Raw genomic sequence first — 72,089 nt, 5'->3', positions numbered from 1 at the left:
TGTAAACGTCGTTGACTGTAAAAGTTTTTTATTTATAAAATAAATACTATTTTGTTACTGCAATGCTACTTAATTTTTTTTCTAGAGCATGGACTGATACACTAACAAAAAAAGTGGATCAAATCTACTAAATAGAATATGGTAACACTTGCCAAGTTTTAGGCTCTATAGCAAACAGCGAAAAGATCGGTAATTTTTACCGAAGCGCTTTGGTGATGATTTTGGGAAAATAAACAATAAAATATGGTTTTATAATATGCAATAAAATTTAATAAACGTGGAAAAATTTGGTAATTTTATCATGTTGACTTAGAGAATGGCATAAAAGTAATTTATTTAGTTAAATTTACTTTTCAGTTTCGTATTTCTTACTGAATGTGTGGTAATAAGAACTATATTTCTACAAACCAGAATTTTCGGTAAATCGTTACTAACGGAAAAATTAGCAAATGAATGGTTAAAATACTGTAAATTTTGGCTAACCATAATTGTGATTTTTTTTCTTTATTTATTTTTTTTACCATAAATATCCTTACCATACAGTACGGTAATTTTACCAGATTTTGTTTTCCTCCGTGCAGTAAATAATTTTGTATTAAGGAATGCCATGTTTTACTTTACGTTGCTAATCTTAGTAAACAACAAACATTGCTTTTCAATACATTTAATTGGCAATTAATATTACGATATTAATTTTAGTAGAATCTTTAATTTTTGATGTTTCATTTGATTAACCGATAAAAACATTGGGTATGCTGAACTGAAATAATTTATTCATGGACGTAGTTAAACAATCCGGTTGCTAACTTTCATAATGTTATGTTGTATGATTTCAAGCAATACAAAATGAGCTTTATTTGAATCAAGACCTAGCAACCTAAAGTAAAAACTACTTATTATAGTTACTTAAGTGTAAAAAGAGTCTTAACAAAAAAGTTTTGTTTTTCTGATGTTTTCAATATCTTTAACTAAAATATATGGAATGTATGAGAATATATGAACTTGTAATGTCTTTTAATGCATGAAAAGTGTTTTTTTATATTCTGACAGTTTAAAAAGTTTAGTGCAAAATATACATGTATTCATTAATTAATTCAAACTCAAAGCACCTGCAATTCTACATTTTTGTTTTCTTCCCTCTCTTTCATCTTTATATTTTTAAAAGAACATCAAGACCGATGTTATCTAAACATATTGGGATTGCATTTCATTGCACCATAATACACATATATAATTAACCGGAGCTTCTAAATTCTACTGCAGTAATGACATTGAGGTCCAACATACGTTAATATTTCAGCAGTGTACAAAAAAGCCTTTTTTTCAAAAATAACTGTGTTCTAATCGAAATTGTAATTCAAATTATTCCTTAATAAAAAAACGTTTTCTCTAAGTGTGGTTGATATTTTAAAGCGTATTTAAATTTATAATCCTAATATATAATTTTAAATCTTGTAAACACAAAACTCATTTTTAGTTTGAATTAAATTCTTAGACACAACAAATTTACAACTCATTATGACACTCACTTAACATTATTGTTTAAAATATTTCTCAAATTACCAAAACATTATTATCATACTATAAAAAATATTCGCAAGTATGTGATACCATTAAATTAAATATTGATAAGGAAAAATACCTATTTATTTACCTTATGTTATCACAAATGATGTTAACATATTTTATTAAAGTTTAACACAGCAACTCAAAACGCTTTAAAATATAATTAATATTATATCATAAACTGAGAAAAAAATATGGTTAAAGCTACGAGAATAGGGCAAAATGTACCGTGTTTTTTTCTATATGGGAACATCAAATAGCTCGGTAATTTTTATCGAAGCGCTTTGGTAATGATTTTCGTAAAAGTAACCATAAAATATATTTTTATAACATGTGATAAAATTTGGTAAAAGTTGCAAAATTCGGTAATTTTATCATGGTACTTTAAAGCAGGGCATACAAATCATTTATTCCGTCAAATTCACTTTTCAGCTTCGTATGCTTTACTATGTTATGTGTGGTAATAAGAACTATAATTTAAAAAACCAGATTTTCTAGTATACTGTGTTACCAACACGAACAGAAAAAACTCAGCATGAATGGTTTAAATATCGTATATTTTAATTTTTATTGCTAGAATTATGGGTTTTTTTAAACCAGAAATGTTATTATCATACTTTATGGTAAGTTTATCAGAATTTTTTTCTGTGTAAACTTAGTTTCTACTATTTATTCTAAGTGTTATACTTAGTATTTTGACAAAATATTTAACTATCAAATAATAAAAAGTAATCCATACATCAGTTTAAATGACTAATAAATCATAATTTTGCAAACAAAGGCAACTAGTCATTATCCAGGTATAAACGCAAGCTATTAAACGTGGATGAAAAATTAGCCCAATAATTCAAAACACTTTTTAAAAACGTTGTTGTATTGCAGATAAAACTTTCTACTCTTCATTATTGAAGCTCGAAATATCTACTGATAACAGAAGTGAATAACGAACAGGTATAACTTTCGCCTTTATATCACACTTCGAAAATGAGCTCTTAATTGTAGAGAAAGCTCATTCTCGTAAATTTGTAATGCAGATGTCATTATGCTCTGAGCTGATAGTTTGCAAGGTTTATCAGCAAGTTTCGATGGAATTAACTCTGTGCATGCATTTGGTAAAATATGTAATTTACAAAATTGATATAGGAAGTGCTATAACTCTCAGTAAGTTATGGGACGTTACTCTGAAAACAGAAATCATTTGAAAAAGGCAGTTTAAATGTTAAGAGAACAAAGAGAATGTTTAATGTTTGTGTGGCTCAGTCACTTTTGCATTCCTTGAAAACAATATTTAAATTGTTACCTTTTATAATATATACAATAAGTAAGTCATTACATTTCAGATTTAGTTCAGATGTATTTGAAATAATTTCATACTTGCATTAAAGTGCAAAGAAACAGTCAAATTTATTTTAGAAACTGATGATGATTAATTTTAAATGTTCAGCTAAATTTTATATTGTTAAGAAGCACAAAAGTACGCAATTTTTCACTTTAATTTCTGAAGAAAATAATTTTAGACTATTTAAACTCCTAACGTTTGAGTTTTTATCAAAATCAAAAAATTCTTATACAATAATTAAAATAATATGGTAATTTAAATTTTTTTTCCGTATTTTGTTGAATTGTAAAGATTGTTTGAGAGTACGTTTTGTTTTTTTAAAGTAAGGTACACATAAAGTGAAAAAAAAGAGATATTTAAAAAAAATTAGACACGTATAAATAATTTCAAATTCATTTCTTTCTCTCTATCTATACATATATATATATATATATATATATATATATATATTGATTTATTGACTCTGTTTCAGGTGAGCTCTACGGACATTTTAATAACTTTGCATACGAATGGAAGTACGACAAAATTTATTTTACAGGAATTGGTAAAAAAAAAACAATTTCTATCAACAGTAATTTTGATCACTGAACAGTCCCAAATGCAACGTATATTTATAGGTTGACCTCCTTGTTTTCTCAAGACTTTACACTTTTTAAATCCTTAAAAAAACATTTCGCACATCAATACAGAAAATTTCAAAATTGATTAGATAATTATTAAAAATATTTCGCCTGTTTTCTTTCACCAAAGAATTCAGGAAATCATTTATCAATGTGATAGTCCTCATGCACATATTAAAAACAGAGTACAGGTGTCTTAAAAGGAAAGATTTGTTCAACCTAGGAATCTGTTGTTGTTTTTTAAACAAAGGTACACATTTACGCATTGAATTTATCAAATAATATCAATGTATTTTTTTGAATAGCAGTAATTTGCAAATTTTGCAAGGTATTTTAAAAGGATTTAGCTTTCTTACTNACTTAATGTAGTGCGGCAAGCTTTAGAACAAAGAGGAGGAAATATCGAAAACTATAAAAAACTCTCAAATGATGTTGAAAAGTTAATTTTAAATACTGAAACTCAAGCAACCATTGATCGGTTATTTGCAAAAATTTTGTAAATTTAATCTTATGTAGGGTTTTACTTTATTAAAATAATTAAATTAGTTAAAATAAAACATTAATGTTGTCATTATTTCAGCTTTTAAAGTGTGTGCATTTAGAATACAAATTTTTTTTTTTTTTTCAAATGTTGAATCGCCTCTTAATAAAATCAGCCGCTTAATAAAATCAAAAGAGCATAAAACGAAAGTGATTTTAATAAACGGCGGGCACTGTACGCATTTATTTTGCGTACTGAAAATGAGTTGCATTCACAATTTAAATGTATTTTATTTATAATTTCTTCAATTCCTTAAATATTGTCTATTTTCAACAAAATGTAGCCCTAAATTTATCATATAACTTAAACTAATAAAAAAGGAACTCAAACTTGCTTTCTTAATTAGTTGTACAATGCTCAATTATCTGGAAACATAGTATAATTAGATATCTATTCCGTGTAATTCAGTCAATTATTATAAATCATTAAAATCAATTTTATTTCGTATGTCATTTAATTTCAATGCTCTAGACAATAGGTTATATTATATTATTATATTGCAAGCTCATTAAAAGTGCCAAATTGTTTGAATAATTTTTCAATTGAATATGTTTTGTATTATAAGCAGCATTTTCAAAATAAGTGAAAAAAATTATTTACCTTAGAAATGAGTTTTTAGAATATTTGGAAGCCTCTATATTTTGGTGCTGTTACTTTTACTGTTATTTAAAACATTTAAACAAACATTAGATAACCGTTATTGAATATTAAAAGAAATTAAAAAAGAGCTTCAAAATAAATAGAGTTATTCAAAATTGCATTGTATTTAAACTTGTAATAGATGGATGGGAATGATAAGATTTATAATTTATTATTACCATTTTTTCTAAACTTTTTCTATTCTAGTGTTGTAGTCTCATATAATAGCAATGAAAATATGGTTCCTATTGTAATCAGGATGTTTCTCCTATATGTATTTAAAAAACAATGCTGCCTAAACTTGTATAGCTGAAATAAAGAAAAAAGCGATAATTGCATTGTCATCAATCAATGAATATTAAACAATGGAAAATCTGGAACTAGCTTATTTACAAAGAAAGACTAAAATACAATAGAGCATTTACAAACATGTTAACGTTTCAATTTTGTGAAATGGAACTTTACAATTGTAAAAGGAAATTAATATTTAGTCATAGTGGTTGGAACAAGTCATTGATTATTTTACATACTATTTACTTTTATTGTTTCTTTGTAAACTGTTTTAAACACTGAATACCAAAACTTATTTTTTATCACGATTTTTCTCTGACACTTGCAAAGATTATTTTAGCTGATTCAAATTAAATAATTAGACATCTAATAATTGATATTTTCCGTACAATGCCGATTAATAATAATAACGTAATAACAATAATAATGTAATAACAATAATAATGTAACTATTAAACGCATTAAACGCATAATAAATTGAATTAGCTTTCATATTTGTCACCAAAGTTTTATTTTGCTCTTCCAGGGCTCTTTTTTGCTATCTGTGAATAGCTTAGCAACACGGATAATATTCAATTTTTATTTGTAAATTATTATTCATATTTAGTTAAGTCCAAAGGAAAAAGTCTTAATGGACCATTTTTAAGTAAAATAATAAATATATGTAATTTTTTTGCATGCGTATTTCCTTAAATAAACGAGTTTCATATTTATATGCAAAAATAACTTAAATTTTTTTTCAATTTAGTTTTAAAGTTATATCAAGATTCAACATAGAGAAATTAACATTAAGAAGCTGAAACATTCAACCATTTTTCTAACTAAACAATTGGTTTCATAATTTGTTGATTGAGATTAACTCTTTATTTAACATTTTCACCCTATTTAATGATTTTATTTAACATTTTGATTGTTAAGAATCTCAAATTGTTAAGAAAAGAAAATATTTTTGTTTAGAGAAAGCCTGATTTTATTTAGTCTGATTTGCATACTAATAGGCAGTTAGCCTTAACTTAATAGTATGTTTGTAGACAATTTAAGTCATTGTTTGAAAAGGTATTTTGTATATGAAAATGAAAGTTATTCAGCGTGATGTTTTTTTTCTTCATCATTATTATTTTTTGGCTCAATGCTTAAATCCCGTTAAGTGTACATTATTTTCCTGGAATGAATATAATCTAGTAATTTATTTTCTGAATTAAGTTTTTCATTGCTGCAATTATTCCAGTTTTAGCAAAATCTCCATATTTGTAAACTTTTGTGATAAAAAGAAAAAAAAAATTTTGATACCGGTTCTTTTTTTTTTTCCAGCTACCCCTTTTTTCTGAATAGTGGTCGGACGAATTGTCATTATGGTTGGTGGCCTTATCGATTATTATTTTCTATATTTATGTATTCTTCGATTGTAGCTCTGGAATTCTCCTAACAGCTTTAGCTAAATCTGAATTTTTTTGTCAGTAATGTTCACTTCAAATATAAAAGAATTTACATTTATTTGAATTAAAGATAATCTAATATCTAAAATAAAAATTAATATTAAATTTCGTTAAAGCTGCTATTAACCTTGCCATTATCGAGTCAAGTAATATAAACTGTTATATGGCATTAAATATTTAAGTATATATANTATATATATATATATTAACATAAATTATGGCAGAGTCATTTTTTAAAATTTTGCTTCGTTTTGTCAAAACAGAAAGCTACTCATGTGCTTATTTACCTAGAATTCCAAAATTACTACAGATTAAAATTTGCAGAAAAAAATGTGTAGAAATTGAAATGTATGGTTTGCTGCATTTTGTTTAGGAAAGTAGGAGAATTTCTTCATCAAGTTTCAAAATTTGGTTAAAGATCCCTTTAGAGATTGGGATGATGAATAGAGAAACTATAAAACAATGTTTATTTTACTCCATGTCTGTCTGCATTCCAACTGAATATATTAGCACTGGCGTCTGTTAAATTTGTCCTCATGATAGGCAACGTTGTTTCTGTAATAATTATTTCAAAAATATTATGTTATATTTTTTTCCCAAGCATACAAATTTTTTTACAAATTTTAAAAATAGTAGGGAATAAATATTCAGCAGAGCGTAGTAAACAGTGCATTTATATCTATTTCCGTTTCTCTTTAAATAATTTTTTAATCATCTTTCAATTTCTTAAACATCTGATATCTGTGATTCACAAGCAAATGTTAGACTGCATAAATAAAAAATTTTAGAATTTGCATGAATGCAATGGCATACGTATATGTGAAATATACATCCTATCTTTATGTGTTTACGCCCTTGGTCTGGGCTGTATATTTAACATACATAGTGTTTACGTAAATTGTGATTGTTCAAAAATACTTATTCTACGTTTTTTTCGGCTTTTCATTACCATTTGGAATATGTGTAACTCAGTACTTACTAGATGTACGAGAAAAACTAATGCAATTACTAATGAAATTTTTTTGAGACTTATATAGAATATGTAAATTAGCATAAAAAATAATATTTAATAGTTGAATGTTAAATTTATGTAAAGTGTTATGTTAAAAATTCCCTTTTTGGAAAGCACCTAAAACTTATACGCACTGGTAGCTATAAAAATGCTTAACATGTTTCTAATATTTAAAAAAGTAATAAAAAAAGAGTAAATTAAAAACTTAATAAAATCAGCTTTTAAAGGAGATATTGAAAACGCTTTCTGTTACGAAAGGGGCATTGATCCAAAGAAAAAAGAATTTCAAAAATTAGACGCGGAAGAAAATTGAAATCAATACAATAATTTTAAAAATCCACCAATTCGATAGATATGTTAAAATAACGTAGCTAATTGTTTTTGTGTTCTAATTAAAATTTTAATTTGAGTAAATCTTTAAAAAACGCTTGACAATCTGAAAATATCTAAAGTAATACGAAAACGCCATTTTATTTGTAACAAAAAAATTAAACGACTATGATATAATTCCCTTTTTATTTTGTAAAAGTCACCAAATTAATTTTGAATAATCTACATATAATTGAATTAAGATCTTCAAAATTAAAAAAAAGGCATTTGAAACATAGACAAATACATTTTTTTGCACAAAAATAATTTGCAAACAATGTATAAAGCTTTATATTCTTATTTCTGGACATTGCAACTTAGATTTAGAAAATCTTAATTAAATACATGTAATGAAGTGTCATTTAATCTCAAATATTTCCAATGAAATGAGAAAAAAAACAAACAACGAAATTCCTTGTAAAATCTATTTTATTCTGTTGTAATTTACCAAACTTTTAATTATTTTAAATTAAATACGTGCCTAGCGAATTGCTTTTGAAAAGAAATTATTTCGTTTGGACGGATTTGTCTGGTGATAAAGAAACTGTGATTTAATCAATAATTTTAAAAAAATTATAATAAACAAAAATAATTTAATAGGACTGCATTACTTCGGACCCAATGAAAAAGAAAATAACAAATGTAACGGGGTGTAGTTATTTAATTTATCATGCGCATTTCAATCTATTTATTTCGGGATGTTTTATTTTATTTTATAACCGTTGTTGACCCAATTTGAGTTTTCGACTACAAATGTTCAACTCCGTTACCTTATGACTTTGAACCCAATCCAGAAGACACTCTCTTGGAGAAACAGGAACTCGTAGATCAAGTATTGGGAGAAATTTGTCTTCGTGGAGGACTTTTTGATAGAACTGATCCTCGTTTGCTTTACAAGGAAAGGAAAACCACGAAAACCTTCCATGGTTAGTCTGAAGACAAGGTCCCATGATCCATCTACCACTGAGAATATTTTTACTACAGCACTGTAGTCGGTGCGAGCCGGGTGCGAGCTTTGTATCGACCAGCCAATGGGAGGCTATTGGGAGGCTTCGTATCGACCAGCCATTGGGAGGCTAGCACTCTATTCCCTGAGTCACCACTGCTGTATTTTCGGTTATTGTAGAAATGAAGATTATTCTGAATTATTGGTTTGATCCTTTATAGTTTTTTAGGCTTAAAAAACGAAAATGAGCTGAATAACGAATAAATGAGAATGAAACCTTTTCCCTATAAAAATAAAACGCTCTTTTTTAGTCTAAATTTAAATTATACATAACATATCTAAACAATTTTTAATGTAAGTTATTTTTAATGTAAGGAATGTTAAAAAAAGCGGAAAACTAGATATTACGTTTATATATTCATAATACGCTACGAAAAACAGTTTGGTTGAGGCTACAAGAATATGGTAAAATGTACCATATTTTTGGCTCCATGGGAACACTGGAAAAATCGATAATTTTTACTGAAGTGCTTTGGTAATGATTTTGGGTAANATTTTTTTTTTTTTTTTTTTTTTTTTTTTTTTTTTTTTTTTTTTTTAAATATGAAAAATTTAGTAAATGTGGTAAAATTAGGCAATTTTCTCTTGATACCTTAGAGCATGGCATAAAAGCTATTTATTCGGTTAAATTTCATGTCACTTTTGTATTTTTTACTAAGTGTGTGGTAATAAAAACTATTATTTGACAAACCAGAATTTCTAGTAAACCTTTACCATATGAACGAAGAAATTAGCAAATAAATGGATTAAATACCTTATATATTAGTTTTATTAACTAGAATTATGATTTTTTTACCTGACATGTCATTATCATGCAGTACAGTAATTCGTTATTATTTTCCCTGATGAATACAAATCATCCGCAATGAAGCGAAAAATATGTTATGATATAAAGACAAATAATTAACCAAAGAAAATCCGCTCTTTCTTCATTAGGTTTTATGAAAGTCTATGGTGGGAAAAATTTAGAATTAAAAAAAGTTTTATTATTATTTTTTATTTTTTTATTGGAATTTTTGAGGGAGTCAAAGAGTAGAAAAATTAAAATTTTCAGCGAAACATTGTTTAAAAGTTAAAAGTATAAAAGTTCAGTTATGTTTTGAGAAAAATCATCAACATGAAAATTTGGTTTCTAAAATTCAGCGTTTTCATGAACAATGAGAATCATTGATTTGAAAGCTGATGGTGTAAAAAATTCCGTGCTTAAAGGAATTATTATTTTTTTCCTCTGAAATTAGAAATTAGACTATTTTTAGAATTTAGGAATTAAATTTTTTAAAAATCTTCCGTAAATTATATCTCATTAATTATTTATCCAGTTCCGTTTTGTTTTTTTAGTATTATAGAAATTCGTTTCTTTTTAGTATCATAGCTTTTTTTTTATCAGGTATGACTTTTCTCCAAAATATAGAAATAATTTTTTAAGTTAAAATTATTTTTCATATTGTTTTCTACATACCTCAAAAATTGTAGAACAGTACGACAAATATTGATTTAGCAACAACAATTTTTATGAGCAGTTCTATACTTTTTTTCTAATTTTAATAAAACATTAAACTTAGTTTTCTTTAAATAAAAGTTTTGAAATTTTAGCTGCCTAGAAAACATTTAGGCTTTTTTTCCCAAAGCTTCAAACACTTTGATTAGTTTAGACATACGTTAATAATACTAATATAGTTAAAAGAAAGTGCAGATTTCAAAATCTAGTTATAAGTGCTTTCTTAAATTGTGAAACTCGGATTTTTTTAAAGTATTTTTGTTGCCATCTCTCAATGCCTTAGATCACCTCGTCTCAATGGAATATCTCAATCTAGTATCTGTAATAATCTTTCAGAATTTCAAGCATTTTTCACCTTAGAGTATGCTACATATTATTCAGCAGAATATTATAGTTATATATTAAAAGCTTCATATAAAATATTCAAAACTAGGAGAGCAGTAGCATTGCGAAATTTAGGTAAATTTTTTTTATCCATTATTAAGTTTTATATATGTTGCCTTCATCCCTTAAAATATATTTCAGAGAATAAAATTGTACCAGAGCCCATAATTATAAAAATTACCTAAGAGATACCGCTTCCCCTTCATTCCAAATTCTTTTCAGTAATTTTTAATTTAAATATTAAAAATAATATATAATAATTTTAAAATATTACCTGGAATAAATTATCTTTGGATATCCTAGTTTGAATCCAAGTTCTTTTCTTATTTGAATCATTTGATATTACCGGGAGTTTTGTAAAGAATGATTTGATATTTTTAGATTCTTCACCAAACAATGAAAACGACAAAGTTTAGCTACTGAAGAAAGGGCGCATAAATTGATACTGATTTTTGCATGCAAAAAAAATGCTCTCGAAATCAGACAAATTAAGGAACCCGGGTACATGGAAAATCAAAACCTGTTTGAATGCAGTCTGAAACTTAAAGGTACCTTTAATAATCATTTTTCAACCCCGGTCTGCTTACATCCTAACAGGATTTGGAATAATACGCACCCTCCTTCCTCAATGATAATTCGCCTGATTTTGATAGCTTTTTTTTTGTTCATAATAAATAGTTATTTGCTATCCCCAAAGTTTAATTTCTTTTGCTTTGAATTTTGATAAAGATTTAAAAAAATCGGTCAATTTTTATGTCGGCCCTGATATTAATACTGGAAGAAAGAAGTTTAAGAACCAACATTAAACGAGTGCTGTATATCTTGTATTCTTTAAAAAACATTTTAGTCAAATTATATATCTTATCACCCCTTTCTAAGCATTCTATCATTGATTTAAATTCAATTACTTTAGGTATTGATTAGAGAAAATCGAACACAGCATGAGAACAACACTACGGTAGCTCTCATTTAATTTTCATGATACCAATTTTGACTTATACCCATTTCAACTTTTTTCTCAGTTATATTTTCATTAGTAGCTTTTTTGTTCACCTGCAAGCACGAAAACAGAAAAACGTATTTTTAAAGAGACATTGTAGTAAAAGCAAAGTTGCAGTAAAAGCAATCTAATAAAATTCGTAAAAATCATTAATGTGTAACCGATTTCAAAATTTCTTCCCGTATTTATCTAATTTTTTTTTATTTAGTATTACATTCGCTAATATTATTTAGTAGTATATTTAGTATTTTTTTTATTTAGTACTATTTATTTTGCTTAGTATTTTTTCATTAATATTATTAAGCTTTTTCTGAATTTCCTCTAAGCATTTAATAATATAATGTAAGTTTTTGTGATAGGGGCTGGTAAAATGTTCAAGGAAAAAAAACAGAATTATTTATTAAACTACTAACCTAATTTATTTCTTCTTTTCAATATTGTTTATCTTATTCTTTATCTAGCGATGAATCACGACTCTTACTGCATTGTGTCTAGGGACTTTTTGTATTTTTGATAAACTTTCTTCACTATATTTTAGATAAACTGCATAATGCGTAAATTGTTAATGTGAAATCAGGTGGTATAATTACTTGTTATTCGCACCATGCTTTTTAAAGATCGAGCCATGCTTGGATATAAGTTAAGCTAGCATAAGTTGATGAGAAAAAGCTATTATTAATATACATTTTTCAGGAATATTATTCTTTTCTAATAAATAATATACACAAATTTGAAACTAAAATTCATGCATAGAAATAACCATTCAAATTTAATGTGACTTTGAAATTAGAATATTACTGTTAAATACTGAAATACATGAAGCAACTATATAAGAAATTGTACATTTTTTAAGCTAACGCTAAACATTTCTTTTTTCCAAACATAATTTTCGTTTTCATTCACTTTGTTTATTTTTCTACTTCCGTTCGTTAGAGTACTTCAGTTCGTTACGTCTCTCCATTGTATTTAGGTAGCAATAAAGAACTTCCTTATTTTTGCAGTTACTGAAAAAATGTGCATTTGTTCTCTGATTTATGAGCAAGAATAAAATTGATATAAAGCAATGATTGGATTCATAGATTTTTATTTATTTGGTTTACATGAATTGAGTAGAACTGAAATTCATGTACAGCAATAACCATTTAAATTCAATGATGTTTTTAACTTTGAATATTACTATTAAATAATGAAATACATGAAACAACTATATAAGAAATTGTGCACTTTTTATAAGCTAACGATATTTTTTTTTCTTATTTGCAAAAATAATTTCTGTTTTCATTCCCTTTGTTTATTTTTTTACATCCGTTTGTTTGAATACTATAATTCGTTACGTCTCTCCATTGTATTCAGATAGCAATAAAAAAATTTCCTCATTTTTGCAGTTATTGAAGAAATTCGGATTTTTCATTTGATTTATGAACAGGAATAAAATTGTCATAAGGCAATGATTGGATTTATAAATTTTATTTATTTTGTTTTCATGAATTGAGTCGAAACTCTCAAGAATAATTTAAACAAAAATAGTAATATCAAAATAAATAGATAAAACAGTCTAACTTAAAGAAAATCTGTATTCTTACAAAATTCATTACATAGATTTAAAATTTAGTGACTACAAAAAAGTAAATCAAGTTTTATTTATCAAGTATAATAGATTAAGTATCACAATATGGATATATTTTTACATTTCTTTTGATGTTTTGATTAAACTCTCGAATGTAAGTTGTTTTTCATCGGAAAGATATGATGAATGTTATTAATTTAAGTCCTGTGATTTTAATGTAACTACTCCTGGAATTTTGCTTCATAATTAATGTATTTGCTCAAAGCATTTTTAATATATTTTAATGTTTCGACTCATTTTTTCTTTGAAAACACAGTCAAGCTATATTAAAAGTGACTAATAAAATATTATTTTCGAATATTTGTTTTAAATATTTACCTCAGTTAAGATTGCTAATTAGTAAGCATCGGATTTAATATTAGGCCAGTTGATAATTAGTAAGTAATTGGTTAATTAGTAGCTATTGCACTATATTTACTCTTCATCGAGGCTTCTTAACACCGGGCATCTTACATTTCACTGATAATATGACTATCAGAAAAAAGTTTTGAATAGATTTTATAATGATATTTTTTGTATTTGGTAAAATTAAAAATATTTTGTTTGGATTAATTAAATTTGGAAAATGAATATGAATTTAGTTTTTTAATCTCAATGAATTTAAAATGATGTTAACTTTCCACAAATAATGTCACGTTTTTTAAGGGATTTGCAAGGAGGAGTAACAACACAGTAAGAATTCCCAATCAATTTTCGGGATAAAGTACCGGCACTTTGGATGCCTCATTCGTAAAATCCATTTTTATCGTAAGATATGGTACTGTAATTTTTACAGTAATGTTTATTTAATTTGATTTATTCAGTGATTTTATGATAATTATTTCTGTAAAAATTGTGGTATTTCAGATTTTTTTGTTCCGTAAAATAGTTCGGTAAAAATGAATTTTACGATACAAAGCAACGGCACCGGTGCCGGTACTTTTAACCGTAATTTGAACAGGAATTTTTTTTACATTGAAAAAGGGTTATATCACACATTTTGGTAAATACAAAGACAATTCAAATCAGCTAAGTAAATATTTTTATTTTATTTGTTTTTAATGCAGACTTTTATTTCAAATAGATATAAATGCTTATAAAAGTAAGTATACGTTGTGGCAACTCAAGCCACGAATAAGGTTAAATCCCCACAAAAGGGATTTCTACTAGCCGTCTTCCCTAACCGAGGGAGAATTCAATCAGAATGAAACAACTTGTACTGGCGAGATAAACATCTCGTGGAATCGGAAAAATCCGATTTGAATATATAATGCATAATCAGGAAAATTTTTATGTTTATTTGTGTTTATGCTTAGTGTTCCTATTGTTATGTTTAATAAATATATAAAAAAGGAAAATTTGGAAAATCATTAAAATTTCAACGGACAGGATATCACTATTGAATAACGCTACCTAAAGGCTTGATAGAGGATAAGTAAAATATTACATAAGTATAATCATTATTTTTGTTATTCTTAAAAATGTAATTAAAATACGTAGCAAAAATTTGAAATATGATTGAGTTGTGCTTTGTTTTTGATACGCCTGTAGTTTATAGGAATAAAAATTTTGGAAAAATTTTTTTGACTTCATTTATGGGCAGCTTCTGTTAGTGCATATGTCTAAAATTATCACTATATTTATCAACTTAATAATATTCGAAAAAGTGAAAACCTTTATTTTTATATAATTTTCAAGAACATATTTTTTAATAAATGGAAAAATAATAATATTGAAACAAACATAAAAAATCTAGTATAAATAGAAAAAAGTATTATTTCGAATAATAAGGTTCGAAGCCTGTTTAGAAGATGAAAAGTTCACTTCCAATGAGGTGACGCAGGTTCAAATTCTGAGTGATGGTTGATCAATTTGTAAAGCTACTCTAGACTCCCAAAGACCAACTGTAGACGTAAAACGTTCATAATGGTGAACATATCATAATTTTGATTCAACTTGCCATTGGTCAACCATGAGAGGCGTTCGCGGTTTTCATCGCTATGTTACGCAAGTGTGGATTAGTTTTAATCAAGAAAGGAGACGAGAGCCTTCACAGAGATGAGACTGTTCTATTGCTTGTTCCAAGAGTTCCCTTGTCTTCTGGTCTGAGTTTAAACTACAAGTCTACGTAGTTGCTCACTAATAGCAGATTCTACTACATTTGTGATAAAAGTAGCTATTTAACGCATTAATTTCATAAACAAAATGTTAATTTTTTTTTAATATTTAAAACATTGTGGCTCAGTGGTATTGATTGTTTTTCTTTCAATAAAGGTTATTAATTTTGCAGTAAACATATCACGTTTCATTTTGTCCGTTTTCCAATTTTTGCATCGAATTGAAGGAAGTAATTATTAAAAAAATTAAGTTGCATTAAATTTTAAATTGTAATATGATATATCTTTCTTTTATACTGTCAAACATTTATTTTTAATAAGAGTATTTCCACTGATTCATGAATTATGATTCGTTCATAATTGCTGGTGAGAATGCGGTCATTATTTTTGCTTTATTTCTTGTCTTTAAAGACGTTTTGTGCATTATGCTCTTGTGCATTATGCATGAGTTATGCATTGTGGCTTTTGTTTGAGTTTCTTTTGTTTACTTTTGCACTCACAAAACATAAATACCTCAGACAATATTACATTGGTCACTTTTTATAATTAGAATTTTTTAGCTGTCATACAAAAATTCTAATTTTTGATTATTTTCCTTGCTGTCGAGAACACACAATATCAAACATACTTATACCTTTTAATTACATGTATCTCTTAACTACGCATACCTTGTAAATTTATCAATTTCAAATTTGCTTCAAATTGAATATACAGCAAAGTAAAAGACTGGGATGGTATTTATTAATCTTGATTGTGATAATGTGGTTCAAGCTCAGAACAATGATGGTAAAGTTACGGAGGCACTGAGTTGAGGACAGTGGTTTTAGAGAAAGGGTTAGAATTGCTTAGAAAATAGAACAAGACTCTAAATAAAGTGACCCAGGTTCGAATTCTGGCGATAGATGGCTGATTCAAATAATGCTGTTCTTTTATACGAACCATTGTACGGAAAAAATTATTCCTGTGGTAAATGGATCACCGATAAAATTCCTCTCTCCAGACAAGCTGACCTTTGGAGGTTTTCGTAGTTTTCTTTTCCTTGTGACACATATATGGTTATTTCCTTTCGTAAAAAAACGCAGAAACGAATGGGTATGAATACTTTGTATTCATACCCATTCGTTCATGTCCATCTTTTATATTGGTTTCAATATTAAAATACTACGGAGTTAAATATTGGTAATCGAAAATTTATACTAAACCTAAAAGAAAAAAAAATTTGAACCAAAATTGAATTTATGAAGCATATACAAAATTTGAGCTATTAAAGTAATTATATAAAATAATTATCCATTAATTCAAAAACTTTTTACTACCCGAAACTACTGACAAGGAATGGTCTTAATATTTCAATGGCAAATTTGATCTTATTTAGATGGCACAAAATGGAGTTAAAGTAATCCCTATTTTTTTTTCAAATCAAGGATATACGATATTTATATAAATTTATGCCTCTCTGAATTTAGATATTAAGTTCTGTCGGATTTTTTCTCTCCTTCACCACTCAAAGAAATGCCTCGTGGATTAAGCAGCTGCGAAAGCTTAGATTTAGCATCTTTTCTTAAGGAAATCTCCTTAAGAAATATGAGAATTCTTTTACTGTCTAAGATAACGCTATTCACGTATGTTTATTGCGCAAAAGAGACTTGTCAAAGTCTTATTTAATCATTCTAGTATATTATAGGAAAGAATTTTAGTTAATAAATGTGTTGAAAAAATAATTATGCTTTCAAAATGTTCTAGCTTAAAATATGCACTAGGACAAGTGAAAAGTGTCAAGTTAAATAAACTTAGTACAATTTATTTGAGGTAAGTGAAATTGGCAAAATATTTTCATTTTTATTTTGAAATTTTAAAACATAAATCTTACAAATGTTAAACCGCATCTAATATTAATTGATTAAAAGGAAAGTTTATTTTGAAAGATGCCACAAGATAAATTTTGTAATTAAAAGAAAAATATTTTTTATCATATACAGTTAATGTACTCGGTTAGTACTATGATTTCTGAATTTTGCTTAGATTCTTTCATCTTTTATTTTATGTTATTTATTCTCAATTATTTGATTTTTATCCTTTTAGAAAGAAAAACATTTATTTTATAACTAAAAAAAGCCAAAAACTATTCAACAAATAAATAAACAATTAAACCACAACTCAAAAGCTGACAATTTTTTGTCTCTTCTCTTGATTTCATTGTTTAAGACTCAATTGATAGAGTAAACTGAAAGTGGGTATAACACTTAAAGAAATGAATAAACGTGTTTCATTGTATTCATTTAGTCTATATTGTCAACATCAATATTGTACTGTAATGCATATAAAAATTTTATAACAAAGGGATTCAATATTAATCAAATTTATCTCACTCATTTGAAATTCAGTTTTTAAGGAGCCTTGTTTGTAAATTGATGTTTGCGTTGCTTTTAAAAGAAGTTTTGATAGAATATAGAAATAAAAATTTAGGAAACACCTTAAGAATTAGAAAATCTGCAACTAATACGAATTCAGTGAAATATCCGATAATTATGGTTATTTTAAAGCCGAAACCTGAAACTGACAATCAATAAAATCTCGAAGTTATTCGTAGGTCTTACTGCAAAATGACCATATTCTATTCAGATTAATAACCTTTGAAATTTAAATTTTAAGAAATCATATTAAATTATTACTATAAACAATTTTTAGTTTCATTTTTTGATGAAATTAAATTATCTTCAGTGCTAATATTCAGTGATACTATACAGCTTTACTGTTTTTACGTGGCTGAAACCGGTTAGCATTTGTTTACGTTCGTGTATCAATTGGTTAACATTGTAATGCAATACGTTAAAAATTAATACAAATAGGAAGTGCATATAAAAATATCCTGAATAAAAACCCATTACATGGGCGTTTAAATATAAAAGTATTGCTTATAAACTAGTCCAAAACACTCAATTATTAAAACACTACAGTGTGCCTAATAATTTGGTCTAATTATTATAATATACAAATATAATACCTGATATAATAAATATTCTATATTTATTTACTACAAGTATATCGTCTAATTTATCCAATCGTCTAATTTAACAAATTGATATATGAACGTAAACAAGTGCGAACCAGTTTCAGTCCCATAAAAACAATAAAGCTGTATAATATCACTTAATAATTAAGATATTAAGATTTACATAGAATCTTATAGTGCGTCTAATCTAGACATATATATNTTATCAAAATTTGAAGAAAATTTTTTTTTTCATCTTTAAATTTTAAGGAAAAAAATGCTTTCAGCTTTAAATTTGAAGAAAAAAAATATGCAACTTTCCTCCATTATTAACGCATGTTGATTTTTTGCCTTATTCACAACTAAGAATATTGTTAAGCCATTTCACTATTAAGGAATCAATCATTCTCCTGTCACCTTCCTTTATCTTTGCAAAGAATAAAGAGAGTAAAAAGGAGAAAGATACTGCTTATATTAAATATTTCCAACAATGACATCTCTTGATCTTTTCATCTGGGCGATACTGGTTATGACATGACACATCACAAGCTGAAAAGAAGCCTTAAATACTCTCAATCCCTTTTTCCACTAAAAATTACTTTTTACTTCTAATCAATTTGGAGATTGTATTTAACACAGCTGGGTTAAAGAACTGAAATTTAGGTGTTGAGATGTTCATATAAATGAAACATTTATTCAGACATCTGACAGGTGATCAAATGTCTGAATAAATTGCGAATATAACAATTCTATAGGGTCTCATACCTCTTACAAGTATGCATCGCAGCTTTTTTCTTTTCTTTTTTTTGATGCATCCTGGGAGGTTTACATTCAAGGAGATATCACTACGTTTCCTATCAATTGATGGGGAGGTATTAAACGGTTTAAACTTAATAATTAAACCGAGTGAGGAAGTGACGTAAGACTAAAAGCGCCTATTTGGTATTATAAAACTGACTTGAATGTCTGGGTAAAAAAGAAAAACATAAAAATTTTTCCGCAGCTACATCTATAATTATGAATCAAACTTTGCATCTAGAACATGCATCAAACTATTTCATATATTCTTTTTGCATTGAAAAAAAGCATTTCTTAAAAGTTTAAGCAAATTTTATTGTAAAAAGTTATTGTGCCTCATTTAATTATTTCGATTGTTCTAAAAACATTTTAGGGCGTTATAGTGAACCCTTACTGTAACCTGATTTCTCTCGTAAGCAGACAATTTTTTCTGTCCTAAGAGCGTCCATTTAACCGAGATTTCACTGTATATATAAATATTCATGGAACAAGAAGTGCGTGTAATCCACAACGAGACAGGTTTGATTGAGAGAGAATACAAAGAGAAGTTAAAAGGGGACTAGAAATAGTTTCAAGTTTAATTTTGATTCGGTAAAGGTTACCAATTAATTTTGTGAGATCATTTTACATCTGCCGATTTTTACTGAACAGGCCAGATATTGTAGCGTTTTTGCTTTTTTCCTCGGTTAAATATTAATTTGCGGCGTTTTGTTTTCCTTTTGGATTCCTTTATGCATATAAAGGATAGTCTTTACGGAACATTACATATCTGTATGTTTGGGCACTCCTAGTGATATGTTTCTTTAATTCCAACTATAAACTATACTGCAAAAACAGTGGTGTAATACCTATCTGAATTTAGTGTTGAAAAACTTTGCGTAAATGGTTATTTTATTTCAAATCAACGAATATATAAACATTATATCAAGCATAACGAATCTCGCATTCTTATACACTTTAAAAAGTTTAGTTATATCTTAACACCAATAATTGAGAAAGCTTACATCCTTATGCAGCTAGTTGGTGAAGAAAGTTGCATTATTCGGGGCTTCGTAAATTTCAGCAATGATTAGTGCATATATGAATTATTTAGCAAACTTCACGTGCAAAATGATGGCAGGGCATGGTTTAAGAGTGCAACTAATGCTTTTGGACCAATATTAGAAGTTTAAGGCAAATAATTGAGCAATTTCAAGAAAGGGACAATATGGCCGGCCAAGATAGCGATTTTTTTACATGAAGTGTATTAGTGAAGTGTACTACCAAGTGAGTTTCAATCCTCTTTACTAATTGATAAAAAATATTGAAAGTGGCAAATTATTTTCCAAATAATTTCAAATTTCGTGTCTGATTGATTTGACCAACAACTCTTATAAATTACTATAAATTGCAGCAGTTGTATAATAGTGATATCTATGTTTTCATAAGATTTACATAAATCTGTCCATTGTTCTAAATAAATTTAGAATATTCAACTTCTATTTACTTAGGTTTTGTTTGAATTCATATCAATATTCTGTCTGTGCTGTGGGTTTGCTTGATAAACAAACTAATTTTATTTTAATAAATATTATACTTATGAGTCCTAATTTTATGATTATTGCTTAAGATTGTATTGTAAAAGTAATTTAACTGATTCTTATGTGTATCATATTTTAATTTAATTCTAAATTTTAATGTTACTTAATAACAAACATGGTGGAGATTACTATACATCGATTAGTGTGAAGAAACAGTCTAAGTGTTTCGCAACACCAGGAACTATCCTAGGTTTTGGCGTAGTGGAACATTTAGGGCAATACCATTTTGATGTAAAGTAGTTACACTATTTTTGGTGTTGAGGTACACTAAAATTTTTTATATAGTACACTCTCAGAAATAAAACTCTCACTTTTGACGATTCTGCAATCCTTGAGCTATATTTCATGAAATCATGTGGTATGGGACGAAACGGGAACTCTCAAATATATTACGAAAATGTTTCCTCAACTCGAAACATCATCGTAAAGCATTGTGGGAGATTGTTAACTAGAACAAAACTAGGATGAAGACTAAACGGTCGAAAATAAAGCAACAAAGTAAGCCGACTGTATAGTGGTGAGTAGTTCGCCTCGTACCATTAAAAATTCAAGTACGAATCCCGCTTCCGGCATCGAACATCTCATTGTTCGATTTGTCTCTTTTTTGTGTTATTAAGTTACATTGACTTAGCTGTATGTAGCCCACTATAAAGTGATCATTAGAAAAATTAGACACTAAAGGCATTACGAGTTGGTTTGGTTTCTTTTGGGAGGGGGAAAATAGAATGACGAAAATTTTTTCCTTGAAGAAGTGACGATAGTTATTTCGTCACCCTGACGAAATGTTCGCTCGGAGCATACATCAGGAAACAGTTTCGTCAAGAACGTGAGTGAAGAAGAAAGTGAGGTAAAATTTGAATATCCATTTTTTACAAAATACAGAGGTTATTGAGGTTAAAAGTTTTATCAAATTAATAGTGTATATAATATTCAGAAACTGTAATTGCGGAATCAGTAAATTAGACATGGGAAAATCGAGCACTTTTAAATTTTTTTAGTGTTCTGGTTTATAATATTGATCATATTTCTTGGAAATTTTATGATTGCTCAATTGAACCATAATATCGTATTTCTTAAACTTGATTGCACATTGTTATGGTTCGACTTAAACCTCATTTTGGTTCACATTAACAAGTTACTTAGATTGCAGCAAACTTACACTGCCTTATGTCTTGACGTCAATGTTTCGACCCTGATTTTTATACACTGTAAAAGAATCCGGTTCAAATTACGGTTAAAAGTAGCAGCACTCAGTGTGCCGGTAGTTTTTACCGTAATATCCATTTTTATCAGAACATATTACGAAGCAAAATATCTAAGACCGTAATTTTTACAGTAATACTTACCGTAAATTCATTACCATAAAATTACGGTACATTGCGGTAAAAATGAATTTTAGGGAAAATGGATTTTACGGCACTCGAAGGACCAGTACTTTAAACCGCAATTTGATCCGGAATCTCTTATAATGTGGGTAATTAGATAATGCATAAATGAAAACGAAACATGTTTTTTTAAAAATTCCTTCATTACTGTACTTTTTGAAATATATCAGAAACTCTGAATACATGAATTATCCTTTATTTTTGAGTTTTAAAGAAATATTTTGTAGAATTTTATGTTTTATCTAATTACAAAAACAAAGGGAAATTCAATGCTTTGAAATACTATTATTTTAAAACATTTTCTAAACCAGATTTAGCTTAACAAATTTCAGACTCTTTCTGCGGAAGCATTTAGATTTATTGAATTTTCGTATTTACAGTTGCTTTCAGAACTTCACAAATTGAACATTTGAAATCGTATTAAATCTATTGAAGGTATTTACTTTAGTTAAATAACATTTCTAATTTACTTTCTTTATAGTCACATATCATTTATGATAAAGTATTTTTTTGTCTTAATTTTCTTCCAAAGTAAACAGTAGTAAGCAACTCCATCTTCTCTTTGATGAAAGCTTTAATAGATAATCTGATTATTTTGAAAAATATAGTTTGACAGGCACATGGGTTAAATGATTTATGCGCTTACAAGTGAATACTTTGAATTTCGGCGGATGAAAGAAGGAAAACAAGATCTGAATATTCAAACAGACAAGAGTATCCTGCTGTGAAATATCTGATTTAAAATAAAATAAATGGGAACCTTTATTCCTACAATTCTTTTCATACCTTATATTGGGTATTTGTGGAAAATTTCTGTCAGCCATACGCTTACAGAAAAATCAGTTTAATATTAATAATAGCGAGCTTTAATAACAAGTAAAATTGAATTATATATACGTTCAATTCGAACTACATTAAAGCGAAATTAAATTTAAGAAATTAAGTTCAGAATTTGCATAATAATACGGATCACACACAACGAGTGTTTCGCAGTGTATATAAATTTATATTGTAATAGTTCCTAAAAAGTTGGACTATAAGGATAACTTACTAAATATATCACCACATTGAGAAAAAAAATGCCGTCAAAACTGGCATGGCATTCATTAATTTCGTTAAATTTACTTCTTAGTTTTGTATTTTTTATAAATTATTATTTTCATTAATTAATAATTTTATTTATAATAATTTAGTTTTGAAAACCAGAATTTCCGGTAAATCGTTACCATATGAAATTAAAAATTATATAATGAATGGTTTAAAAACCTTATATTTTTGTTTTGTTACCAGAACTATGTGGCTTTTTAAACCAGAAATGTCATTACCATACTATACGATAATTTTACCAGAATTTTTTTTGAGTTCAGTAACTGAGTAAGCTAAGTGTTCAAGGAGTTTTTATGATTATTTTATAATCAGAAAAGCTATTAAAGAAAAGGGGGTGGACAAAATAATGGAAACACTAATGGACTTTTTTATATTTCTTCAAAAATACTTAGCGAATTATATTACAACTTCTGTAGTGTTTAGATCATGCGATTTCTCATACTTATCAATGAAATTTAAAGCCTTTAGAGTTTTGAAATGACCGACTATAAAGTACAAACGGTAATAATGTTTTTGTACATCCTATGTTAAAAAATGTAGCAATAGATTTATAGCTTGTGACAGTTATTTTTGTTGTTATATGCAATAATTAAAAGAAAATTTGTATGCCTAGCATAAATATTTATGGTGTTATGGACGTTTCTAATAAAAAACTATTTTCTTTGTATAAAGTTTTTTTGTTATAACTTAAAAAATATTCAATAAAATTAAACAAAACTTTCAGAGCAATTTAAAATTAGATGCAAAATTTTTGCTTTGAAATTTGAAAAAAATTATTTTGAAACTGCGCAAGATATGAGTAATTAAAGTAATTCTTTTACACTGCACATGCGCGGGAAAAATTAAAAGCATTTTTTCTTAATTTTATAGTGAATCTATCGTATATGGCAACTAATGAAAAAAATTTGAATATCTTAAAAACTCAAAAAGAGTCATGCAATTTTGAAAGTAGTAGCTTTTGAATGAAAGCTCAAGAGGATAAGGGGATTTCCTACAAATATTATTTTGTATTATAAGACAGAATTCAATAAAAATAATAATACCATACAATAAACGGTCATGCACCAAAATGTGATTTAATAAGGAAAGAAAACAGGCGAAAAAAGAGATATTTTATTGGGGGATTATCCCCGACAATGTCGGTTTCATTTTTAGCAAATCTTGCTTAATAGTACAAAATGAAATATATGAAAAACTCCATATCATTTTGAAGATTCTTTTAAGAAGCAAGAAAACTACTTGGAAAATTGCTTGAAACTCTTTAAGTTTTTAAGACATTCAAATCGGACTTCTTCTTATTAGTTGCCAAATACGATTCACTACAAAATTAAGAAAAAAGTTTTTTTTAAAATTATTTCCGCTCATAAGAAGTATAAAAGAACTACTTAAATTACTCATATCTTGAGCAGTTTTAAACGAAATTTTCTCAAATGTTAACGCAAAAATTTTATAATCAATTTGCCCTAAACATTTTGTTTAATTTTATTGAGTATTTTTAAAGTTATAGCAAAAAACGGTAAGACGAAAAGAGAGTTTTTATAAAAAATGTCCTTATTTCCATAAATATTTAAGCTAGGCTTACGAAATTTTGTGTAGTTATTGCGTAAATGGCCAAAATAACTGCTACAGGTTACAAATATATTGTTGCAATTTTTAGCATAAGGTGCTCAAGAAACATTATTTTCCGTTTGTATACTTTATTGTCGGTCTTTCAAACCTCTAAAAGCTGTAAACTTCATTGATATGTATGATAAATCACATGATCAAAGCATTCTGAATATCGAAAATGATTCTTCTATTATTTCTAGATAAATATGAACAAAAATATACAAGCGTAGAAGTGTTTCTATTATTCAGTCAATCCCCTGTACAGTGGTAATCAATAGGCAATAGTAACCATTTGCGGTTAGAAAATTTGATTGGTTGCACAAATTTACTTCAATCTAAATAGGGAGCTAAGTTGAACTGTATTCAAGTGCAAATTATTCCTTCCTGAATTTGAATGTTCAATACTATGATATAATTTGAAAGAGAACATAGTTCACTTTAACTACTTATAAAGGTTGTAATATATGTATGAAAGATCATGGTTCAATGTTGAACCAATGTGCTTTATGAAGACTATTAAATGGTTCTATTATGGTCCATTGTACTTTATGAAAATTGTTTCATTTAATCATATATACAATTTGATTTTTTTTGTTTTTTTACACTACACTTTAAAAACTGTGGAGTAATATCTATTTAAATTTGATACTGAAAAACTTTAAAAATTGCGTGAATAAATACTTTATTTCAAATTAATATCGAATCAAGCAATTTTTTCACACCTTAAAGGGTGTAGTTAATTTACTGAGAAATAATTAGGAAATTTTACACAAAACTCAGATGCGTTTATTCCATTCAGGAATTATTTTCGACCACTTCTTTCTTGGCTTAAGTTTAAAAAGCGTAAGATGACATCCTCAGATTGTTTACAATTGAGCTCGAGATGGTGAAAGTTAGTTTTTGACTTGAAATCTGTTAGTTCACCTGAAACAGAAATTAACTGTTATAAAAGGTATGCATGTTTTCAGTTGTATGATAAAGATAAATTTGTTCCCATGAAAAGATTTACATAAATCTGGTGATTGTATTAAATAATTTTATAATATATCATTTCTATTTGCTTCTGTTTTGTTAAGCTTAGGTAAAGCTACATACACCGTTAAATAAGCATAAAACTCTCTCTCTAAGCTCTTTTCATTCTTCTCAATTGAAACGCATTTCTGGATTCGATAGCATTTACTGGAAATAATTTCTGTTCCTGAGGACAGAATCTTTTTTAAACTAAGTTTACTCCTTAATGAATGCTTCAAATTAATCTTTTGTTCTTTGAAATCAAAAACCGACCCTTCTCACACTCTAAAAAGAAGATAGAAGCTTCTGAGAGTAGTTGGATCTGTATGCACGCGAAGATCCTCTTCAACATCTGCGAAATTAGAAGCTTTTCATATTAATTTTGTCTATCTGAACAAGTTATGAAAACAGGGAACAAGAAATAGAAATAAAAATCGAAATTAAAATACAAATAGAACTAATTTAAAATAAAATTATTAAACAACATTATTTAATTTATAAGATAAAAAATCCCATATGAAAAAAGCGTTCAGTTGAGCTTTAAGTGTCAACAAAGACATAAACCACTAATTTTCATTTCAAACTTGTTTACTGCTACTTTATAAAATAAAAATTAAATGTAATAAGATTAAAATGTAAATTATTAAGTGAATTGTTTCTTCTAATATTTAAATTTCATCAAATGAAGGCCTAATAAGCCTTCGGAATTAAATTTCTCCCCAAAGGAGTAAAGTGCTTTCGAAAGTAGCATATTTTGTTCTACATGTATATACTATCTAGGATTTCAATGTCTTCAGAATTGAAAACTTTCGGCTTCATTTATGTCTGTCCAAGGCAAAACCTATCTGGCAAATGCAGGTTGGAGTTGTGTCAAGGGATTATTGCAGGCTTAAGGTGTCCGCGGAAGTTAAAACAGGACACTTTACCTAATGCAATTTTATATTGCAATTAAAACTAAAACTCTTTTCTTCTAAATCTCTTTGCTCATTTAACTCGACTTAAATTACCTTCTGCAAGTCGCAGTTCACAAAACCACAATTCTCAATCTACAAGTTAAAAGGAGGAAGATAAATTGAGTAAATAGATTTTTAAAAAATAAAAAATAAAAATAGAATAATAGAATTAAAAAAAAACATTTCGAAAAAACACAACATGAAATAAGTTTAGTTAGGCGCTTAACATGTCAATAGAGATGAGAATCGGAAAATGTGAAATAACGGATGGAGGAAAAAAAATTCTGTTAAAATTACCGCACTGTTTGATAATGACATATCTGGTAAAAAAAGGCCCATAATTCTGGTTAATAAAGTCATAATATACGGTATTTAAACCATTCATTTGGTAATTTTTACGTTCTTACAGTAACGGTTTAACGGATATTCTGGTTTTCCAAATTATAGATCTTATTACCACACATTTAGTAAAAAACTGCGACGAAACTGAAAAGCAAATTTAACTGAATAAATGACTTTTATGCCATGCTCTAAGGTATTATGTTAAAATTACTAAATTTCCCTACATTTATCAAATTTTATCACATATTGCAAAACCATATTTTATTGTTAATTTTACCAAAATCATTACCTAAGCACTTCGGTAAAAGCTATCAAACTTCTTGGTGTTTTCATTGAGCCGGAAACACAGTTAAGTGTACCGCACTTTTGACCATACTTTTTTCTCAGTATACAAATTTAAGACCACAATCGTAAAAAATATTGAAATTGACGTCGTCCAATTTTTTTAAATTTTCATGAATCTGTTGGAAAGGTTACAGTTTCTAAACTCATGTGAGTTCTAAGAATTAAGTTGGAAAATTTTATTGTCTGAATTTATGATTTTTAATTTTGAAATATAATTTTAAATATAATTCAATCTATTATTAACACTTTTTTAATTTTTTCAATTTCATGGCTTCCCTGTAGAATTGCGTAGAAACTATTTTGTTATCGCGCTATTAATCTGTTGTCTATTCAATTAAGTTAAAATATTACTTATTTTTTAAAGAAATAATTAAATTTTAAATCCAAGCAAAATTATCACAATAAAAATTTCTTACTTTGATTTTCCTTTAACTTCTAATGGGGTAAAATTACTTTAAATAACACACTTACCTGTAAATTTCCATAGAAGTTTTTCCAATTCTCGTTGTCTGATATTCGAAACTTACCTTATTCAATTTAACACTAAAAAGCATTTGACTGAGGTGACTAATTGTGTGTGGACTTATTTTGATGCTGCGAAAAAATTGTAATTGCTCTGTAAAAAATCCTTAAAATTCACAGTAAAAAGTGCTAGAACTATAGGAGGCAATGAAATTACGCAAACATCTTGAAAGTCCTGGAATTTCTTTATTAATAGAAATATAAATACATTAACGAGAAAAAAAGTTCCTGTAAAATTATCATACTTGTATTGTAAGAATATTTTTGTTTAAAAAAATGATGGTAATAAAAACGAAATATACCTCATAGAAGTCAATCATTTGGAAATTTTTCCTTTTGTATGGGAATATTTTACCGAAATTTCTGGTTTCATCATCAAACAACCATGGCCAAACACCAAGCAGCGCGTTTACTGTCAAATAGCATGGTATTAAAAAAAATTCATATTTCATTGTTATTTTTACCAAAAGTCATTACCAAAGCACTTCGGTGAAAACTGCCAGGTGTTTGGTGTTCCCATGGAGCCAGAAACATTGAAATTTCAACCATATTCTGGTAGTTTTGACTATACTTTTTCTCAATGGATAGAATGAAAAAAATTGCGTTTGTATCTGAGTCAGAAAGTGAGACAAGACATCAATGGGGGGGGGGTCATTACTGCGAAATTCATTACTAATTCATAATTAATTTCATTACTGCGAAATCAATGGGGGGTCCCCCCCCCGATTGATTTCGCAGTAATGCTAGGTCTTGAAGGGTTTTTTTCCTCCATTTTCAACTTTTTTAATTTTTTTTACAAGTTTAATGCACTATATATCATTTTGGCTGAAACGTATCAGTTGGGGATCAGATAGATATTTCTTAGAAGTTAGAGTTCCACAATTTCATGATCAACAGAATGATAGTTACAAGGGATCAGCAATGCAATTCTTTACTTTACAGGAAAGCTTGTACCCGGTTTGAAGTTCGGTTCATAAACAAAAAAAGTTTATTAAACTTGGAATGTATATGCTTCAGATATTTGATAATAATTACTTTTTAAGAAGTTCATACAAAATAATTAATTAATGAAATTGAAAAACTAATTTATTGAAAATATTGCTTTTACATCTTTGATTTATAATTTATTTAAATAATAATAAAAAAACTGATTTTTAATTTTACTAATAATAATAATTAGTAATAATAATAATGAATTCGGATGAAAATTCAATAAGAAATTGTTAATATCAGAGTATATTTTCAGTTATATAAAAAATTACGAACAACATTTCTTTATATTTTAAATTTTTACTATTTTTCTTAAAATGTCTTGCATAAAATATGTGAATTAATTGTGTATACTTATTAATGGGAAGAGGCACATAAAAAAACTAAAACTTAAGCGGTATCAAAAATGTACCTCAGATCTTTTAAAAGAGCTAAAGCTCATAAATCAGAAACGTCAGGGCATTTTTCATAAACGTGCGTGGGCATGAAATAAGCTCTCGTCAAATTTAAATGTAATTTTCAAAGCTTTCATCTTTTATCTTAAGAAGAGATTCAGCTTTTATCTTTCCCGCGAACTTATTACTATTAATATTTTCATACAAATTGCTAACAATTTTATCAGCGTGTTTATATCTAATGTAGTTCCCGTTTCTCGAAAAAATATTCTACTGCTAAATTGTTTTTTTTTTAAATTGTTTTACTGCGCTTACAATTTTAAATTATATTTTTAAATTTTGATGAATAAAATGTATGTTTTCAAAAGTTTAGCTGAAAAAAAAACCTAATGATACCTGAATTATTTTGTTGCTAAACTGTGTTTATTTATTAAAATTCTAAACAAGTGTTTTAAAAAGACATTAGAAATCAAATTTAGTATTTGAATTTTTTTGTTTGTTAATTGATACGTAAAATAAAATACTAAATTTGTTGAAACGTAAAGAAAAATAATTAAAGAAAAAATGTAAAATAAATTGCTAGCTAATATTTTGATATCTTTCCTACATATTCCAATTTGCTGTTTGCTATAATCTTATATTCCAAATATTGTTTTCATTTATACACTACTGACCCGTAAAATTGCTACACCAGAAAGGAATGCAAGTAACAGAATAATATTTATTGGGCACATATATTATAGTTGGAAGAACAAGTGATAAAATTTTCGGGATATTTGGATGTATAGATCATTAGGAATCAGTACTCAGAGCAGCCTCCATTGACGGCAGCAATAACAGCAGTTATTTTTCTGGGAATAAAAGCCGAACAGAGATTGGATTAGCATGAACGGTTACAGCATTCCATGCAGCTTCAACATTATGCCACAATTCATCGACCGTAGTGAATGACGAGTGGTGGCGTGCCAGTCGTTCGACAACCATTGACCAGACGTTTTCAATGGATGAAAGATCAGGAGAAAGTGCTGGCCAGGGTAACAGGCGAGCATGTTCTGCGTCAAGGAAGGTCAGGACAGTGCGGGCAACATGCGGTCGTGCATTGTCTTGCTGAAACGTAGCGTTTTGGAGGTCTCGAAGATAAGGCAAAGCAACTGGTCCTAACATATCAGAAATGTAACAGTTACTTTTCAAAGTGCCGGCAATGCGAACAAGAGGTAATCGAGACGTATATCCAATGGCACCTCATACCATTACTTTAGGTGATGGGCCAGTATGACGATGTCGAATGCAAGCTGCTAATGGGCGTTCTACATAATGTCGCCAAACACTGATGCTGCCATCATGATGCTGTATACAGAATCTGGATTCGTCTGAAAAGACGACGTCATGCCATTACTGCGCCCAGGTTCGTCGTTGATCACATCATTGGTGGCACTCCTGCCTGTGACGCAGCGTCAAGGGTAGCCGAAGCCATGGTCGCCTTGCTGACAGTCCATACTGCTGCAAACGTTGTCAAACTGCTTGTGCAGGCACTTGTTTTCTTGCAAATGACCCCATTTGTTCACTCAGTGTTCATGACGTAGCTGTACGATCCTTTAAAGCCATGTGGATAACATGTCTGTCTTCTCGGCTGTTAGTGATAGGGGGCCGCTGACATACTGCACAGCGTTCCACATGACAGTCATGAACCCTTCGATTCCATATTCTGCTAACAGTCATGGGATCTCGATCAACGCGAGCAGAAATACTTCGGTATAATAAACCACAATCCCGGTTGGCCACAATGCGACCTCGGTCAAACTCAGAAACGTGATGGTACGCATTTCTCCTTCCTTCACGAGGCATAAAAAATCTTTTTCACCCACGAACAACGCTCAAATTCAATTTCTGTATGAGAAACTTACTGTCAAATCTCTTTTTTTATACATATTGTAGGTGTTGCTACCGCAGCCTGCTTTGCATGAATGCGCTGATAAGCTAATCATTTGCATACCACAACATGCTTTATACGTCCTGCAAATTTCACGTTCGTGGTGTGTCGCCTTCCTAGTGTAGCATTTTTAATGGCCAGTAGTGAAGTCTTGTAAAGGAAAGATAAGAATAGTTGTATTTAATCCAGATCTTTATTACTTACGAAATCTAATTGGTTTCTCGTTAATCTTTCCTTTTTTTCTCAATTAATTATAATCTTTCAATTTTAGTAAATAGTCAACTTATTTAAAATAAGTGTCATATTAAAATTTAAATAATAAACCGTAGTTAAATGCTGAATTTAAATTCAATAAGATTTCGAATCCGACTAAATAACATTTTTTTTTCTCATTTCAAGTTTCAGTAATTAATATTTTTCTCCTACCGAGAAATGTATTTTCTCATCATCTTTTTCATAAATTTTGTTTTATCTATAAAATCTAATTTGGTGTTTGTTATATTCTTACACTTTTACTTATTTTTTTTTATAATCTTTCAATTTTATGAAATAGTCAGTTCATTTAAGATTAGTGTAATATCTAAATATATATATATAAAAAAAACATAGCTAAATGCTAAATTTAAACTCAATATGATCTCGAATCCCTTTAATGGCCATTTAAAGGCATTTAAATGAGATAAGTTCCAAGCTAATATTTTTTATCTTTCCTACTTACTCTAATTTGCTGTTTGCTATTATGTTTCCTTTTTTTATGCCATTCGAAATATTGTTTTAATTTATGGTTATGTAAAATAAAGAATAAAGTAGTTTCATTTTCCCCCGTTTTACGTAGAATGATTATTAATTTAGTCCAAACTACAAATTCTAATTTGATGTTTGTTATATTTTTTTATTTTTACTCCATTTGTTATAATCTTATTTGTTATAATATACTCAGCTTAATTAAAAAAAGTATAATATCAAAATTTAAATAATAAATCATAGCTAAATACTGAATTTAAATTCAATAAAATTCCGAATACTTTCAAATGACATATTTTTTCAAATTCATTTCAAGTTTAAGTACTTAATATTTTTCTCCTAATGAGAAATGTATTTTTTTTATCATGGTTTACAATGTTAATTTTATTTTACTTACAAACACCAATTTGATAATTTAATGCTTGTTATAATCTTTCAATTTTACTGCTTATTTAAGGTGAGTTTAATATCTAAATCTAAATAATAAACTATAGTTAAATAATAAATTTAAATCCAATAAGATTTCGAGTTCATTAAATGAAATTTTTTAGTTGATTTCAAGTTTCATTAAATATATTTTTTCATCATCTTTTTAACTATTAATTTCATTTTACCTACAAAATCTAATATGATGTTCGTTATAATCTTTATTTTTACTCAATACTTGATCTTTAAATTTCACTAAATAGTCAACTTACTTAGAATGAATGCAATCTCAAAATCTAAATAATAAATCACAGCTAAAAGCTAATTTTAAAATCTATGAGATTTCAAATCCCTTTAAATGACATTTTTGTTTTATTTCATTTTAAGGTTTAGTATTTAATATTTTTCTCCTATAAAGAAATGTATTTTCTCTTCTATTACCAACTCTGTATGTTTTCTCAAAAAAAAAAAAAAAAAAACCTGATGAGCCCTAACCGTATGAAAGAAGTATTTACTTTTTCCAGAGATCTAAGACGTAAACTTACCAGCAAGATATTGGTTTCCATCTGAGCTGCCAATAACTCAAATAAGCAAACATTGGCGGAATTTCCCTCACGTAAACTGTAACCAAGGAAAAAATAAAGTTTAAATAACTGATATTCTATTTTAAGACTATGGTTTCTTTTCCTCGACGAAAAATTCACATGTTTTGCTTTTACTAGAAAAATATACACTTAAATTTCATGGACTTTTGGAAATATTTTAAATCTCAGGAGTGATCTTGTATTAAAAGGTCACTCCTTAAGTTTGTATACGAAGAAAACTGTTATGTATGAAAATAATTAAATGAAAGTGTGTAACTAAAATGCAACTATTACATAGTACTGTGAAAAATTTCAATAAAATAGTTTATCACCGTACACTGAATACTTATTACCGAAGAGTTTGTTTAAAATGCTGAAATAAAACGTATAAACGGCCTGTTAACAAAGTTGCAATATAAGCAATGATGCATGAAAAATTAAATAAAAGTTTCGTTATACATTTGTATTTTAAATAAAAAGTATATTTTTTAAAATTAAATATATAAATTTAAAAATAGCAAATTTTTCTTGCATTATTTTTTTCTGAGTTCTGCTTTAACTGGTCTGCTATTGTTAATACTTTACATCTCATACGCAAAATATCTATTTAGTATTTTACAGATGCATGTTGAAATATATTGAACTATATTTATAAAGCTAATATAATAATCCTGCAAAAATAATAGCTTATATGATAAATTATTCTCTAAGGAGAATATCTAATGTTGAACTGGACTGCAATTTCCTTTACTTAAAGTGATAAACAGGATAATTATAAAATAATTTTGGTTACAGATGATCCCCTAGTGAGCATATTGCCAGAGAAGCCGGAATAAACTTTTGCGTGCAGGAATGCACTCAGGATAATTGTTGAAACCAATTATCAAGCTCTTATTATGTTTGCAATGTTACATTTTTAAAATTTTCAAATGAAATCCCCTAAAGTTTTTAAATAACCGTGATATTTTAAGTAATAAACATAAAATAAAATTGGAGTGATTTTTTTAAGTACAAATAGAGGCAACGCTCGACAGAGACGAAGAAAGCAAGATATAGCATAAAAACCACCATGCTTTTTTTCCCTTATCGATGACTTCAGAGTGCTTACACAAAACAAATTAATAAAAAAGCGCTTTTCTTCAACTCTGCTTAGCGCCGTCATTTTGTGAACTAAATCATCGTGGCAACATTTAAAGTTTTTCAAAGTAAAGTGAATATAGAGGAAAGATACAATTTAATCTGTACATTCCACTTAATTTATTACTAAATAACTTTAAAATCGCGTACCATATATTTTTAAAAAAAATAATGCACAGTAATGTACAAATAATGCATGCGTGAAGGATAGTGTGATTTGTGTAAGTACATGATATGATAAAATCAAAGAGCGTAGTAAAAAACTTGCAAACTTACTTAATGAATTCCTGTTTCTAAAGCAAGAGAACATAGTTTTTAAGTAGATGCGTTCACTAGAGTGTTTTAGTTTGATATTTAACAAGTATCTCTTTAAAATCTTTTCAGGATCTAGATCAATTAAATTACACTTCGGGGTATTTCAAATACTTCTGCTAATGAATGAAAAATATTAACATCTTTAATCTCTCCCAATCAATATTTCAATTGTAATATTGATATTCTTGCATTTCGTCAGAATCAATTCAAAATAAAGCAATTAAAACAAATGATTTTAAGTATTCTACACGCTTAATTAATTTAAATATTATATACGTAAAATGCATTATTTAAAAACACTATTCGTTCATAATAGTTTAATTTAAAATAAAAATATTATGAAAAGCTTTATACAAGTTTGCTGAATTCAGTCAAAATTAATCATCAGGCTTCATTGAGATAAGATCAATTCTAGTCTATTAAAAAACTTCATTCGGTTTGAAAATATACAGATTGGAAAAAAAACAAACAGTTGACATGTTCCAAGCGCTTAAAATAGGCGGCTATTTTTAAGACTTTCCAGACGTGAATGAGAAGAAACAAAAGAGATTTAAAATATAAAGCGTAAAGTTGCTAATGAAATAGCTAATAATCGGTGGAAAGGCGTGGTGGCTCATGATATAGAGCACTCGCCTCCAAATGAGGTATCCCGGGTTCGAATACCAGTGATGCTGGTCGAAATGAATTTCTCACCCAGTGCTAACGTAAAATATTCTCAGTGGAAGCCGGATCGTGGTCAAGAGCCTAATTGCTGTTTGGCAAACAGCGGTTGGATTTCGTGGTTTTCCTCTCCATGTAACGCAAATGCTCGTTAGATCTATCAAAAATCCTCCACGAAGGCAAATTTGTCCCAATACTTGATTCAGGAGTTTACTTGTCTTTTAGATTGGGTTCAAAATTACAAGACTACGGAGTTGAACGTTAGCTGTCGTAAACTCAAAAATTGGGTCGGCAGTTCAACGACGGCAATGAAAATGAAATAAATTAATCGTTGACAATCGGTACCCGGATCACATTGACCCCAGTATTGAGGCAAAATATCCCCAGTGGTAGACGAATCATGGGTTAGAGTTCCCTTGCGGTCAGGATAACCTTGTGAGGTTCCAGTGGTTTTCCTCTCCATGTAACGCGTTCCCTTGTTTTTTTTTGTTTGTTTTTTTTGGATTGGGTTCAATATTACAAGGATGGGGAGTTGAACATTGGTAGTCGTAACCTCCGATTTGGATCGGTTTGCTGTTCAACACCAGTTATCAAATAAAATAATAATCGTTGGCAATTTGAAGTTTTATATTTCAAATCACTTTTGTTTCTTCTCATTCACATCAGGTAAATCTTGAAAACAGCCATCTATTTTTGAGCGCTTGAAATATGTCGACTGTTATTTTTAATCTGCACATTTTTGAAGCGAATGAAGTTTTCTGATGAAGTAATAACTTGCTGCTTCAGTTTTTTGGGATTATTAGTTTAAGAACAACAGTATTAAACCCAATAAAAAGGTCATCAATTGGCTTTTAAATTAGCTATAAAAAACTTGAGTTTGTCTGAATCATTACATATTTTGATGCAGTAAAATTCTTTTCTGTTAATTTTCCAGATCTGTTAATGTTCCTAAATCTGAAGTTAGTTAGCTCGATTGATATTAGTCTTTTCAAAAGATAATAAATACGTCATAACAACGTTTTGAAAAAATTCCTAAGAGAGAGTAAAATAAGTGGAAAAAAATAGTATGATACTCTTGTCTACAAAAGCTAGGCAAGTCGAAGACAAATTGTAAAAACAGACTTTTTGCAAACTGCCGTCTTCATTTGTTGTGATTTTTACGGAGAGCCTTGTATGTATATTGTATGTATGGATTATTTGTATGTATGTATATTGTATTTAAGTATTATTTGTATGTATGTATTGTATGTTTTGCTTTGCTTATAAGAAGGATCTTATAAGCAGAACAAACCTTCGAAAAGAAAATGAATGTTACAAATTTCGCAACCACCGAATATATCTTACAACCTTAGGATTACCTTAAAACCGTTATTTGGAATTCTCGTGTGGTATATCCTTTTCCAATACTATGAGACTTATAGTGAAGAGGATATTAATTTCCACATTAATTCTAATACTACCATATTAGAGAATGAACAAAATTTCTCTATCACTCCTAGACAGTGGAAAAAAGTGTCAAACTTGCGTCAGATGAAATAAAAATATGAGCATGAAGCAAGTGATGGATATAACGAAGAACAGTGAAGTTTGGATCAGCTATGACTCATTTCTCCAAAATTTCCTTCTAAAATTACGGTAAAATAACTGGCAGCTGGCTGTCCATCCGATTAACCTTAATGTTTACGGTAAAGAAAATTTGTTTCCTCTATGGTTTTAAACCATTTACAAAATGTATGGTTGTAAAACCATGAGTACAAAACTATACGGTTTTTTTTAACCATTTTCAACTAGCATTTTTTAAAAACGTTAAAAAAAATAGTTATTTAACTAGACACAGGAGCTCAGCTTTTCGTAAGGTAAAGGGCATTGGAGAGTGCCAGACACTGAAAATTCTTTATGTATTAAAAGGAATGGAGGAAATATTGTGGTGTCAACACTAGGACTCAAACTCCAGTTCTGCCGGTCATGAGATTCACAGATAACTCCACTCGGCAATGATATGTAAACAGCTGTATATAACTCAGTAGTTTCATTGGGTGGTTCTAGTTGTAGCGACAAAATTCTGGTTGTTTAACCATATTAGGTGAAAGCTGTTAATAAATAGGTTTTCTCAAACTTAATAGTTTGATTACCATTTTATTTATGGTTATTTGACGGTTTTGATTAAATATGGTAAAATAACCATTCAATAAATTGTTATTTAACCATTTTTTCGGAGAAATTTCTAATAATGTAGGGAAACCTTAATAATTCAGTAAACCAAAGAATAGAACACTTCTGGAAATTTCCTGTAGAGGTAAAGATATTTTTCTAATCATATTCTTCATGGTTAATCGGATAGATAGACCGTTGCCGGTTATTTTACCGTAATTTCAGAATGAAAATTCTAAAACTTTAACTCCATTACATATAGCTGTAAATATAATATAAATATCCAACCTAAAAATAGGATCAATGGTGGGATAAGCTACAGGTAGAACTAAACGTGCAACCATCTTCTTTCGGTGAGTTCTAGGGATGCTCAGAACTAACACAATGAGCAAAGTGAAAATTACGAAAAATTGGTAAATTTAAACTTTTTTAACCGTCGCGTGAATGTAAAAAATTAATTGACTGTTTAAAATTAAATTGATTAAATATTCAAACCATAAAACAAGCGTGAAAAACTAAGGCAGGTATATTTAAAAAATTGTACCCTATATTTGACAAACACTAAGAAAGCTTGCGTAATGAAAATAGATATCACTAAAATTTTTTTTTGTTTATTTTATAAGCAGCTTCCTTATTGTTGTATCGATAAACATGATTTCATATTTTTTTTGAGAAATATAGAAAAATAACCGGAATTTTAAACAACATTAGTAATTACTTCAGTGCTAGCAGTGTACATCCATATTTTAAAATCTTTATCAATCTTAAAACAAAAATCTATTTAAGGAAGGAATGGAGTAGAATGCAAATTGAGCTAATGTAGACAATTAAAATATTTCGTTTTTTATCACTCAAAATTTTTTGATGAAATTTCGGAAGTTTGGTAAAATTTTTATACTCTTTTTTATGCAGCTACATAATAACACAATTGACTAAGTGATAATTTGAATATTTTTATGGTGGATAAGAAAATTGTTGATGAGCTATTTAGATACTACCTTAGACTTTTCTTTTATTCAGCTTTATTTCTCAAATAATGCGCGAGATTATGTCATAATTATGAAAAATTATGTTCTTTGAATATTTAAATGCTTTGTTTTGAGCTAAATTTGTTATTCCCGACCAGATGGCTTAATAAATGACCAGACGTAGCTAGTGTGGTCACTTGATTGTGGAAATAAATGGATATCTCGATATTATTCCTTCCTTTAAAATAAAATTAATTAATTATCAAAAATACAAGTGTGAAGGTATTTTATAGGAAAAAAATTAATTATGTAAAGCATGTAATTTATTTACATAATTAACAGAAAAAGTGTAAAATTTAAGCTAACAAAAAGACGTAAAGAGAGACAAAGTTATTAGCAGTTTCACTAAAAACTTCATGTTTGAAAAAGTATCCACAAAAAGAAAGAAATGGAACTTTAAAAAACAAATACATGAATGGCATGTACATGCAAATACATCTAAGATTCTGTAGATGTAATGATTTACTTGTTTTTTGACAAACCTGCATTACTAGCATCACAAAAAAAAAGTCAAACGCATTTGTTCACAAATTTTAAGCCACAGTTAAGCTTGTAAAATGTGACAGATGTTCATCATTGTTATTAAATTGCTCACATATACAATGCAATAAAAAATAGCTTCCAAAAATAGAAAGTAAAGCAACATATGCATATTATAAAGCAAAGCAGTATACTAAAGCAAAAAAAACGTGAATAAAGCACAAATAAAAGAGCATAAATTGACACGCTATAGCTTCAGTTCCATATACAAGAACCTTTCTCAGAGTCTAAACGTCAAACAAAGGAAGAGAAGTAAAAAAAAAACGCGTGTTAAGTGGTTAAACCAATAAGGACAAAGAAAACAAGTTAGAACAGAAATAAAAATGGGAAAATAAGAAACAGGTATGAGGAGATTTGGCGGGAACCCCAGGGCGCAACATATTAAATTAAAATGGACTTCCAAATACTGGCAAACGATGAGATACTCTAAAGATCAAAAACTAAATTATTAGAACTAGACATTCCTCAATTTTAACACTGAGGAAGGGTTTTGATTATAGAACTGAAAATATAGTATGCCAGTTTATGCACTTACATTATTACTTTATTCATGCTGTTTTTTGTTTTAGTCAACATAGCACAAAGTATTTCCCTTTCCTTTGTTGGAAAAAGCAGTATAGTTTCCTGCTTGGTGAACAATACTGCGTCAAAATAGAGCACCACACCAACATATATATTTATATGTATAGATTCATAACCACCTTACAAATGTAATACAATATAATCAGCAAAAAACACAGAGAAAAGAATGTTTTTATACACATAAATATTCTGCACATGCATATAAAAGGAAATTAATTATTCCTAAAATATTTACAAAAAAAATTATTCAAGTTCTCAGAATTTTAAAAGTGAATGTTCATGTACATAAGTTTAAACTTCTGAGCACATTTGTTTCCTGCATTTCAATGTAAAAGAATGAGCTTTTTAGAAGGTCACACTTAAAATGTTAAAAAAAATTACACTTTTTCTCAATAAAAGTGTTTTTCTATAACAATTTTAAGAATATTTTGCATGGAAAATATTAACAAGTTATATAATCTTAAATAATATATAACAACTTATATATTCTTAAACAATATAACAAGTTATATAGTCTTAATTTCCTTTAGTTTCAAATATTGTTAACCATTAAACTAACTATATGCGCTGGGTATTCCATAAAATTCTCTCAGAATACATAATTTCGGAATCTTTATCAAAAATAAAACTACAAAAGTGCACACTTAGGGTTCACAAATTAATATTTAGGAGAGAAAGAAACAAAATGTGCTTCGAAAAATTGACAAATATCTACCGAGGAAAGCTTGAGGAATAATATTCCAATCAGTTTGATTAAATATCAAAATCAGAACTTGAAATTGTATATAATGAAAATCAATTTTTCTCTGTTTTCTACCATGATTGAGCAAGTTTTAATGCTTTCCTCATTTGTTTCCCCATTCAATTTTACTTTTCAACCCCCTTTGTGAGAGTCTTCTTTTGATTTAATTTCTAACAAAGATACTGTTAATATGAATTAAGAGCGGCAATTACGGAACACTTTGCATTGAAAAAGTTTTCACTAGACAAGAACGTTTCCTTTTTTGAATGTACGCTCTTTTCATGAAAATTAATTACATTTTTTATATTAGTTTAATTATATGTTTTAAATTACATATGCGGACAATTTAATGTCGAGGTGTACCCGTAATTCTATTACATAATAAAAGACTTCTCGGTTTTCAAAATGATCGAACATTGTAAGAATGTATCGAAGTATTTAATAATTATTCTGTTAAATTTTTGACAGAATCATTTTGGCAGATAATGCATTTCTAGTTAACTTCATGAAGATCCATAAATACATGTATTTCGAATTTACACAAATGTAAATAATTTAATGAGAGTGGTATTAAAAAGTAACTATATGACAAGTGAAAAATGTTACTTACTCCTTAGCAAGATCATTTAATGTGGCACTTACATGACCAATACAATAAATTATGAAGCTTACAGTAAACTGATAATAATACATAAAAAATGCTTGAATTTCATTTTATGTCTTTTAAAGAAGTAAAAAAAAACTGTTTGCTCAATTTGACATTAACTCAATTTGACATTAAGTCAACACATGAAAAAAATAAAACAAAAAAAATTATCGTATAGCATTAAGTTCCAATACGGAAAGAATTTTAAGAATAATTAAAACTATGATATTTTGTTGCAATAAAACAAAATCATTCCTGAAAAAGAGTTATATGAAAGAATTAAATGTTGCTCTTAATATATAAACTATAAAACATATGAATAAACTGATTTTTGGTCAAAAATAACTTGGAAGAATATTCAGTTTTTAATTTATTTAATAAACAATATATGTAAATATCGAGAAAAACTCCCTGAAACTCTAACACATAATTCGTTATTTGTCAATGATATTTTTAATACTCATTCAAAAAGTTGTAAAACCAAAAAGAATAATACTTAAATTTTTTCAAAAATATTTTGTGTTGTTTAAAAAAAGTGCAAAAGTTCAAAATTTGATGTAAAATATAGGAAATTCAAATAAAAATCTAAATATATTAAAGGATCACAGAAGAGTATTTTGGCATTAGGTTTTCCAAATTTGTTGTCTGAATGCTTGATACGATCCAGATGGGATAAAATACAACGGAAAAAAGTACTTCAAATTAGTTAATGTCAAATTTTTATCGAAAACTAATTATGAGATTAAGAGTTCTTTTAGAACTAAAAAGATACAAAGCACTAATGTTACTCACAAAGAAAATAAGTTCAAACAATAATTTTTAATGTTCACATAATTCTTTTTAAATTATACAAATAAATATAACATAGATGTAATGTAGATTGCACATATAAGTTGTGCTGCACATTTCACATGGAATTTATATGTTTTTATTAAATAAACGATAAGTCCTAACTTTTTAAAATCTAATATAACACCATTTCGAAGATTTGTGTTACTGATAATATTTTACTGAAATATTATTAGAATAACAAGTAACGAAAACTATATCAATAAAATACAATATGCAATCAACAAGTTTATATAAAAAATTTTTTTTTTAATATTCTTACTATTTTTTTCTTTAATCATCATAAACCCAGGAATTTAAAAATATTCTTCAATATTTTTAAAAGTCATAAAATGTTGTTGGACTGAATTGATAATTACTTAGTGGTAGTAGACTATGATTAGGTAATCTCTACGCATAATGAGCTAGCATTTTGACTTCCTTCATCTTATGTGCACACAAATTACAGATAAAGAAACATTTAAAAACTGTTAATGCCTAGCAATGTTAAAACTGAGCTGAATTTATACCAAGAAATGAAATTCTGGTTAAATTATCATACTATACGGTAATAACATTTATGGTAAAAAGCCATAATTCTAGGCATGAAAACCAAAATATACTGCCTTTAAAATAAGCATTTGTTGATTTTTTATTTCATATGATAACAATTTAGTGGAACTTCTGATTTTTTTCAAAATTATAGTAATTACCACATATTTAGCAAAAAATACAAAACTAAAAAGTAACTTATAACTGAAGAAATTATTTTTCTGCCATGCTCTAAGGTATCGTGATAAAATTACCATATTGAGCAAATTTTATAACATATTATAAAGCGGTATTTTATTGTTAATTGTACCAAACTCATTATATCAGAGCTTCGGTGAAAGCTTTTTGGTGTTCCCATGGAACTAGAAACATGATAAATTTTATAATCTTGTAGTTCTGGCCATACTTTTTCACAGTGCATTGAAAATGAAGTATCTGAAAAGTCTAGCACTTTTTGTATTCTAAAGAATATCATGTTTGCAATATTACATCGTCAAAACAAATTATAAATTTCATAAAAGAAATTTGGTCAAATTACAGAACAGTTTTAAAAGTTTCAATTACAAAAAAAAACATACTTTTAGTTTACCAAGTTTATATTTTTAATTATAATGCGGTAAGGGTTTCAAAAAAGAAATTAACGTCGCTTTTTTACATGAAATATATTAATTTAAGTATAGTATAAACTGAAGTATCATATAGTTTCCCGTATTTAAGGTTTTATACGTCTATTACATGTCACTTCCTGTATCATGTAACATTTTGTAAATGACAGTAATGTGATATGTCGACGAAAGATGGAGATATTGATCGAAATGGATATTTTTGTGTCTCAGTAACAGAAAATAATCACTTAAACAAAAGATCTAACGTTTATCATGAGTTTTTATTTATATGTTTAATACAGCGAATAAATGATGGCACTAAATAAATGTTTTATGAGTTCAAAAACAATAATTCTTAAAAATTTAAGTGCTGCAAAAGTTACTGAAGTAAAAATTCTAGTGTAGCTAAGATTATTGAAGTTTCTAATTCTGCTTAATTAGTTGATAAGAAAAATTTTGAAGATATGTTATTTAAAAGTATATTTTACCTGATTTACTAGATATTGATCGAAATGGATTGTTTTGTAACCCAGTATGAGGAAATAATCACTTAAACATAAGATCTAACGTTTTAATATGTTATAAACAATAAATAAAGGTGGCATTAAATAAATGCTTCATAAGTTCAAAAATATGAATTCTTCGAAATTTTAGTGAGGCTAAAATTATTGAAGTATCTACTTTTGATTACATTATTCAAACATTTTGAATTTTAAGAAAGATTTAAAGCATTATACTGTTTACAATTACATTTTACCTGATTTATCAGGTAAAATGTAATTGTAAACATATTTTCTTTACATGTTACGGTTATATGGTATGATACGTTTTCATTTACATGAGGAATAAATGATAGCATTAAATAAGTGTTTCGCAAGCTCAAAAACATTAATTATTTGATTACTTAGTTCATAAGAAACATTTTAAAGTATTATACTATTTTAAATTATATTTTATCTGATTTACTAGATATTGATTGAAATGGATAGTTTTGTGTCCCAGTATGAGGACATGATCACTTAAACATAAGATCTAACGTTTTAATGTGTTGAATATAATGAATAAATGATGACATTGATTAAATTTTTCATTAATTAATTCAAATGTTTTGAATTTTAAGAAAGATTTAAAGTATTACACTATGAAAATTTGCAATACAAATGAAACCTATTTATATTGATTTTCATACAACAATCGTGGACTAGATGATTTAATTTAAACTAGTTAAAATACGTATAAGATGGAAAAAGCAAAACAAACTGTGCATAATTCCAAAATTAATAACATTTGAAATTAATACGACATATTTTACACACAATAAGAATAAAAATAAAAAGACTAGGAATTATATTTAAATAATTAACCGAATAAATTAAAATGATGAAATTTTCAGAAAAACTAAGAATTAAAAATGATCCATGAACTGGTATAAAAATTATATGAGTCTGCAAGTCAGAGAGAATTAATTACTTAATCACTAAAATAGATGTAAGTCTCTCTATTTTTTAAATTGAAAAAAAAAATTATTCTATTAATATTTTCAAGTTTTAAATTTTTGTTTCATACTCTATCTCTGCAGGTTGAGGTTTTAATTCAGAAACGTGAATTTAAAGGTGTTTTTGAAAGAAATGTTTAAAAGGAAGAATAGTAGGTAAAATATTAAAGAATATAAGATAAAATATTTAAGAAAAAGTGAAAAATTTTTTATCCCGTAATTAGCTTAGAAAAGTATTGAACGAAATATTTATGAAACATATTTTCTCTGTCTTGAAACCTGACTGAAACAAAACTGACCAGTACATTTTTTTGCAAAAAGTGTTAATTTCATATTAAAATATTTTTAAATTATGAAAATTTATTTCAGACACTTACTTTTTGCTTTTATTTGAGCATATTTTTTGATTTTAAAAGCAATAAGAAATAAACTTTACTGAACAGTTCATTACAAAATGTCGTTCAATTTCAATGTTAATTTGTGTCATTGCAGCAATTTGTTAAAACTAATATTTCTGATACGAAAAAATAGTTTTCAATTGTTTTCATTTTATACAAAAAAATGTTTTGTCCTCTTTTATATTAAAATTTGAAATTAAAATTTGTTTTCAGAGAGAATAAAACTAAAAAGGAAAAAAAACAGAAAACATTGTTATACACTTTTTCCCGTCATCAGCGTTATTTGTTCACCTTTTAAACTAGTTTTGAGCATTGACTTGGATAATTTAAGTAATTCTTTAGTGGGTTACAGCAAATCGTATATTTATATTCTCTTCCATTATTATTTATCTGATTTTTCAATTCATTGGTAATTTCTGGAACACCTGGTGTTTGACAATCAAACAATGATGTCATTATTAAATCAAACGCAATTTCAGAAATAGATTGAAACGAAAGAAAACGATTCTTTGTACTGCTTTCCTTTATTATGCCTTTTGCTATGTTTCATATTTTACATAGGTTTAAACATTTAAAAAAAAACACTTCTTCAAATTTTTATTTAACAAATACGTATGAAATTTTTAAAAATTCATTTTTGAAGACCTCGAGCAATGCTTTCCCCCAAAAAATACACGGTTTTTGATTAAAAGTTTGCTAACTACTTCTCGATAGAAATATTTAGACTACATATTAAATGAATAATTTTTAATATATTCTATTAAAACTAATTTTACAAGGCAAGTAAACAATCTAAATTTAACATAAAAATTACCAAAAATTTAACTTTCAATTTTTTTTTTAAAAATTTCTTTAATCAGTATCTTTTCTCTACTATTAAGAAGAATTTTGCAAACCTTTAATAGACTTTTTTCAATAAAGTCTGAAAAACAACAGTTTTCAATGGCTAAATTGTAATACTTTTAGACGAAATTCGCATAAAGTATTGTTTAAATGTTGTTCTTTCATGAACTTAAAGTTTGAACAAATTTATTGCTCTAATAAATTAAAAAGATATCAGGAAAAAGCCTCCGTTTTGCGCATTTTATTAATCTAAAGCTTTAACGTAATTAGATAAATATTAAGTAATTTATTATGGAGGAAATATTTAAAGTATGGTAAAAGATTTAGATTAGTGAACCTAAACCACTTTAATGTTCACTCAACCATAATTCATTGAAAAAATTTATAAATATTTTTAATATGAATATAACAACAAAAAATTATTATACAGGGGGCTCGAAAATGATATTGCCCTAGGCGAGAAAAGTGGCGATCGGGCATGTATTTTTAGTCATTACATGTCTGACTGAGTATGTAAGTATTTAATCATAAATACTATAAAATACAGATTAAACACTTATAAAATTTTGAAGAAATTTACTTCATCATAATTAATAATTTTTTATTAATACATCTTTATTAATAATACTTAGTACTTTTAACTTAATACTGATTAGTTTTTTTACGTTAGTGAAACTACCTTTTTTTTTTGATTGATTAACAATATACATGAGCTTTATTGGCAATAAAAACTTATTTTCGGGCAAGTAAATGTTTCATTCAGCCACATAAGCTAGCTTGCCCAGTAGGAGATTTAGAAATTTTCAGATTCTTCCAACCCTTGTTATATGAATTTTACAATTTAATGTTCAAATCAAGACAATCTATTGAGGCTATCTGGCTAACAATCAAGGCTATCTGTAAATATCTTCAAAAGATTACATGCCTATTACAGAGTTTTTCCAAAGCATTTAAAAAACATTAATTAATAAAAATATTTTGCGTTTGAATCAAATGCCTCTACTAACGATGCTTTTTTCGGGGATAAAAAAGTTTTCGTACAAAATTCAAGTGGAGAGAACAAACTTAAGTATAAGTACGGATTTATAAACTTACATTTCAAGTGTAAACAATATCACAAAAACTACAACAATGAACTTTTGACATGGAAATTTACAAACTAACCCAACATAAACTTACTAAAATTAGTGTTCGAAATTTATCCTGCAATATTGCTTTAGTTACCTCAGTGGATTAGGTAACCCCGGATGACTGTACATCATTTCTTCTCTTACATAATGTGTAAAGATTTCTGTTACCAACGTCGCTTTGACTACGAAGCCTACAGCAATGAATGTGTATCAAAGGAAACGAAATTTTGACGCTTTTCAATTGAATAAGAAAAAAAATGTCAGACATACCCACTTAATATCTGAATCTTGTACTGGAATTTATAAAAGTTTTTAAAGTATTTACTGGTGTTACAAAATACTTATTTATATATTGGGTCTTGGAAAAGTAATTTCGCTTCTTCCAAGCAGCTGACTTAAATATATTTCAACTATCACTAACCATATGCCAACTTATATATATATATATCNTTATTATTTTTTTAAAACAATATTTATATTACAAAATCAAAATATATTCTAATAGTTTAAAATGAAATTGGATCGAAATAAGGAATTTATAATAAGAATTTTTCAGAGTTAACTTCTTCAGTTTTTGAGAATTTTTTAAAAGGCTAAAACAGAAAAAACTGATTAAGGAAAAAAATAACGAAATACATTAAAATAAAACATTTATATTGCAAATTTTTTGGACTTATCTTTGTCAGTTTTGGAGAATTTTTTAAAAGGATAAAGCAGAAAAAAACTGATTAAAGGAAAAAAAACACATAAAAAGTCTCACCATATTTGTGAAGTTTAATGTGAGAAAAAAGTAATCTAATTCTTATCTCGCAATTTATTTCAGATACAAGCTTAATGGTCCTGTTCAATATTGCTCTTGAAAATATATTTAAATACAAAGGTTTTGAATATTTTATAGATTTTTGGGTGGATAATCTATTAAATATTTCAAAATTAAGTTATTATGAGTGCAGAAATTTCTCAAACCATAAATTACCAAGCCTATTTCTATTTCTTTCTTCTTATGTCCTTTTTATTTCAGAGTAAGTTAATATACTTAACCACGCAAAATCTTCTATTTACTTTATGAACTAATAAAAAACTAACATGGAATTACAATTTTTAATGAATTATTAGTTATTTACTTATCCTGATCTAAGTTTTAATGATTTGATAGATTTCTTGGGTGGATTAATCTATTAAATATTTTCAAGTTAAATTATTATGAGTGTAAAAAATTTCAAGCTATTCCTCAAGCCATAAATTAACAAGCATATTTAAATTTCTTCCTTCTAATGCCTTTTCTATTTCAAAGTAAGGTAATCTACTTAACCACGCGATGTCTTATATTTATATTATGAACTGATACGAAACTAACTTGAAATACAATTTTTAAAAATGTACGTACTTATTATTTTTTTACTTTAATAGATTTTATTTACTTAGCTTGTGACTATTTATTTTGACTGACCCTAAAACAAAATAAATTAACAAGTTTATGAAGGCAAAGAAATTAAAATCTTAGAGCTGCACTTTTAGAAATTGCTTATCAAATTCCATTTAAAATTACGGGCACTCAGCGTGCTATTACTTTTTATCGTAAAATTTTACGAAACAAAAAATCTGATAAACTGTAATTTTTTATAGTAATATTTATTATTAAATAACTGTAGTTAAATAAACATTATACGTCATTATGACTTTTGAATCTGAGTTCGTTGTTTTTGTCTCGGGTAACCTAAGGGTCATATTTTTTTTCCTTACATGTATAATAAAGGAAACGTGCACCTGTAAACGTATATTCTAAATTTGAATCTGCACAACAGTTACTTAATTCTTAAAATAAATGATCTTAAATTCGCATAGGATGGTATTTACTACATTACTAAGAAAACTCATTAATGCTTTTCTTCTTATCTATTTTATATTATAAAGATTATATTTTAACGATATTGGAAAGTATACTGTATGACTACTTCAGTCCACTCTCTTAACTGTGGAACGGATGCAGCTATATTTATAAAAATGTAGTCTACACAGTGAGAATTTTCATTCTAAAATTATGGTAAAATAACCTGTAGAAGTATGTTCATTCAATTAACCGTAAAGTTTACGGCAAAGAACATTTTTTATCTTTATGGTTTTGAAACCATTTACAACTAGCATGGTTTCAAAACCAGATAAAAAAGAATTTTAATTGGACTTGGAGATAGCTTAGCAGCTTCATAGTGCTGCTATGGATGCGTAAATGAGAGTATCGTACTTAAATAGACCAGAGTCACAAATTGGGGAGTACAGGTCACTAGAAACTTTTCATTCTTGAAAGGAATGGAGGAAATTTAGTAGTATCGACACTGGGACTCGACCTGCTGTTCTGTCAGTCGTGAGAGTGATAGATTAGCCATCTCGGCTATAGTATGTAACCAACTGCAAGGAATTAAGTAGCCTCATTAGGTGGGGAGATAGAATTCTGGTTGTTTAACCGTATAAGGTGAAATCACTTAATAAACAATGTTTCTCACAGTTAACAGTTTAAATACCATCTTTTTTATGTTTATTTGACTGTTTTGTTTCAATATGGTAAAATAATGGTTATTTAACCATTTTAATCGAGAAATTTTTAGCAGTGTAAGTAGTGTAAAGTAGTTATGCGATATAAGATGAGACATCTTACAGTGCTAGATTGTTAATGCATATTTAGTAATTTTCTCCGAAAAAGAGTTGGGGATATTCGGAAAAAGGGAATTGTAATACCCTGAGACATCATCTATTTAGTGCAATACGCAGCTCATGAACATAAATACCAAGAGAATAACGAGAATTTTTTTAAATGTATTTGACTGGTTTTGACACAATTTTTTTCCAAAAAAAACTTATTAAAATGTCATGGGTATAAATGTAAAGTAAAGTTTAAAATATTTTTCTAAATAAGGGTAAGTTTGAGCTTAAAGACTATAGACTTTCCATGTTGCACTAACAACTCTATAACAAGTTGCAATACATAAATTTCCAATTATTTTTTTAGATCAATAATAAGATTACCTGCGTTTTGAATTGAAATCTGAAAAAAAAAGACCATAAAATAGAACTAAATATATTATTATATAATGACTTTTTAAAGAAAAATTCTGAATAAAAAATTTTTGATAAAAGAACAAATTCCCATTTAGACCTTAGATTTTAGCTCAAAACATGGCTAATATTATACGAAATCTTCATTCAAAATTTTAATGAGTTCTAAAATAAGTTCTTTTTCTTGTAATGTGTGTTAGTATAAAAATTTTTTCTCAAAATGAACGTTATTCAGAAAGTTAATTTAAAATTCAGGAAAATTCTGCACGAAATGTAAGAAAATTCTGAGAAGAAAGAAATTAATTATTCGAAAATTAACTTCTGATCATGAAATTTATTCCTCTTAAAAATATTTATATTAACCTTTTATAAATACATTTTTAATAAATTGTTTTATAATTTATTGAAATATATTTATGAAAGGTTAAAATACACAAAGCCTTACAAAAAACATTTCTTTTTCGTTTTCGGGATTTTACTTCCGTTTTCGGTTTCGTCTGTCAAATTACAAAAGAAAAGAAGAAAAAAAAGCAATAACTGCATTTCTAAAAAATGAACATCAAATATTCAAAGGGTATTCAAAGACAGCTAATTAACCAAAGTTCAAGTATGGATTTAAAAAAATTTCGTCAAAATTGCGATTTTTACTCATTTGGATACTTAATTAGTAATTTCTAACACCTTGACGTGAGGAAAAAATACAAAAGAAAGAAATCAACTTTTTATCACATTTAAATTATACTCTATTTACTAAATTAAGTTTATTTAAAATTTTGTACAGTGTGCAAAAAAAAAATGTCCCCCTAAATATCTTTTGATCTAGAGAACTGCTCTTCACTCTCTAGGACTCAATTTTAATGGTTCGGGGGGGTGACCTCAAATAAGCTTATCATTTAATGCAGGCGATATTATAAGTTACAAAATCAGACACAAAAGCACACTTTTTTTCAATAATTTTTTTTCTCAAAGGATTCTGATTTCTGTGTGTGTGACTCTCAAAATATATAGATCAACCTCAATCTTAGAAATAAGAATAAGCGAATTTTATATTTACGTGCATAAAATTTCGATCCGCTCAGAAAATTCGCAAGAAATGGCGAAATATGTCAAAAGTTAAATTAACATTAAGGGGTACAAACTTTAGAGCGTTCACCAGATAAAACTATTTAAATCTGAGAAACTATACTTCTCAGATTGCTGCGTTTGTCTATATTTTGTGGATTAAAAATTCAAATCGATCAGAAAAAATTATGTTTATTTAGATAAAGTACTTCTTTGAGTCTGATTTTGTATTTTAAAATATTGTCTGCACTAAATGATTAGCATATTTGACGTTACCGCCTCAAATCATTAAGATTGAGTCTTAAAGCGTGAAAATCCGATAATTTTTCTTTTCAAATCAGAATGATTATCAGAAATTATACAGGGTGGTTTGTTTGGTACATGGTACATCGAAAATAAAGGTATCTGGTGATAACAAGTTTCTTAATTTTTTTTTAAATATCCAGTTAACAATTTATTTTTCCTAAATATCCAGTTAGTAATCCATCACGTACCAAAGTAGGAAATTGTGAACAAATAACGTTTTTTTAAACATTAATACCTATAAGGTGTCTATTTGTTGAAAAAAATAATGATGTTCTGCAGTTTTATTCTTTTCATCATATCTTTAAACTTTATCAAGATATAATGAGTGACTCGTCAGTTTTCACCAGGTGCTGAAATAAGTGGTCTCATCTTGTAATAAATATTCATTTTATTATACATAGACACCATTTTTATAACTCTAGCGGCAGCCCTTTGAAAGATGAGGTCATGAATTTGGAGTTTATTAGGCACATTGTTTATATGGTTTTTTAGGGCTAGTTATGTAGTAATCTAATTCTTATCTCGCAATTTATTTCAGATACAAGCTTAATGGTCCTGTTCAATATTGCTCTTGAAAATATATTTAAATACAAAGGTTTTGAATATTTTATAGATTTTTGGGTGGATAATCTATTAAATATTTCAAAATTAAGTTANTGGGCACATTGTCTATATGGTTTTTAGGGCTAGTTATGTCAACGTTATTTTAAATGCATTATAAAATACATTAAAATATTATAAATATTTTTGTAATTTTTATAAGATTTTTATAAGAATTTTTAATGAGATATCTTTCATTAATCTGAAATTTTTGAGCAATTGCATATCAACTCTTTGTAGTCTCTGTAATTTCCCAAACCATTTTTAATTTTATAACAGCATAAAAAATTATTTAAAATTTTTAAATTTTAATTTTTAATTCTTTGATTCCTTTTAATCTTTTCTGATTTTTGAAATAAAAAAGTTCTTTCGAATAAACCTATTATTTCTCAAATCTTTTTGTTACTTACCCAAAAACAATATGGAAAAACCCAATTAAAATTACTGAGAAAAAATTCCGAAATATATTCAAATTTTAATTTAATATTTTATCACACATTTTTATTATTTGAAATAATGATTCAAATTAAAAATAAATTCTAATTAGTAAATTCCTTGCATGCTTTTAAAAAAAAGTAATATTAAATAAAATGCCTAAAAATATTAGTTTATTTAACATGCATTTCAGAAAAAGATCACATAAGAAACATTTGAAAGCATCTTTTATGTTTCTTTTGAAACAAATTTCTATTTAAAAGAAAACATTTCCTCTTTAATTTGAAGATACTAGTCGCTTCTGTCTTTTGCTAAGTGCTCTTAAAAACCTTTAAAAGTTAATGGTATAACCAGATAAAACTTCCCAAAAGAAAGTAAATAATTTCTTGATAATTTCAAAGCATATCTGTCTCTGTCAATAAAAATAAAATAAAAAAGCATCGTCGATTTCTGTTACTTTAACAACAGTTCATGTTTCAGAAGTTAAAGTTAATAACACAACTAATTTTGATTTACTTGAAAATATGAAGAAAAACTCTTTTTCGACAATATCTTTTTTCTTACTATGGAAGTACTTTTAAAACTTTTGCTTCGAATTTTTTATGGGGTACGTACAAAAAGCATTAAGTTTTACGGCCAATTACTGGGTGACAATTATTGAGTTACATGAAAAGAACCTTGATAAGTTACGTACCGTTGGCGATATTCAGTTTACCCACACTGTAAAAAAATGTTTATTTAAAGAAAAAAACTGTCAGCTGGTTTGTGAGTATAAAATCGTTTATTTTACAGAAAAATATTGTTATTTAAAAAAAGTTTTTAAAGAACATAGTTACTGATTTTAACATAAAAATTCAGTTATTTTAACAAACTCTGTTATTTTAACAAACTTCAATAAAACAACTATGTGGGCATTGCGGGTGGAGTGAGCCGAAAGTAGCATTTGTCTGACTAATCGGAGTCTGGTTTCGAGCCTGAGTCACCCCATTGGAAGGCAAGTGCTCTGTCCTTTTAGCTACCGTAACTCGGGTGTGTCAGTATAAAGAAAAATCTTCAACTATTTTATTTTAAAAATCACACTTATAGAAATAATATTTAATTTTAAAGAAGCTAAAACTTCAGTAGTCCTCCCGCATAAAAATGTGCGCAACTTAACTTCCCAAAAATTTATAATTAAAGAAATATAACAATCAGGTAGAGTTTCTATTTAACAATAGTTAAACCGCAATTTCCTTTATACTGTGTTCAAAACTATAAAGTTAAGAAAATGACCGTGAAATTATTTTAAAAGAAAGTAAAGTTATCGTACGGTAAGCAAGACTGCATGGCAAAAATTAGAATTTGAACTGACGATTATAATTCGTTTGTGATTAGAATGAAAAACTAAGAACAGTCAGGGAAACAGCTCTAAACCATCAAATATATCGAGAAAGTCTGTAAAAAGAGCGGGAATTTTTTACAGTGGGCGTATAAGGGATAAAAACCGAAAAAATAATCTGTATTTTTCTTTAACAGCGCTTTTTTGTGAAAAATATGGGTTTTTTTTTATTCTTTAGAACTTACAATAATTTTTTACAGTGCACTATATGCCGCTATATAAACAGCATTGAATAAGTAGGAAATTTTGCATATTTGTGGGTTCAATATATGGCGTTATTACTGGTCCTTACTGTACTAGTCCTTATCCAGAGTAAATTTTTTTAAAATCTTAATTTTTCTTGATATGATAGGGTCTCAATGTAAGAAAAATTTCTTTATTTAAAACGAGCTTTACATGCTGAAAATTTATCAGAGCACAAGATTGACTAAGCTCTTTTTACACATTCGATCACGGAAAATACAATGTGTGTGACTATGACTCTTGGTATCTATCTATCATTTAATATCTATCTACTTTTTATCTTTTTCGAAAATACACATAGCCTACAATTAAGGAAAATAAAATAAAAAAATGTTTGCCTGAAGAAGGATGAAAATTGAAAAATAAGGGTTTGAAGTCATGAAAAAGTGTGATAATTATGTGAGGTGAATCATTTTACTGACCAGAAAACGAATCTCGTGATTCTCCTATTTTGGGATCCTAAGAAAACATCTTTAAAATTATTTTCTTATACTCTTACTGTTATGCCTTATAAGAAAAACTATTTGATGAAGTAAAACTTCATTTACTATAACAATATGAAGAAATAAATAAAGGTGAAAAAAAATGAAGGACAAATGAAGAAACAAATGAAAAAAAAAAACTAAATGAATCAAATTCTAAAAAATGTAAAATAAATAAAAGCGAAAAAATAAACTAGAAAAATAGTAATGGCCGTGGAAGGTAAGTGAGGGCATTTTGCCCTGATTTGCCTCTCCGGGCACAAATTTTTGAGCTCTCAAAACGTGTCGAGAAAAAGCAATTTTTTATTGAATTCAAAAAATTTAATAAAACGAAGTGATTAAGTTAAATCATTCTGAATAAAATTTCGACAAGGATTAACATCTTTAAAATACACATACATTAATTATCTAAGCAGAGATAATATTTTAATCAAGATCTCAAGGCTCCAAAATAAGAGTTTCAGAGCTCATATTGAACATTAAAGCAGCCTCCCTATTCTCCTGATATAAGCCCTTGTTTTTTTGCGGAGTTAAAAGACCTTACAATAGTCATTGAACTAAAAATAGGGATTATGAAGATCATTAATGTCTCGACATTTCGGAGTGTTTTCCAGTATTCTGTAATTCTTTTGTCACATCGAATTTGTCCAAAATAAAATCCTAATGTCTGTAGATTCAATTAAAATTTGCATTCAATACTGCATTCAATAATTCAACTTGGTAATTTTGAAAATTTCATTTTTTTTTTAATTTTACCTAGCTTAACAATTGTCGTTATATAGCTATTGTTCTTTAATATTCATATATTCTCCGATTAAATATATGACAAATGTTTCTAAATCTAGAAAAGTCTTTCAGTTTCTTTTAACAAGTAAACATTTCTTGGCAATTTTAGGCTTAACTTTGAATGCCAGTTTTGATAATGTTTCTTACTAAAAATATCTAAAAATCCTAAGAGCGACAATGACAAAAGACTATGTATAATAAAAGCTATTATCAAATTGATGATTAATATATTTTATAATAGCTTTTGCCCAAAAAATTATATATAAAGCACTATATTTATAAATTACATGTATATTGGTTTGTATTCACCATTTTCTAATTCCATTTTGAACTCAGTTAAAATTCGACTAATTTAGTTGTATTTTAACTCACAAGATAAAATTTAACTAAAAATAGATGCTTGTACGAGCATGCTAAATTTCTTTAGAACAAAACTCGAAAAATCGTTACCGTCTTGCATATTTTATGTATATACTCGTATCTTAGCAATATTGTATAATCTCCTTAATTTAGTTTTTTTTAAATCATGTTTTTAATTATTTCACTTTCATTAATAATATCGATTTCATATTTCATATTCTGCAAAATATTCTGGCATAGTTCGGTATAAATTTTTCATCGATTAAATTTTGATAATATTAAATAATTAATTCTGCTTTTAATTCTGCTCATCTTGATCCCCTGGAATCTAATTTCATTCATATGAATGCCGATTACCTAGTTAACGACATGAGTTTTTTCACCACCTCTCCATAGTACTTAAAAATGCAACCTGCTTTTACTTGTTTCTCACGTCTACCACTGTTTTTATAGTTTTCTTCTTCCCCATTATTTTTTTCTTCATTTTTTTGTGAGCAACATGACGATTTCGATTTTAAATCTTTTTTATTCCTTATTCACGTCTCGCGAGTCTTAAGAATGGGTGCCTGTTTTTGAGCACTCGAAGGATGTTGATTTTTTCTGCTTCTATAAATTTTGAAGCAACTGAATTTAGCAATAATGTTTATTATTGCTTCAAAGTATAACTCGAAAGTAGTTTTTACCATATCCGAAAGAAACGTTTTGAGATTGATTTATCATTAATTTGTTTATTGTAAGTATTTTAACTATTATTTTAAAGTTCAATGGGAACAATGTTTTTTATAATATTCGAAAGGAGAGTTCTACGTTTTCCCACTTATGTATTAGTTAATAAATTTGTATTAAACAAATACTTTAATAAAAGCAATTGAGCGATTTGTTTTTCAATCTTCTACATACAATTACAGATTATAATAATTTTTCTTAACAATTTATATTGCATATCAAAGTTTCATAAATTTCTCGACTTTTTAAAAAAAATATTCCTGCTGGATTTTATTTAATGATATTTTATTTGACTTCACCACTTTGATACAGAATATTAATGAATATATAATTAGACATTATGCTATTATATTGCAATATTCTACGAAAAAATAAAAATACAAACATATTAATTAGTTTTTACAATGTATTATCATTTAATGAAGTAATAATGCAAACATTTGATACATACTCGAGAATTATAATTGTCAAAAATATGTTTTTCCTGAAAGTGTCGTTATGAATAATTTAATATAAAAATTAACACTGAATAATAACTTCTCTATTTATAAAGTGATCACCATTCACGTGTAATGAATTGAAATCACTTTTATTTATAAAAATAGCTTGCACTTGCTAAAAATGCAAAAGAAATTACTGAAATAGTTTACTTTCTACAAAGAAAATTGAACACATTAAAGAATCTTTTCATAAATCAATTTGATTCGTTGACACTGTTTTCTGGAAAGTTCTTTTTGGTTTAAAATTCAAAACATGTTTATGATGTAAAACCTTCTTTGCAATTATGTTAGGACATTTTTCTCATTAACTATGTTAATGCGAGTATATTTTATTAATTGTTAGTCATAATTACTTTTTTTTAAAAATAAAAAAGCTAATTAAAACCCTAGGATAAGAGTTCAAATTGAAAACGTAAATGTTTACTATTATTTTTTCTTCTACTGTATGTGTGTTTGTTAAAGGAAATGGATTTTCATAAAACAGGAGAAAACTTTTCTCAGTTTCTATTAAGTTACTTCTTTATTAAATTTAAGTAAGTTTAATTTTTTAATACTTTTGGGAATTTTGAGCCCGTAAAGTATTATTCCAAAATGTAAATTTTAAATTTTGAGTCAGTTTGAGTTTTGTGTAAGGATTCATGTCTCGTAATGTCAAGGTATTTAATTTTTTTTGCATTTTTAAATATTTCAATTCTTACTACACTATAAAATTCAAATTGTTCATGTCTGAAACATTTTTTATTCTAGTTGCATTAGAATATTTTTATGTTTCCTAAAAAGGATATACATGCATGTAATGCTTTCATAAAACTACAAATTTCAAGGCGAAGAGAGTAATTTTTTTTCTTATTTAAATCTTAACTTTAATTCATATATTCCTCATATTATTTTATTTTAGGATGAGCTTTGCTCAAGTATTTGTTCAGAAAAGTTGAATCAATACAATTTCGTAGCTTTCTCAGTTATTTTAAACATGTCCCTACCATACAAAAAGAAAAAAAACATTTTATAAGCAAATTCTAATCGGAAATTGTAAGGAAACACTGAATAAATTAGTAAACAGTTTATGTTCAATGATAGAAAAAAATTTCAACCTCAGTAAATTGTCCGTTTTACGAAGAAATTTTTTTTCCCTTTAATACGACGCTTTTTAACATTACGAGTACAGAAAATGCAAACATGTGAAAACATTCTCTTAACATTTTTCAACAAATATTAAAACCAGCTTACGAATTTTCTATATATTCCAAACTATTATTACACAAAAAAAGCGTTAGAATATAGTTAATTTTATTCATTAGTAATTGTAATAAATGAAAAATTTGAAAACAATTATCTTTAAGATGCGCATTCATTGAATGTTTTGGTTTAAAAAATGAGTTCCTTTTGTCTTTTTAAATTGTGCTTTTTTAATACAAAAAAGTGAACATAATGGAAAAATAGAAATAGTTTGTAAATGGACTGTGTTTAGAAAGTTAATTTTAACCTATTTCTTATTAAGAAAAGAATATACGAAGTAATAAAATTTAAATACTTAAAAGAGTTTTTTTATTTAAAAAAAGCTGAGCATAAAATACCCGATATTTCTAAACTTTATTTGATATTTAGTGAGATTTTTTATTATATTTCAAATTATGAATAGTTTTTAAAAGTAATTCTGATTTTTTAAAAGCATGTTTCATTAGATAAGATTTAAAATACTTGTTAGTTTTTTCTCTTAAAAGTCACCCGAAGATTTTACAGAATCATTTTTCATTGATCATATTATGTTACATTTGGAATTAATCTATATTACAAAATTTAATTGATAAAACTATAGTTTGCTTTCTAACAAAAGTGTTATGAACAACACATGAGTACATAAAATTTATAATTTTATCGCTGTGATAAAATGAATGAAAATATATCTATCTTAAAAATATCTAGTGTTTCTTTTTTCATCATATTCTAAACTTTAAACAGTTACCGAACTATTTAAAAAATGAACAAGCATAAATATAAATATATGATTGACTAATACTTTTAGTTTACATCTAACTCAGTCGTCCCAAAACGCATAAATAAAATATTTTGTATAAAGAAGTATTAAAGTTATTTAGTGTGTATTTTACTAAATTGAAATGAATATTCAGCTTAATACTTTATTGTTAAATATGATAATAATTATTTTAATGATAGCTTTATAATTATAATGATAGTTTGATAATGGATTGTCAAACATACTTTCACACATACTGAGAAAAAAGTATGGTAAAAAAGATTAGACTATTGGGATTCCGTAAATTTCGGTATTTTGTACGGAAGCGCTTTGGTAATGATTTTGGTAAAATTAACAATAAAACATAGTTTTGCAGTAATATATGATAAAATTTAGTAAATATAGTAAAATTTGGTAATTTTACCTTGATAGCTTTAAATCATGGCTTTTAAAACAATTTATTCGGTTTAATTTACCTTACAGATCTAAATTTTTAAGAAATGCGTGGTAATAGGAACTATAATTTTCGAAACCAGAACATCCGGCAAACCGTTACCAGTGGGATAGAAAAACTACCAAATAAATAGTATTTTGGCTTCAGTAACCAAAATTATTATTTTTTCAACCAGAAATGTCATTGCCATTAAGTACTGTAATTTTACCAAAATTTTTTTCATCGCGTAGGAGTCAACAAAATTGAACTTGATTGTTTCCTTGAAAAATAAAGCTATTTTATAAAAGATTTTATTGAATTTGTTTTAATATTTACTCTTTGAATTAACTCAGTATATATTTTTAGGTTTTTAAATTATGCATGTATCATTTTCGAGTATTAATATTCAGTTATAAATTATATAACTAATACTGTACGAAGCTACGCTTGTTAATACGGTATTGAATATGAACAAAAATTTCAATAGCGTTAAAATAAAATGACTTGAAAATAATTTAAACTCTTTGCTATTATTATATTAAATTTTAAGCGAATAACAGGTGTCGTAAAAATCACACATTTAGTTTCTAATCGGTGAATTCCATCTATTTAACTATATTCTAGAAAGCGATTGACACAATATTCATAGTGTCATATTTTCCAAATTTTTGATAATGATTATTTTATAGTTATGTCATCAATAAAATCTGAAAATAATCTTATTATCAATAAATATGGCTTAGTTAATTAGACTAACTTCGTAGCTTTCAGCTCGAATGTACGTGTGAATGTCAATAAGTGTTTGGACAAATGTGATAGAAACGAAAAACGAAATGTATTCATATTCAATGCTTGAAGTAAGAGGCAATTGCAGCTTCAAGCCTATGGGGTATGCTTTCTATAAATCCTTGTGTGCCAGGTAATAGTATTTTCTTCCACTTAGTTTGAAAATGACACATAAGTTCATTCTCTAATTTTAATTCGACAGTCCAACTTATCTTAGCGATAGGGTTCGGATATGGGCTCCGTACAGCAGCTTCAAGCCTTCGAAGCCCAGACTCGAACAGTCCAGACCATTCAGTTAAGGGATTGTCAATCTACCAATCCATGCTGCACTTAGCAATACGTAAGCTACTTATGTTGTCTGTATCATCCAACTGGTTAAACTGCCAAAAAAGATAAAGCACACTGTCACTTAAAATAGAGTAGTAAGTATTGAGCTTAAAATGACTTTGGATTATTGTTGCCAGTCCATACCGTGACAAACTTCTCCAGACCATAATCTCACGACCGTTATTGAGCATGGGTGTCCAAATCCTTTTTGGTAGTTAGTGCATTTACAGGATGTGCTGTGATCACTGTTATTTGCTGCTGTGATCACCGTTTTTAGAATTTTCTTCGAGAGTCAATTAAAAATTATATATAAATAATATTTTGCACTCAATCGAGAAAAACAAATAGGATAATTGAACAAAAAGAAAAACTAAAATGTTTTATAAATCTGGCATATCATTATTGAAGTTAATTACAATGAATACAAGTTTAAATTTTGCGAGAATGGAATTAAATCCATTATTGATACTCACCGTTTCACTAGCATATTATTTACTCCAAAAACAAACACATATTATTATTTTTTAATCAGCTTTTATGTTTTTGAACTCATTTTTGCGGTGCTTGATCTCGATATTGATGTATTTGATTTACTTAAATTTAATATAATTACAAAAGTTAATACTGATATTAAGTATACATTTAATAGAATACATTATTTTAATAATTAAGACAGCAAAATTTAAATTGTTCAATTTAATAATAGCTTATAACATTTCTGGTTGTATGTTACGTAAATATCCTAGTAAGACCTTAGTTTGTATATATATGAAGAGCGTGACATAATACAGATGAGTGAAGCGTGAACGGGGGAGTAGACAAATAGAGCATTCCTGTTACTTATTACTCAAACCTCTGCCTCAAATTTTGGCAGAATGGCAAAATTGTGTAACACTTTAATATGAAGTAACAGACCATAACTCCAGGATGTTAAATTAGAAAACTAAAAACAAGGTTTTTATGGTGGAAAAGAAATTTCATAATTTTTCCTTTAAATGCAAATTTAGTCTTATGTTATGTTATTGACTGTTTTTAGCAATAGGAGATGTATTATGAATAAACATGTTTCATTCAGTCACATTTTAAATTCCTTTTTTAAGTAACAAATAATGAGTTTAAACGAACTAATGATTCCACATGGAATGGACAAGTAAGTGAGGCTACTATGGATTTGTAAATAATAACAGAGAATAATAATTAAGATACCACTTAAGCGAATCTACGTCTAAGATCAGGAAACGGTATATTTTTTTTACATAAAGTTGTGGTCTCAAATGTATTAAATGATCAAATTTTGTCTTTTTTTCGTAACTACTATTTAGATTTTCTGATATCTTTTTAAAAATATTTACATGTTTAACGCGGTGGAAATTGTAGATTTCGACAATAAAGTGCTGTAAGGTACTACAAAGTTTCTTTAATTTTACTATCACTTAAAACCAGTTCAATTATTTCGCATTATATATTATAGTTGTTTATATATCGTGGTGGCCAAATCTTTGTAATTCATATAAACATGAAGTAGCAAAATTCAATATTCTCCATACTTAAAAATGTTTAAAAAAAGTTCTCTCTGAAGCAAAAGAAGTTCGAATTTATGTATTTATTCGACTTCAACATAAACTATCACAAAGATTTTTTACGATTATTTACTTGAGACTGTATTTTTAGGTTTAAATTAGTTGCAGTTTGATTTTACTAGCTTTATCTTATTATTAACAATAGATTAGAAAATAAGTTATAAAATGTGTCCACATCAGCCATTTGATATTAGACTAGTGTGGGCAAAACAATTAACACAATTAATAAAATGTATAAATCTAAATCTGTTTATTTATCATTAAAACTGAAGATAAATGTTAAAAATTTTATGAGGAAAATGCAAGATATGTTCAAAATAATGATTAGTAAATTTGTTTGGCAAATAACTGTCAACTCCAGCCCCCTCACCCTCTATAATAGGTCATATTTTAAAGTCGCTCTGGAGAGCAATTGTGGGGAGAATATACATGATTTTCATGTATATTCTCTCCACATGAATTTTCACAGTTTAAAATCTTACTGTGAACTGTATTGTTATTTATTTGAAATTTTTAAACTTCAAGTACTTAATTTGAAAAAAAAATACTAATAAGCAGTTTGGAGTAAAAATATCTCGTTTTAAAAATTTGGCTTATATTACTCTATGACCTTCAAATAATAAAACAATATAATGTAAATATGGAAATATATGTTAAAAATTAAATAGTATAATAAAATTTTAATCAAATGAAATAATTAACTAATATTAAATAAAATAAAACTAAATTATGATTATTATATGTTTTACTCACACTGAAATCCTGTTCAAAAAGCATCCTTCGACTGAAAATGCAATATACTCGTACTAGTAAAAATTCGAACTTACTTCGTAAGTCACAGAAAATAATCATTGGAAGCAATTACTTTCAATAAATCATTGAATAAATTTTTAATTTGAAGAGATATCTTCAGTTTAATGACTCTGTAAGTAATAAATTTTTAAAAAAATAAAAATTAGCTTTTTCGGAAAACCTTTTTCAACTTAAGTATGAAGAGAACTGCCCGAATATGATAAAATTTAGCGTGATTCTAGCTCTATGGGAACACCAAAAATCACTGTAATTTTTATCGAAGTGCTTTTGTAATGACTTCAGTAAAATGTACAATAAAATATCGTTTTTTAATGTGTGTTAAAATTTAGAAAATATCGTAAAATTTGGTCATTTTATCATGATACCATAGAGCAGGGTATAAAAATCATTTATTCAATTAAACTTACTCTTCAGTTTTGTATTGTTACTAAATGTGTGGTTATAAGAACTATAATTTTGAAAATCAGTATTTCCGGTTAGCCATAATCATATGAATGGTTTAAATACCATAATTTTTTTATACCGGAATTGCATACATTTATTATATTTTCTTTTACCAGAAATGTCTTTTCTATACAGTACAGTAGTTTTTTCTCCATGTACAAAAATGTTCGCTATACAATGAACTTTTTTAAAAATGCATCAATATTAATGATCCTTCTAAAATTTAATAGTATAAGTACTGTTAAGTACTGTAAGATTAAGAGTGAACAAAATTATTCTGATTTTAAATAAAATATGCGTGCGTTATGAGTTATGATTTCTATAGACGTAATATATATCTGAATAATTTCCCTTAAAAAATTACATATAAGTTTATGACCGAATTAGAAAGTAAAAAATTGAAGGATTGACATTGCAGGAAAAGTATTATAATGTATGGCATTTGTCAGTCTACAGTATTTGAAAAGTACTGGATTAAAACAACTTATATTTAAATAAAATACTAAACATAATATTTAATAATTTATGCAAAAACAGACATTGATTAGACTTTGAGATAATATTCTCAAAATTTACTTACTTTTAAAGAAAAATCTAAAATTGCTTCCAAAAAATATATGAGGAAACACTTCACATGCCTGAATAAAAAACCTGTTCTGTACCAGAAAAAAATGCTTTCGACCAACATCATTTAATAAACAACCTTCATATTTTTATTTAGTTATTTTCAAGTTTTAAATACCTAAAGATTTATTTATCAAATACTTCGATTTAAGTCTATTTGGTTTCAATTTGGCTTTTTGATTTATTTAATCAAGAAAACTGATTTACAAGTTTCTTTTCTTTGATTTTAAACGTTTGTAAAGTTTCGTTTTTGTTTATTGCTAGTTCTTTCAAGCAAAAAGGAATACGATCGGTGATATATACAGAAGTTTATTACTAAATAAACAAATATAATTTCATTTTTGATCATTGTGAAACTTACTTTTCTGTACATTTCATGCATCTTTTGGTCACTTTGTAAAGTACATAATTTTGTTTACTAAAATACCACGAAAAATGTACCAATTTACACAAAAACAAATGTAAAACAAACTTCTCTACTCCATAACTTAACTTTTTATAAATATGATATATGTTTTAACGGAAAAAACTATTTTAATACTTTCTTTGCTTCTAAAAGGAATTAAAATGTCTGTAAATTTAATTTACTATGAAATTAAGCGCTTTCGATACGTGGAATAAATTAAAATTATAAATCTTTTTTAAAAGTTAAATTACATTTTCATAAACACTTTTTTGAAGTAGCTAATAACTGTTGTTTTTTTTAGAGTTTCTGCAACACATTTTTTAGAGATTTCACTGTTGGTGAAAAACATTACTGTATTTTGCAAAATTACTCTAATATTCAACAGAGCTTGATGTTTTCTAAAACACATAATATGTTGTATTTTTTTATTATCATCTATAGCATTACTTCGATTACCTCATTTGAATGTAATTTAGTTCAAATGTAAGGAGCATCTCATAGCTTTTTAATTCTGTATGGCAATAATTAAATCCAATAAGTCATAATTTATTATTTGTGAATAAAATTTTAGAAACGATATGTAGTTAAAAAGTAAGAAATGCTTAGAAATTGTAGAAAAACTGAATGTATGATTTGCAAAAAACTTTTAAAAAGACAAATGTTTAGAAAACTTATAACTAAATTTTTCTAAATCTCATTAATCTCAATACATATTTGAACAATTTTGTCGCATCTTAATTATTTTTCCTATAAAGTATCAACTGCAGAAACTATTGGAAATCAGCAGACTTTTTTTTTTGAAAGTTAAAATGAAAAACATCAAAGTAGACATCTTTAAAATATATATGTTATGTCCATGTTGAATTTCAGCATTTACAAAAAAAAACTATTATAAATGCAAGCAAAAGAATTATATCGAATTATGTAATACATGTTTAAATGGTTGAATAAAGTCAATTCAAAAATTTTAAACAATTTATATGTACATATGTATAAACAATTAGTGAAATTTTCTTAAGGAGACTCTGTATCCTTTTAAGAAATTACTTTGTTGTATTCAGAGCCACATAAATTATTTACAGTTTTACAACAGTCATATCACAGAAACTAAATCCAATAAAGTAAATAATAGTACGTCATTTTCAATTTGTAATCTTTTCATTAACTCATAATTCGTTTTGATTTCCTCATAGTTGTTTTTTTTCATAATTAGTTTTTATCTCCTCTTGTTAGCTTTTATATTTTTCAAACAGTAATCATTTTTTTTAATACAGTTCATATTTTTCTATTATCTCAAAAAAAAGTTTTACTTTTCTTTTGTCAGACACAGAAAAAGCATTGGAAAACTTTCAACTACTAACCAAAAGTTTTTTCTATCTGATTTTAAAGTAATAAACAAAAACTAATCGCACCCACTACTTTAAACTCATTTTCTACAAATAAAGATTTTTTCGCACATTATTCAATTTCTAAACATACATCTATTTAAATAACACAAATCAGCTAAAAAATGCTATTTCAGTTTCGAACAGAAATTGGATACAAATGGAATCTATTTAAGGTTTTACGTCTGTAAAACAGTATTGAAACTAATGAAAAACAAAAGTTAAATATAGTAGTTATGGCAAACACAGTTTTCAGACATTGCTCAGAAATTCTGGATTAGTTAAACAAGACAGTTTTCCTCTGTTAGATTACATCAAACATTTTAAAGGATACGGTGTCTCCTTAATATATATCTAATAAAGCACCATTAAATTACATAATACTTTTAAATCAATAAATGTTTGACGTTTTCATTTAAGTGTAGAAGTATTAAACAATTTAATACTCACCCTTAAAAGTAACTCTTTAAACATAAAAACCACAATAAAAGACATCAAAGGTGGAAAGAAATCTTAAGAGTTTAACTGGTTTTGAAACAAGTCAAAGAAATGCTTCTTCGTTAGGAGATTTAGGTCGAGATATAAAATGTGATTTCATTGTTCTATGAAAGTTATATTGTCTTTTTTTTCTTTTACAACAACAACACAGTAGTTGCCGAAACGCTCTTCTAAAATCTTTGCTCCAACATGCGTAAATTACAGGATTCATCCCTGAGTTTAGCCAGCCTAGCCATGTTACAATGGAAGATACGAGTTCTGGTTCTTTTATACATGACGTTCCGCAAATTCCAAATAGTACATTAACAATGAAAAAAGGAAGCCAACACAGTATAAAGACTCCCATTACTATAGCCAGAGTTTTTGCAGCCTTCCTTTCTTTTGTCAATTTGCCTAATTTCTTGCTTAAAGAAAAAGCTTTACCATGGCGACTAGTAAAGCGTGTAGGTGTACCATTTTCTGGTGATCTAGGAATTGGAGATGATTCGCTACTAGTTGAGGGAGCTATTTCTGCTAATAATAGCTCATCTTGACGTTTATCATTCTTTTTTGATGTTCTTCTAACTTTGCAATAGTCTTTTTCTTTAAAAGTAGATTTACTGGCTCCACCTCTGTGAATTCTTAAAGTCATGGATTGGCATGGTTTATTTGTTGCTCTGATATGCTTCATACCGATTTTTAAGCTCTTTGTTTGCTTAACTGCTGCTCTATATATGCGAAAATAAGTAAAAACCATAACAGAAAGGGGTCCATAAAAGGATATTATTGAAGAAAAAATTAAATAGCCAACATCATCTGTAAACAAACATTGGTTGTTAGGATATGGCTCAACCGAAACTGCTCTCCACCAAACAATAGCAGGAAAAGATATCAAAGCAGAACATAACCAGACTAAAGCAACAATAATTTTTGCTCTAAGAGGACTCATTTTACTGGGATATGTCATTGGATTGGTTATAGCCCAATATCTGTCAATTGATATTGCACATAGGTTCAAAATTGACGCTGTGCTAGCTAAAACGTCAATACTATGCCATATATCACACCATGCTCGCCCAAACATCCAATATTTGTCCATAACTTCATGTATTACACTAAATGGCATTACAACAGCCCCAACTATGCAATCAGCAGTTGCGAGAGATGCTATGAAATAGTTTGTAACAGTATGAAGATACTGCTGTTTTGCTATCGCAACCATAACAAGCAAATTGCCAAATACTGTAGCCAAACAAAAAATCATCAAAGTTATGGCAAGTGTTACTTGATAAACTTTACTATCAGTACCAGTTTCATTTATGGACGAGTTTTCGAATATGTAGTTCACATTCTCATAAGAATCTTCAGAGAATAATTCCATTATCGAAGTTTCAGACACAATTTCTGCTGGAGTTTCAACATTAGGGGAAATTCCATCAAATACGACGGATTGTAACGGAAAATATTCTGTTGAATCAAAGGACATATTTGAGCAATGAAGTATCTTAATTACATTTTATCAAATATGCAAGTGTTTATTTTCTTCTGCACAATGATAAAATTCCAACTCGTAAGCAACAAAAAGTTTTTCTTACTGTCTTTAAATTACCAAAACCCATAAAAGTAAATGTAAAATTTAAAATTATGTGGAATTGACTAAAAAAATTCCTCATTCAATTGCTACAAAGTTTATAACTTTTGCACGTGAAGAAAAAATTTAAAATCACAGTTATTTTCGTAGCACAACTGTTAAAAGTTTCTGCTTTAATTTAAAGCATATAATATTCACTACAAAACAAATCAAAGCAAAATTAAATAGCTCAGATTTTTTTCTCGAAAGTTTTGGAATAGTTGTTAATATGATCTTTTTATAAAATCATTCCAATTTCACTTGATAATGCTTTTAAAGCTTTTAAAAAAGGAAAATATATACATAAAATATATATCAAAACTTTTTCGTATGAAAATAATTATTTTATATTATTATCAAGAATAAGAGAACGGCAGAAAAACTTTAACTCAAATAACTCACAAAGAACTTAACGCTGATAGAGATGTATTGAGAACTAAAATGATGTTTTCCTTCGCCGGAGCTGTTTTCATCTGACCCACGTGTTCAGTGGGAAAGCCTACACGATAGGTTCGGTCGATTGGATAAAACACGTTTACTCCGTCCTGGTACAAAAAGATCGCCAAACTCTCCTGCCAAGTCAGCCAGCAGTTTGTAGTGGAATAGAATTAATAAATGGAATAGAGGAGTAGAATTATTATGCTTATCAATATGTGTAAAAAATGCTTAACAAAAATTATTTTTAAAAGTATTTTTATTGATGACGAGATTTCTAAAAACTTTGCCTAATAGAAATTTTCTAATTATATTATTTGCATTTATTATTTGTCTTTATATTATTTAAAGATTTTACGTTACAGGTTTTTTTATCTTATATTTTCATTAAATAAAAAATGTTGTAACATTTTTAAATTTTTTTTTGAAATTCATTCTCACTTTGTAATATTGTTTAGTAATACAAATAACTTGAAGTTTATAAAGTTGGTTTTAGAGTTCATATTAATATTTAATTTTTAGGTTTTTGTTAAACAAACTTTTTGTATTTTAAATTATGTAAAAAATAAATCTGATACCTGTAATAATTAATAATAATTAGACCAGTCACTAATAACAAAATAGTACATACTTAAATGAAATAGTATTTTATATTTCGAAATAGTATATTATATTTCGAAATAGTATATTATATTTCACTTCACGTTTATATACACTGTAAAAAATTTCGGTAAAAAGTACCGGCACGCTTTTTACCGTAAGATCCATTTTTACTGGAACATATTAAGGAATGAAAAATCTGATATATCATACTTTTTACAGTAATAGTTATTGTAAAATCACTGAATCATTCTAATTAAATAAATATTACTGTAAAAATTGAGGTACAATATTTCACGATAAAAATAGATTTTACGGTAAAACGGATTTTACGCATGATGTATCCGAAGTGGTATACCGTAATTTAATCCGGAAATTTTACATAAAATGTCATTCAATGTATTTAGTAAGGACATTCCTTTTTTCACAATATAAAACTGATTAGAATAAAAAGTTATCTTTAGTTAATTAAATAAAGTGAGCTATTAGAACTCTAAAAGAGGACCTAAAACATCAGAAATAATGATCTCATTATCATTTAAAGGAATAAAAAAATTTGATCATTAACAATTTAACTAAGATGTTATAATACGCTGAAATTGCAAACTTTTTAATTTATGTTTTTACGCTAGGGTAACTTATAGAATATTTTTTAAAATAGCAAAAATTTGAAAATACTAAAATATTTTTATTGTAAATAATGTTCCTGATTTTCACTCTCACAAAATTTGGTTTAACATTAAACTATAATATTAATATATTGAATCATTTTAAGGTACAAATTTGCTTAAAGCTAATGAAGTTTCAAATTCAACCATGTCACGGCACAAGTTAAACAAGTTACGGAATAATCAAGTTTGACAAGCACGATAATATAGTTTAATTTAGCACCATATAGAAGTTGCAGCATCCTTGACCGATAATACATAGTCGAAATTCATTCTAAAATAATGGTAAAACAACCGGCAGCAGTCTATCCGCGGAGTTTACCGTAAAGTTTACCTTTATGGTTTTTCCTTTATGGTTTTGAAACCATTTACAACTAGTATGGTTATAAGACCATGAATACAAAGCAATACGGTCTTTTAACAACTTACATGGTTTAACAACTTACATGGTTTACATTAGCATGGTTTCAAAACTGCAATATAAAAATTTAAGTGAGCATAAGAGTTGGATAATGTGCGTTAGAGAGTGCAGAGCATGAATCGAGGAGTGCAGGACACTCAAAACTCCTCAATTATCGAAGAAAATGGAAGAAATATTGTGGTGTCAATGTTGGGACTCGAACCATGAGACTGACAGATAGCTGTCATGAGAGTGACAGATTATCCCTTTTGTCCACAATAGGCACGCAGTAGCAAGAAACTAAGTAGCTTCATCAGGCTGGCTTAGTTGGTGCCATAAAATTCTGGTTGTTTAACCGCATTATGTGAAAACAGTTAATAACCGGTTTTCTCGTAATTAATATTTTAATTGCCATCTTATTTATGGCCATTTAAGTAGTTTGTTTGACTATAGAAAAATAACAATTAAGCAGATTGTTATCTATCCATTTTACATGGTAAGATCCACCATCATCTAAAAACTCTATCAGTGAAATATTCCGTTTTAGTTATAATAATATAACTGATATTAATTTCAATTAACCCTATATAAGAACTGATAACAAGCAAATAAGACGACTTTAATCTTTTTTCCGAAAAACTTAGCATGAATTTATTTTTTCGTAGAAATGTGTTTCAGTAAAAGAAAATCTTCACAAATATTTTTAAAACCTATATTCAGTTTTGCCAAATTTATTGAACACAAACAATTTAAAATAACAATTAGAATTTCTGAATTTTTCTTGTTTAATATTAAACGCAACTTTTGCTCTCTGTTGGATTATATTCAGTGTTACCTTTATCACTCACAGTATTTAGTACCTCTTATTTCTTCTTTCTTTCTGTAGATATCTGGAATAAAAATGCTTTAAAGCCAGACGATAGTTTTTTTTAAAGCCCTCACATCAATTGGGTTTAAAAACGTAGTATGCAAACAATGGAAAATTCCGGATCAAAGTACGGTAAAAAGTATGGATGCCTCATCCGTAAAATCCGTTTTTATCGTAAACTTTTGTAATGTAATTTTTACAGTAATATTTATTAGAGTGATTCAGTGATTTTGCGGTAATTATTACTGCAAATTTTACGATATATCAGATTTTTTTGTTCTCTAACATGTTCAGTAAAAATGGATTTTATGGTAAAACGTACCCGCACTTTTTACGGTAATTTGATTCTGAATTTTTTCACATTGTATCCTTTTGGTTAAACTATGTAGATTCAAATGTGTGTAAAAAATTCTTTGAAATCAAATTACTGTTAAATTACATGGAAATAATATTAAATAAATTGATTATTCTATTCGAAATTTTTACTGTGGTTTTGTAGTGGTTATTTGGTGTTACATAACCGAAACGAAATGAAAGTTTGTAAACTTGTGCTCTCTATATATGTATACTATCTATCTATCTATATATATATATATATATNATATATATATATATATATATACCGATAGATAAATTCTTAAAACTTACAAATAATAATTAATGTATTGATTCACGAATAAAGGAATTTTAATTGCCATATTGATGATTCTTTTCGAAACTCTCGAGTTTACTTTAACATAAGACAGGCACATTTACAGGAAAAAAAATCAAGATGCTAATAGCATTTATATATTCTCAACTGTAGGAATTCCTAGTTATGGCCCAAAATTGTGTCCGATTTAAGAGATTTCTCTAACTGTGCCATGCGTGCATTTTGAAGTACGTGAGAGACTTTAACTAAATGTCTAAAGTGCGCGATTGCGTGCTTAATATTGTGATACCGTTAGTTCTATCATTTTTTGGTCAGAAATTTAAGTCTGACTTCATAAAAGTGCACTTGGACCTCCTTAGGTTTCGGAAATTGGATGAATTTCATTAGTGTAATTGGGGTGTAGTGTTGATTTTCTTCTATTTTAAGAGTTTATCTCTTTGAAAATGAATTTTTGATTTGTAATGATAAATTTACAGTTAAAAACTAAACATCGTTACTCAGAATGTAGATTTTGGTGCATGAATCCAGATGAAATGCAAATAAATTCTTAGCATGTATTTCAAAAACTTAAAATTAATTCATTAAGTTTAGTTTGATGGTAATCAATTCCAATCTTCGTTATTACTTGCTCATGAAAAGTAAAAATTGTATGATCATGCCTTGGAAAGTGTATTACACTTACAAATGCTAGAACTGTGTGTTGAAAAATATAAAGATTGGCTTTTAGAAATGTACCTGTTGTAAAAATATTTTCTTCATCAGTCATTTTTCATCAGATGAACTAAGGATATTGTTTTTCGTAAAAAATTTATATTTAATTTAGATCTACTGCAAATACATCAATGACATCTACTTACCAGCAATGG

At 27.3% G+C, this 72,089-nt stretch overlaps 1 protein-coding gene across 1 annotated transcript; it reads right to left on the bottom strand.

Annotated features, from left to right (window-relative positions):
• Window positions 1–25,629: 25,629 nt before the first annotated feature.
• LOC107451000 (dopamine receptor 2-like) lies at window positions 25,630–68,083 on the bottom strand. Its single transcript, XM_016066949.3, has 2 exons — window positions 65,944–68,083; window positions 25,630–25,818 (listed from the first exon to the last, which is right to left on the bottom strand). The coding sequence occupies exon 1, from the start codon at window positions 67,454–67,456 to the stop codon at window positions 66,035–66,037; it is 1,422 nt and encodes a 473-aa protein (XP_015922435.1). The 5' UTR covers window positions 67,457–68,083; the 3' UTR covers window positions 25,630–25,818; window positions 65,944–66,034.
• Between the last annotated feature and the right edge of the window lie 4,006 nt (window positions 68,084–72,089).

The sequence above is a fragment of the Parasteatoda tepidariorum genome, chromosome X1, assembly GCF_043381705.1.
Source record: "Parasteatoda tepidariorum isolate YZ-2023 chromosome X1, CAS_Ptep_4.0, whole genome shotgun sequence".
Classification (NCBI taxonomy): Eukaryota; Metazoa; Arthropoda; class Arachnida; order Araneae; family Theridiidae; genus Parasteatoda; species Parasteatoda tepidariorum.
Note: the sequence above shows the minus strand (reverse complement) of the source record. Positions and strands in the feature narration are given on the sequence as shown.

Coding starts and splice junctions, on each gene's coding strand:
- LOC107451000 (XM_016066949.3), bottom strand. CDS start 67,456: ATGTCCTTTGATTCAACAGAATATTTTCCGTTACAATCCGTCGTATTT.